Here is a 72,089-nt window from a genome sequence, read left to right as displayed (position 1 = left end):
CAAGAAGGCTCAAAATATTGTTTTGTTTTTTTAAAGAACTACATGAATTGGCAGAAATTGGCAGATTTCTGCCAAAACATTATTATACCAATCAAAACCTATAATTGGAAACAGCCACAAAATCCTGATCTGTCCATCTCTATGTTAGCTGCATGCATAACATCACTTGTGAAAAAACAAGAAGCCTCTCATTCATTATATGTTACATTGTTCAAATCTAACAGTTTCATTCATTTTGAGTAATAGTTTTGTGACTTCCACATTTAATTCCTAATTTATTAGTGTAGCAAAAGCTGCCTGAGCAGTTGTTGGTGCTACAGAACAACATCATTTTCAAGACTCCCAGTCTGAAAAAGGTAGCACAAAAACAAACAAAAACGTCTAAAATGAGGTAAAGCGATACAGACATCATGTCTGCTTATATTTGCCTCAGCAAAATGATAAGCTCTGAATTAATTACGTATAAACTCCGGATACTGCTCCACTCCTGTGAGCCAACAGAGGAAAACACTGTAGAAGAGATATAGTCGAGTTTTAACTCCCTTGTTACAGAATGGAAAAACCCTGAAAACAAAAGATAGGTTCCTACTTTCCCTTTTAAAGGCCAGAAGCCAAAATAAATGCAAAATGCAATAACGCATGTATGAGTTACCAACTTCATAAGCAAAGAATATGTGCATGAGATCACAGAACTGGAGGTTACAATATAAAACCGTCATGCCACACATACTGTTCCTAGGTCACTTTGATGCTTTTTATAGCTCTGCTGGATTGGTTATTTTTACTGCTTGCATGCACCAAGTGTAAGTGGCATATCTACTGTTCCTACTGCATATTAATGGTGCAGAAGCATTACTATACAAGACATCTAGTCAGAGTCAGGAATTGGTCTATTAGAAGCCAGAGAAATGAATGTCAGATAATATTTCAGAAATCAGGGCTTGACTTGTAGCCCATTCTCACATGCATTTTCAAGTGCAAATAAGAAATACTTTGCAGTAGCGTAGCACACAAGAAGCAGGCCATGATGCAAATGGATGGCAGAGTCAATCTATTTCTTTTTAATATAGCATGTTTAGAATGAGGCTTCTTTTGCATCCCTAACGATAAATGTTCTGATGTCAATAATATGTGCATCTGGACACATCCAATATCTACTACAGGCAGGCCAGCAGAAAAGAGTTTGAATCAGCAGCTGAAGCCAGCGTGCAGACTTGATCCCGGTGATATCCCCGGAGGATTACCTGCTCAATTCACACATGGTCTCACTCTGTCATTTTTCATATTTCTTTCTGGCCAGATAGCTGGGTAAACTCCTTCATAAGTCAAGACCGAATGTTATGCGGACATTTGCATTCTCGAGTGCAGCCTCTCTGAAAAATGCCTCGCAAACTTCGTGGGCGCGCAGCGCGTGTGAAAAACAGCTAAAGAAATCGCATTTTCAGAGTAAGCTGCACCCACTTATTGGAGGGCTTCACGTCTGGTTTTTGTTTAAGTTTTTTGTTGTTTTTTTTTTTTAAGTTTGCTGCAGTCTAAAGCCCTTCTAAAATCATAATGCAGCCAGATTACATGTTTGCCGCACATAATGCCAGAATCAGTCTTATTTATACCCCATCTACCATCAAGGAAGAGAAGCATGAAAATGATTGCAGCCTTTTCTTAACCCCAATCAGCAATGATGTGGTGTAACTTTGCATAGGTGTTTGACTATATTTACAAGCTAAAACTGACCCTGAGCCGTAGATTCATGAAGCACGTCCCTTCAAGTGTGGCAACCTAAATCTTTACAGAACATTAAGCTTGCATGACGCAAAAGCATGCTGGGAGAATTTGAGAGGATTCAGACATCTAACTTCATTTAGCCTCTGCATGAGGAAAAGACCAGCCAGGGTCAGCAGTGAGTGTTCTTGCGAAGGCCACAGAGGGAACTTTAGACCGCGGGTTCAAATAACAAACACCCATTGCAGGTGGCGTTCAGCTGCAGAGCACCTCCGGGCTGCCTGCAGCATGCACGAGGACATCATCACATGTAAATCAAGCAGCAAAAAGAAGATCATAAATCTCTACTGCACTGCACAGATTTCGCTATCAAAGATATTTTACCGTAAAGCAGGTAGGCTCAAATAAAGTGGAAAATACCATATTACATAAATAATTTTAAGTCAGATCAGTGTGGCACAACAGCAATGCAATAGGATTTTGTGCATTGCAATGTCAAATTCATAGGATCAGCCAGATGTGTTGAGATTTTACACGTCGGGACATTAAGGAGGTTAGCTTGCAAGAAATTTTTAACATTGTTCAGATGAGGCATTTTATGGATAAAGACAATAAAAGAATGATAATAGCTTATTACAACCATGCCAACTTGATTATGCTAAAAAAATGGCACTATGTGCCTTGAAAATACATAATACCACATCTTCATGGTATATCTGGTGCTTGAACTATTAAAATGGGTAGTTATAAGGGTCTCTAAAAGAAGTCTGAAATATTCAGGGATTAGAACCATTCACAGGTGGTTTTGGTCTCTTACCCCCAAGAATACTGGGGTTTACTCTATACAGAAAATTATGAGATTTGAAAAAGTTTGCTTCTAAAACCTATGGAAGTTTCAGTTGTACTCCTCCTACGGTTTAAACTCCTCTTAGTTAGATGTCAGAGAAAATGCTGCAGTGACCTGCAGCTTTATAAAGCATAGAGCAACAAAGCCTTCCCTCGCCCGCACTTTGCTGCGCAACGCTGATAAGATGGCTAAAAAATGGCTTGCACACTTTACCCAAGCTTAGAACATTCATGCATATTTCAGCAAACCAATGTACAGCCATCAAAGGGAAGGGGCCTGGTAGTAGACTCGGGTTCTTCAATAAAATAATGTGACAGCAATAAATGTGGTTCTCATAACTCTGTACTGTTAAGTTAGTTGAAAACACATTTAGAGATATTTTTTAATAGAATAATTATTGGACATACTATCACATTGTTCCATTCCATTTTTTTTCCCACCTATTAGCATTTTTAAACTTTTATAAACACATTTTACAAGCCCGATAAAGACGTAATGGACCTATAAAACAAAATAACTGAGGTTTACAAGAGAAAAAACATAATATATTGAGGGGTCATGGTTTTTGTATTTATATAAAAAGTAAAGTTAAAATATAAAAATGCATCACTTTTCCTTTTGTCTGCTAATTGCCCTGGTATGAGGGGTTGTGCAAAAAGCCTGGTGGCATTAAAAGACTACAAAGAGCATAAAAAAATGATACCAAAATTGCTGTGGTAAATGAACAAGAACGGCTGATATTTACAGTTCATCACAGTGACATGTTATTGTTCACCAAACACCCAACTATTAACAAATGCAGGTAATGAGTAAAGCCTAGAGAGGTGGGTTCGGATCACGAATGTGCTCCGAGAAGCACTTTATGTGACAGATTCAATTAATGAGCTTCAGATTAAAAATCACTAAAATGGCTTTTTAAGTACTCTTGAGCCATTTGCTTACTTTTCCATTTGTCTTCCAAATTATGGCGTTCAACAGGGCTCGGACAAATATCAATATGGTGCTATATTACAAAATTTCCCCTGGCTTAATATTATTGATGCATTTGCACAGAGTATCAATTTTTTTTTATTATCAAACACGGAGTCCTGTAAATGGATTTTCTCACATTGAACATCTTGCCGTTTGTTTTGGCTCGCAGCACCACCACCTCATGACTCCTTTGTGGTATTTATGACAATGATTAGTAGGGTGAGACAACAAAGAAGAAAAGCTAAAATTATGAGGCTTCGGTGCATAAAGTATTATATTTTAGCTTCGAAATGAGTCCTAGTGGAGAGAAAGATTTGTTTGCTCCTTCTGCTTTCACACACAAAAAGTAAAAAAAAACAAAAAACACTCCAACTACTGCAAACTTTTAAGCCGGGAATTCAGGCCTTGTTGTGCCATTCTGATTAAATTTTCAAGCTCAGATTTAGGACTGCTGACTTAGCAGACGTAAGGGTCAGAGCCAAAAGCTGGCATTTCTTATCTTGTGGTCTTTAGCCTCAGAATAATGCTGCACACCAGTCACAGGCTCCAAATCTGCCGATCCAATTTTTGACCATTATCTGCAGCTAATCTCCCATTCAGCATTAAAAAAATAAAAGGGAGAGGAGAAAGAAATCAAGAAGAGTCAGTCACACAGTCGAAAAGGCTTTTCATTTTGAAAGTCTGTTAAATCTAATAACGCAATAAATAAATAATATATAAATAAAATAGCAATTTCCTGAAGAAACAGCTGTGCATTTATATTAAAAGAAAACTGATACGATCTTGACAGGCAAATTTCCTCTCCAATAAGTCAACTGCATTCAAAGTGAGGCATCTCCATGCAAAAACAAAATGCGAAAGAAAAAAAACAAAATTATGAAGCCTCCGAAGTCGGCGTCGCACAGTTTTCTTAAAATGGCTGGCGACACACTTCATTTAAGCAGTGCAGTCTGTCTGGTGTGAGGTGACTATGAATTTACAGTTTTTACATTTAGAGAAAAATCAAATGAGAACAAAGCAGTTACTGAAAGTTAAACGTCGCACTGCATTCTGAACGAACGGAGCAGAATGCAGGGGAGTCCTGCAAGAAAACCTGTTTGAGACTTGATCCCGAGGCAGAGTTTCAACTTCTGGTAAGATATTGACACTAAACATACAGCCCACATATTCAGGTGTTAGAATATCCCTCATACCGCCCAGATCTAATATCCAATTCAGAATGAACTACAATTTGACTTAGCATGAGCTGTTTTTCAAACAAGAAAGATAAACCATTTCAGTCCCTAGATGTTCAGAGCTGGCAGACACTTACCTACAGCAGCACTTTATATCGCAGTAATAAAATACTGCTTAGAGGCAATATATGCTAGGCTATAGTATATCTGATGTTGTTCAGTCAAACACTTTTTCAGCAATGAAAATTTTGGTCATATATATTGAATTTTACTGCTTTATGCCCACAGCAGGTACAGGTCTTAGTGGCCAGGATGCTAAAGCTCAGGTAGGGCGATGGGGTAATCATAATGATGCAGAAGAAAAACAAAGAAAGAAAATGTGGATTAATTGCCACCGATTGTCAACAACGTTGCAAAGTCATGTTTTACTCGTGTCACTCATCCCAGAAAGACTTACATATACAATCTTGCAGTGAAAGATAGTGCGGCAACTTGTTGCAGACACAGTTTTTATGTGTAAAAATGTTGGAAAGCCATGTATGATTCTCTTTCCATGTGGCAATGACGAATTATATTGTGTTGCTCTGTCATATAAAATATATTGTCGTTTGTGGCTGCACAGGAACAACATGTGGAAAAGTTTGGAGGGTAGTAATACTTTTACAAGGCACTGCGTGTGCAGCTGGGTTTTACTGGCAACGTCTCACCACAGTAAATCAAATGCTGAAAATTTTACCATAGGGATCATAATAAAGATTAGTTTAGTATGGTTACATGTTTTGCAATCAGACTGTCTGATTACAGCAATTAAGAGCTGCATACATTTCTTCACCCCCCCACCCCCTCCCCTGCAATCAAACACTGCATAGTGTTTGCACTCCACTACATGTACATTGTTCACCAAATTCTGGGTCGCCCTAAAGTGCTGTGTGCTCATGTAACTTAGAGTAACACTCCAAGTGAGCTAATAATTTTGCTCCTGTTTATATTCAAACAATGTGAAGAGCCCCAGCCAGACAGACTGGCTCAGTAAACAAAGACAACAGCACATTTTCTCATTACCAGGATGCGTGAGGGAGGCCAAGGCATAGAAATTAGCAAGCAAAACTGCAAGGAAAGCAAAGCAACCAGGTCATCTGCAGTGTTTGGCACCCACTGATTTTAATTTCAATATTACCGTGCAAACAAGAGGCAGGGGGGGCAGCGGGTGGGGGCTGGATTATATGATAAACACATACTTCTCTCTCCCCGCTGGCAACAGATAGCGGCTGTGTGCACTTGTGACAGGCATGGCTACCTGTGAAAACGGTGTTCTTGGTGAGGCGTGCTGTTGTAAAATAAATCCATACGCTATTGTTTGCCGATTGTTAGAGGCAGGGCAATCCACAATGCGAGGGGGCAAGGCTTCAAGAAAGGAAAGCGGCAATCCTCATTGTCGCACCTGCTTATCCTCGCATACCCCCTTGGAAAACCCACAAACCTTTACTCAGATAGTGTTGATGCACAATTCAAACCGCAATGACACACTTACATGTTTCTTCCCTCCACCCCTCCAGTGTAGTTTCCTTTTGTTGATTGCAATAATGTGCAAAAGGACACAGGCTACAGTTACAGCTCTAAACAGCCAAGAAACCCTCCTCTTCAAACCCAGCCTACATAATAAACGGGGCTTTTTAAAGTGAGAAAGAAACAAACCCACCCCTTTCATTCTCAAAGTCTATTTTCACTTGATGCCGTTGTTAATAACCTGCCAAGCGTCTCTGCATAGCAATGTTGTAGATACAGCTGGGCTATACCTGACTGAGATTAACTGCTAAGCACAGCGCGAGGAATACAGGGATAATATGCACTCATCTACCATCGTGCTCAGAGCAAGCAAAGGAATTCTACTTCTCACCCCTCGCTGATTCAATATTGCCCCAAAGACACGGCACCGAATAGGATTCTCTGGCTCCGCTTCCAACGTGGCGCGGAGATTCTCTTTTAAAAAACAGAATACAGCAACTTCCCGCATGATAATTGCTTTAACTATTGAACAACACAGCCTGGAAGCCTCTGGTTGTAGCTGGTTGCATTTTTCAAACCAGCCCTATAAGTTTAACTGCGTGAATATCAAAGGAATAAATCTCGCTTTTGAAACTTTTGCTTATAATCGCGTTGCCTGTTGAGAGATAAGGAAAAGAAGCCTAATGGCGAGTTAGAAGTAGACCCATTAAGGAGCCTTGTTATGCTGTGCACTACCTGATGAGGTCCAATTTTCCAACTCTTGCTCTAAATTTTGTCAAAGTGTCATTAACCGTGTTTTTTTTTTTTTTTTTTTTTTTTTTTTTTTTTTTTTTGCTTTGAACACATGTCGAAGTGCTTGAGAGGACTCAGTTTTAAGTCATATCATAGCTTCTTAGATAAGCTGGGCTGACATTTATCCCCATCACAGATCACACTATAAACTACAGCTGAGTGAAAGTGTGCCGCACGGAGCACAGTGCTATTACAGAGGCAGACACCCACCGCATCATTTATCCTGCCCATAAATCAGCCCTCTGCTCTACTGCACTACCTGCTTCCCTTGTCCCAGTAGATCTCACTGATGTATCATTAGGCCTCATATACTTCCACTAAAATAACCTCCAACATTGCCAAAAGCCCAACATGGCGAGAACGAACAACTTGGACCTTCTCTCTCTTGGTGCAGTAATGTTTTTTTTTTGTTTTTTTTTTACGAGTGTATCAATTAGACTTGTGATTTATAGTCTTCCAATGGTGTTTTTTAATATTATGCATTATTCAGATAAGAATATGAGGCATTTCGTTCCAACATCTCAGCTCAAGCTCAGTCAGATTGGATGGAGAGAATCTGTGGTCAGGTGTCAATAGTTGCAACTGTTTACCAGTCGGATTTCGGTCTTATGATTTCAATCATTCTCTTCTAGTTGTGGAGGTATGTTCAAGATCTTCCACAGCCTTGAACGAGTTTTGTTCGCTGCCAGGTACAGCATTCGCAGTGCCACAAGCAAACGCTGCTTTTGAAAAACATACCCATTTGAAACGAGCCTCTTCAGGATGACACTTAAACAAGCATGATTTATATCATTAATCTGCAAACACAGACTTTAATCATATTTTTGAATTTACTGATATTTGTTGACGTTCTTATGGGGAAAAAACCCAGTGAATGAAATGAACATCTTAGGTTGTTTTTAACATTAACTGATTTTTTTCAAGACAACAATAAATCAGAACTCATAAGAAATGTTTCATGATGAATGATAAATGATAAATGCTCACCCCTAGTCTTTATCATCCTGTTTTCTATTTAGAGTGAGATTAAATTATAAGTGAACTATTCAGAATGCACTTAACTGTTGAAGACAGCTGGTAGCACTTGATTGTATTTAGGGGTGTTTGAGTAAAGGGAAGTGAATACAAATGGGTTAGAAAACTGTATATCCCCTTTTCTTTTACTTTCTATTGGTCCATTAGACAAAATCTCAATATGCTACCCTGGAGTTAGTGATTGCAACCTGACAAAATGTGAATAAGTTCAAGGGATCTGGATAGTTGTGCAAGGCACTGTAACAGAAACTCTCATCTTGCGCCGGTAATATGTTTATACTGTATTTCACAGCAGGAGTATCTGCAAAATGAGGAGGAACTGTAATCGTTATGATAGCTGAAGTGTAAAGCTGATGGCGGGTTCTGCCTGAGCCTCCAGAAGAAATGCGTTATGAGTCTAAGTTTTCAAAATCTAAAACTGGAAACTGCAGCGCGAGGAAAATGAGATGTCATTAAGTTAGGCAAAAGTGTTTGAATGCGGCAGAGTCTTGAGGAACAGATGCTCGGAGATGAACATGCCCATGCGGCTTTAGAGGAGCAGCTCATCGGGTGAGCACTGGGGCTGGGCAATGAGAAAGAGATGGAGTGAGAAGTGTGGTGAAGGAGAAAAGGTGGTGAGAGAGCATCAGTGCTGCAGTGAATGAAGTAAAACAAACAGTTTTACCTCATTCACCTCAAACGTGGGAATTCCAAAGTATTGAAATAATAGAACAAACAGCTTCAAACATGAGAGAAAGACTGGAAACGAGTGCCCGTTTTTTTTTCTTTTTTAAACACCTATTCAGCATAAAAAGAGTATTTGCGTTTTCTCCCCTTGACTGCCCATGCCTCGCCCATTATTTCTCCACTTTCCCCTACTCTGTGTCTCTTCCTGTCTCTGCTTTGAAGCGCGACGCTGTGTTTGTTTGAGAGACTCTTGCATCACACCTGTTTGTTTAAGCTGCAAATGACGCTTGAGACAAAGCCCGCCTGTCTCGGTAGACTGCCCGGATATAGCCAATGGTTGCCAACAACACAGGACTCCCTCTACCTCTCACCCTTTTCCTTAATTTGCTCGCACTCTGTGCCGCTTTCGCTCCTGCTCACTGGCAGGGGAAATACAGAATATTGAGCCTCGGTAATAATTCCTACAAGCTCGGCGCAGCACTAAATACTCCCAGAGCGCCTCGGTGTAGTCCCATGGACAATATGCGGTAAAAACATCCTGACTCGTTTAACTTCGACTTATCAACCCAATAATACCAGAAAACCATCATGAGCATTTAACTGAACAACCTGAAATCAAGGCAAGACAGTGTGTTATTACCGGTAAATAAAGTACAGGCAGGAGTCCAAGAAATATGGATCTCTGTCCATTGCAATAATCCACCATGAAAAATCTTTACCCAAAGCTCTTTAAAATCCCTACTAGTTCAGCCTTAGCCAGCACCTTTACAGCCACACTTTCATACAAAATGATAAGCAGTCGAGATGTGGAATGTATTTAGCACAGCACTTTCAAACAAAATGCAGGGCACTTCTGATTTTATACTAACAATAGGTCACGGATCAAAGCCCTGCTATCAGCAGTCTACATTATTCTCCTCAATGGACCTGGGAAGAATCGCTGTGTAACCTCTGCTGTGCAAATCAGTTTTTCCCCCCTCTCTTTCATATGTATTATTCATAAGTTAAAATTTCGGAATGCCTTAATGGCTGTACACACATAAACTCACAAACTTTAAAAAATAAAAAATAAAAAAATAGCAGAAAGCCGGACCATGTGTGACCAGAAAGGGTCACACATGGTCCTTCCAAGGTTAGGAACATGAGGACAATTTTAATGGAAAGTAAGTGAGCTATCAAGAAAAATAGATAAAAAACAGTATGCCTTTATGATATCTGTAGATCATGGAACAGATATACCGCAAAACATCTGTTCTCAAACGGGTCTAATGAACAACAGAATGTCAGGTCAAATTAAAACAAAATGCAGAGGTGTGTACAGTCAAAGGTTTAAGAGCAACATTTAGCAACAATAACCTTGAAGCAGGCATCTTCGGTATAACAATCGAGAATAAATCCTGGAGAGAAATTGTGCCCCATGACTTTTTATGCTGTTGGTTGTGTTTACTGAGGCTAGCAGATATTTGTTTATGCAAAGCTCACTTAAGGTTGAGATAAGAGCATTGCCAGGGCCATTTCAACACAGATTTTTTTTGTTTTGTTTTGTTTTGTTTTTCCTTTAAATCATTCTATTGCAGATTTACAGGTTTGATTTGGGTCAGCCCCCTGTTCATAATTTGATCCAATATTGGTCAACAATCGAAATGTGGAAAACTTTGATAAACATCGGAGCTTTTGGAAACCACAAAGTTGCTATGCAAGCCCTTATTATTATTCCTTCACCTTTGTATGTAATTTGTGGACCACAATTATCAAAATGAAGTGTCAACATACTAGCATTAGCACTTAAGTAAACACCTCCATGTTAAAACTGCAGGTGCAACACTCTTGTTTTCTGAGACCTTAGCTGTACGTAAAGAGAATGTTTTGATACATAAGGCTAACCACCATCTGGAAATTCATTGGTGAGTAAATAGGAAGCAGTTACACTCCGGTTATGTAGGGCATGTAATGCCAAACAAACGTAGCATTTCATTTTGTTTCACTTAAAGGCTGCTGAGGTTTTAAAGACATAGCTTTGATTTTAATGATATACCCAACTGGGTAGTGGTCTCTGAAAATGCCTGTTCTCGAATGATTCAGATCACTATTGTTAGGAACAAAAACTCCTGATTGAGGCATCTAAAAACATTTTATTGCATTTGTATTATCAAGATACATTCATTTTTTTTGATATATATGACACTTTCCGCAGAGTATTCAGGTTGAAAGAAAAATAAATTACCTTCTCTGAACACTACTAAAACACACGTCTTTCTATTTTTTCCTCTCGCTCGTTCATTTCTTTTTGTTTGTTGTTTCTCTGCCTGTTTTTATAGCTTTCCTTTTCGGTTGCAGCACATAGCCCTCAGCTCTGTGTCTACCTGACAGGAGTGGAATTGAGGTAAGATGTGTACCCCTGAGGGCCTCTATTTCTTCATTGCGTCTGTGAAGTTTTATCTAAATATTTTGTTATTTGCCTCCAACCGGTGGACAAACACAACAAAACTAAGAGGTTACTCTGGTGATGGGGTAACCTACACATGGAAAGAAGCTGAAATTAGTATTTGCTCTCAGGAAGTGATGAAAGACTTGGCCCATTTTTTAAGGATGTGACAGCCGATCCCAAACATATTTGCTCTGTTCCCATCAATATTCATCTACAACATTTGCTCTTATGCCGTTTGTCAACACTAGTGTAAATAACACTTGCAGCTTAAACATTTTAAATAGCCAAGCATCCCCATGCTGCTTGACATTTAGTGGATAGGCACACTGAAATATTAAAGGAGCTGAAAGATTGTTGACGCAGATGAAAAGAGTAACTACACTTAAACAAGAAGGACGCATGGATGGAAAGAGGAACAGAAGAAAGGAAAGTAGGGAGAAAAGATGTAAGAAAAGAAAGTGAAAAGAACAAAGGAGGAAAGGGAAAAGGTCAGGACACACTGGAGAAAGAAATTGGGAATAAAAAGGGAACAAAAGAGGTAAGAAGAAATAACTCAAGGAAGGGCAGGAGAAAGACAAAAAGACACAACTTTTAGACAGAGAATAAAGTCCATCTGGGCTTGGAATGCAGAGAAATTTCAGACTTTTCTAAACAGTCTTAAGAATCCAGTTCGAAAGTTTATTTTTACTTAACTCGGTGTTGCTATCTGGTCATGTTAACCGAACCTTCAAGACTAAATCTCTTGAAATCTGCCCGTATGGTCACCATTTACCCATGTGTCTTCACAAATCAGTCAAGAAATACCCCTGGGCGCATTCCCACAATTCCCTTTGGGGTTTTTTCCTCCATCACTCAGCAACCTGTGTACAGCTCACCTCAGACTTCCAGACTGGACTCAAATCAAAGGAAGGAACAGGGTTTTAGAATTAAGAGCTGATAAAAAAAAATTTAAAAATAATTTTTAAAAAAATTTAATGCCACAATCTTATCTTTTAAAGTCAATCCACTTGATATAAATATGACGTTCAGTCCCCCAACGGGATGTTTGTTCATGCAGGAAAAGGCCCTCGAGGGAGAGCTGTGCTTGGTTTCAGTTCCTGCAATCTTGTTATCCCTTCAGGCACATAATGGAAAGACAGGTACACGGCTGCAATTCTGACCACCACCTGCCGTCCACACACCAGCCCATTCTCCACCTCTGTACACCCTCAGTGCCGAGATAAAAAAAAAAAAGAAACTTTGGTTCTATTGCTTTCCTCCTCCTCATATCACAAGAATCCCCCCCCCATCTATCTAAGAGTCTGAGGGAAAGGATACCTGCAACCAAAGGGTCAGTAACATGGCAACCGAGTCAAAAGGCCTCCGTGGCTGTTACTCGGCAGGGTGCTGGCATTTACTTCCCCTATTTGCCCTCCCATTTCAACCCTGAGGCCCCAAGACCCACCCAGGACCTTAAAAGAAATGCGCTGTCCTTGCTTTCTCAGCTGCTTCCCTCTTCCCGAGTTTCAAAAACAATATTTCACAAACAAGGGGGGGAAAAAAGAAAAGGAAACTTTCTGTCCTTTTGTCTGTAGTGCAGGCCAAAGGTGCTGTTTACTGCATTCCAAAGCTGGTTTCTCATTTTGATTCTCTGACCATTTCAGAGAAAGAAGTCCTTTGTTTTTCGCTAAACCAACTCGCCATAATAGTGTTGCCAATTCTTATTTATTTCTTTCACAGAAAGATTGAACTACATTTCCGGGGATGAAGTTTAAATTTAGGTCATGGTTTTATTCTGGGTAAATTTCCATAATGCACGCCGTCTTCCACCTGCTGCTTTCTGCTTCACAGTATGTGGGCATAATTTCCTCCAAGGTTTTAATTGGGTCACATTCTGGCTAAAGATGTCAGATATTGCACGTACAGAAATACATAATGCAAACTACTTATGTAACCCGGTGTTAAAAACACAAGTAAAAAAATGAATAGATGTTGATTTAATATCTTATTCTACAACAAGATTAAAAAGAAATAAAGTTAAAAAAAGAATATGTTTGTAAATATGTTCATAAATATTGATAAAAAAGTGCTAAAAATCTTTAAAACCTGTGAAATATCCCTTTAGTGATTGCTTTTAGTGAAATATTAAAAAACCAATAACTGGCACAGTCTGATTTCACATCAGCCAATCAGGTTGATTGTCCCGCCCCTTTAACTGCAGGGCTGAAATTTAGCTCAGATTGGTCTAACAACTCCCTTGAGAACTGAGAGCTGACGGTTGTTTCGTAAATTGTCTGTAAGATTGTGTTAAATTCTACGAAGAATCCTGGAAATTGATCTCAGAAAGCTTCTGTTCTAACAGCTGACGTCTGGAAAAAATCCCCTGTAGTTGTGTAGCATTGAAGTATCGGTCAGGTTTTTTTTTTTTCTTTGTGGTGCGCTTTTGAAGCATCGTGCCCAGAGACATCAAGATCACCCCCACAAGAACTTGGCTGGCGAGCCCCAGCCCAGAGGACCGAGTGAACCGGTAGATGGTGACCCGACTGGTCACCAGCTGTGAAACATTGAAAAAATATTTCACAAACACATTGGAAAGACTAAACAAACTTTGAAAGAACATTTGACAGACATCAAAAAGACTGAATTTATTTATTTATTTATTTTTTTATTTTTTAGAAAAAGCGTGGAATTTTTGTTTATTTGTACAATGTGGATCCACAAATGTTTATATTAAATTCTACTTTTTTATATATATATTGTGTGCTCTCCTGTGTTGTTCACACCTAGGCTCCCCCGAATTTAGAATCTCCTGATCAGGCCCAGCTTCCTTTATACTTCTGTAGTGTCGGTATTAGTAAAGTAAATTAATTTAACTTGCCATCTACTATTAAAGGTATTTAAAGTAACCTTTCTTGTGGGTTACACTTACGATACTGCAATTATCATTTTATGTCATCGCCAGGAAATGCCTTTTTTTTTTTTTTTGCACCTGTAAATATGACGCTCCTAGTTTTTATGTTCACAGAGAAGCTTATCTAATATCAGCACCAAGAAAATGTTAAACTTATTTTCCTTTGTTTTTTGGGGGGTTTTTTTGNAAATACTGGGTTATTTCTTTTATCTCTTTTTTTTAAAGTGCACAATTTTTGTTTATTTGTACAATGTGGATCCACAAATGTTTATATTAAATTCTACTTTTTTTAATATACATTGTGTGCTCTCCTCTGTTGTTCACACCTAGGCTCCCCCGAATTTAGAATCTCCTGATCAGGCCCAATTTCCTTTGTACTTCTGTAGTGTTGGTATTAGTAAAGTAAATTAACTTAACTTGCCATCTACCATTAAAGGTATTTAAAGTAACTTTTCTTGTGGGTTACACTTACGATACTGCAATTATCATTTTATGTCATCGCCAGGAAATGCCTTTTTTTTTTTTGCACCTGCTCCTAGTTTTTATGTTCACAGAGAAGCTTATCTAATATCAGCACCAAGAAAATGTTAAACTTATTTTCCTTTGTTTTTTGGGGGGTTTTTTTGCAACCGTCAATCTATTTTTACTGAATTTAATTACTTATGTCCTGATCCCATCCATGATATTGGATCGAGGTTCACTAGACATTTTTACAACAAGTGGTATGCTAATTCCTATAACCTGTTGTTGTTGCACTAGCTGTGTCCCAGACAGCCCTTCAGATGGGAGTTACACATCTTGCAAAGTAGTACTGCAGGCCAGGCACATTACTTATTTTCACAAGTAAAAAAGTGTGTATTTTCTGTGACGTCCATAGAAGAGAGACAGAAATGGCCGATGCAGCTTTTGAGTGTGCGTGTGCCCTGCTTTGAGCTTAGAAATTGCCTAAGTTTTAATAATTCTTACAACTCTTAACTTAAGAAGTAAGGCAAGATTTTAAGCAAGCAAGGCAGTACTTATTCATTTTCTAAAAAAGATTTTTAAAAAGGGTGACCCCCTCCACACACAAACGCACACAAATGTGCTGCTTCATCTGCTGTAATAGATGGGAAAACAGCCAACTGTTAGAAAGAGAAAACGGATTAAAAAAAAAAAGGCAGAAAATTTAACCCAGTTATGATTTTGTCTATTTCAATAGGATCCAAATCTTGAGCACAGAGCTTTTGGGACTTGTGCGTAGGAGAAGTTGTGAGAGACAGACTCAAAGTGCGTTTGGTCTATTGTATTTGCATCTGGGCTTAATTAGTTGGTTGATGTTGGATAATTGAGCGTAAATATTGTAAAATACAATAAAGTTATTCAGAGCCGAGTGCAGTTTGTTCTCAGCACTGGAATTCAGTGAGAGGGCTGTGGTTTTAAATCCTGGAAGGATGGCATGAACAATTTAATGGTAGTTTAACATCCTCTGACCAATCTATAAAATTATGACAAAATAAGAGATGATCCAAGGAATACCTAAACAACAAATTCAAAGCAAGATCTTGTAATGATGAATAAGTCTTCTGCATATCTTGCATGGTGAGAGTTGCAGTGGACTTTACAATGATAATGTGGTACATTATCATGAAGTGAAAAAGACTGTGCTACACAGTTATCCATGTTTCATTAGTGCAGCACAAGATGGCAAGAATGCAAATCAGAGACAACGGCATCTTGATACCATTAAACAGAAACTTGCGTTTGCTCCTCTACAATCACGCATCAGCTCTGGATTTGCATATTCAATGTAATCAGTGATAGCCTAAGTGTGAACACACCTGTTGCTGTAATGCAGTGTTGTGGCGTACTGTAATCCAATGTAAATTTCTTCTAGTGATGATTTATAGCTATTCTGCTTTGAATTGCTTCTCCTTGAGATTCCACCACTGCTCGGAACAACTCAGTATCCTCACAAAAGGAGAGGAGTTGTGCTCATAATCCCGCTTGAGGAGGCGCCAACTTCACCATCTTGTAGAGTTCTCGGCGACAGAGAGAGAAAGGGTGAAGGAGCTACTGGCAAGCTCATCGATCAAAGACTGGGAAATGTCAGGCGGCAAGTACAAGGCAGAGTTTTTAAGCAGTCTTGCTAAAGGTGTACCTCACACCGAGTTACTATGACTAAGGATGCGTTCTTTGTTACAAAACACTTGGGAACATGAGCCGTATCCAAGTCTTTCCCTAATTTTGTAAGGTTTTGTTTGGGATTTGTGATATTTACTTTCCCCCCCCCCCCTGGTGTAAGCAACATTTACAATATGAAGATGATACAACAATAAGATTTTAAACTGCCTAAACTTGTACTGAGCTATACACATTGTACACAATTAGTGCCAATGAGGAAAATTATATTACACAACCTTGAGATATGCTTTATGTCCTAGGAAATGTTTTTTCTGTATTTTACAGTACCTACGGGGCTTAATTCCACTAAGCACTGGCACCGTTTACTTAAAGGCACCTGAATGTTCCACAATCTAGTAGATAATTGCAGAGTGAATCCAAATGGCAAACTAATTACACTCTGTCCTTTAAAAAAATAAATAAAAGTGCTGTACAGTTTGATGGAGAGCCACGGCAGGACGCCACTTGTGTTGCACAGGAGGACAATATTCCACCCTTCATTTTCAATATAAACAAGAGGGCTAGGTGCAGCTACACAGAGGAGGATAAAGGAGGAGCGATGCTGGAAAAAGGTAGATAAGAAAGTTAGAAAAGCAGTCAGAAACGGTGAGAAAACACAAAGGACAAGGAGAATGAGAGAGAATAAGCGGTCGCCAGCCCAAGGCATTACCTCGACTACAATGAAGATGTGTATTCTTTTATGTAGTCATGTGTATATCTACAAAACCAGGTAGAAAAATTACATTTCAATTACAGCCTTTCCAATATCCAGGAAGGCCCATTCTGCCTTGTGAATATTGATGATGTGTGCTTTGTAAGCTCTTCGCTATTTGTGGCATTCCCCACATGAGCATTATTAAATCAGGGAGTTTAAAGGAAATCTAGGAGATTAACACACAATGGTGGGGCAGTGTTTTTTGTTTTACGCTGATAATTTAGCCCACCATAAGTAGTTCAACTGCGCCGTTTAATACTCTGATCCTTGCTAAATATGCAGTTCGGGATCTGGCAAAGCTGGTGTCTTTATTTCACAAGCCTGAGCAGCAAAACAAACATTTAGTGTACAAAGGTCCATTCAGGAACCTATTATTTCAATCATGTAGAATACGTGTGGTTTAATGGCTCAGCAGGTTAAATGGTAGAAGCAACTTACAAAACTCCAAAACTGTTTAGCTGTATCAATTCAATAAGATTAATTAAGAATGAAGAATGAGAAAAAAATTGTTGATTGTTTAGTTTATTCAGTGTAGTACGTTAAGCATTAGTTTTTCCAGAATTAAGCTGTTAACAAAAAGATTTTAAAATCCTTATTAAACACTATAATGTTCTAATTTTCTAACCTCATATTTTTTAAGAGAATTGAACTGAAAAAAAAAAAAAAACTCAGTCAAATAATCTTGTTTACTAATAACAGCTATGTGTCGTTATTTTTTATTTGTTTTTATCCCGTTTTAACACAACACTGTTGGTTCTGGATTGGTTTAAACTTGTTTAAGTTGTGACTGTTTTCTATTTTGCATGTGTAAATAGGGAAATAGATTTTTTTGAACATCCTGTCCCGTCACATCTCTGAAGGATGCTCATCTCTCTCAATTTGCTTTAAATCTAAATAGTATAAGTATATTGGAATCAATGGTGAGGAATTTACACTGTCCTTCTGTATCCGGATGGAGGACGTCACTTTAGACGTAACACCAGAGTTTTGTTCTGTTTTTGTCACATTTAATGGTCAAGAGGCCGTCTGTGAATTACATTTCAATGCTCCATAAGTGCCCCCGATTGGTCAGATAGTTATTAGCCAAATTAATTAGAAACTAGGTCAGGTGGTCAGCCTCACTTTCAGTTCCAAACATCCAGCAAGCCAAGGTGAGTGAACCTGGGCAGACAGTATAGCAGAGTGTCAGATTAAGTAGTGGTGTTATTTTGTCAGTGCTGCTGTGTTTGAGAGACACATGACATGGTGCACAGTATACATGCGAGAGCTGCAATGCTCATGTGGATTTTCTGACATGTCCAAACAAATCAAAGGCACCATGGCCCGTCTGTTGATCTAATTGTGTACACTACAGTGTCAACTGCATAGTAAGACAGGGCGAGAGAAATACTTTCCTATCCCGTCATGCTTTCCTACATCACTTGAAAGAAAGGTAGACACTCAGTGCGGCGGCAGGGATATTGGTAAAATATGAAACGAAATGTGTTGCTTCTAACCCAGCAGTTTCTGCAGTGTGCTTTGTTCTTTGTTCATCTTGCCACAAAATAGTCATTCATTGACCAAACACAATGTGACCAGCGTGAAATATTTTACAAACATTTCTCACTCCTATTGCATTCTCTGCTTTTACAAGGCAACCCTGTTTTGACACTTCTCCAGTTCAGTAAAGATTCCAGCCTCGTCTCCAGAGCTAAAAAAAAAAAATGTTCCTCTAAAGCGTGGATGAATAAATAAGTGTGTGTTGGAGTGTTGGAGTGCTTCGGATTACGGGCTTTTTCATTTGTCCATTGCTATGCTTTATTGCTCTTATTTGCTAATGTGTTAGCCTGTGGCTAATAAGGCTTCATAAAAATGAGATGAGCCAAGCTTGTAAGGTGCAGCTGAAACCACTCCAGCACGAGCACGCATAATTTCTGTCTTGTGGGTGCCATATTGTAATCAAACGATGTTAGGTCTAACAAAGAATTCCAGGAAATAAGGGGAAAGTAATGAAGGCCGCACTCAATGACAGCACATTTTGCAGCTGTAATTTCAATGGCGATGATATTCCATTTGAATCTCAACAAGCCTTAATTTTATAAAGCATAACCCCTCGGAGCTGAACGATGTCAGCTGTTCACGCAGTCGGTTTAAATGCGGCCCTCTTGAGACGAGAATATGGCCAGTGACATTTAATTGGAGAACAGGAAAAAGTTACGGCGGCGGCAGAGAGACAAAAGGCAGAAGGAAATGTCTGTGACGACTTCCCGTTCATCAAGGAGATAAATAAAAGATGATAAACATGAATTAGGGAGGCCATTTTTTTGTCTGCAGACCTCTCTCTTTCTAGTCCCTTTGACTTTGAAAAATATGTCTCTAAATTTAGCATCAGATTTATCAAGCTGAGGCAATCCAGGAAAAAGAGGGACTTGGGAATAGAGAGTGCAAAAGACAGAGACAAGGTTGAACGGTATCTAAAAGACAGGTGCAGCAGCAAAAAGACTGAGGGTGGAGAGAGGGGGCATTGTCTGGGAGATCCTGTCCATCACTTGCCACTTTCAGGATGAAAATACATTTTCGCTAATATCCGCACACACACTTCCCACACACACTCGCAAAACGCACGCACGAAACGCCCAACGCAGGAAGACACACGAGGAGAAAGAGATGTGAATTTCAATTAAGGAGGTAAGGAAATTAAATGGTGTTACAGTTATAAATGCAACCAAGCAGATAAAGAGCTTAATACTGGAAAAAGCTTGAAAAATGAAACAAAAAGACAAATTCATTCACATACACATGCAGAGGGGAAAGCACAAACAGGCTTCCCCCAGCAGAAAAGCAGAATTAAGGTCAAAAGAAGCTTTTCATTTTATGAATTTCCACTTCATGTCTAATAACTGTCCACTCTGGAGCAAAATAAGGTCTCAATGAGTGCAAACACATTGATATTATTATTACCAATGATTTTAATGAGCTCTATTCCACAAGTGATTTTTAATGCATTCATAGATGTTTGGTATTGTAGGTGTTTTTCTCTCTTTTTTTTTTTTTTCTTCCAGAGGTCCTGTCAACGTTATGCAAATTAATTACTTCACGGCTTGCGGCTTTTCAAATCTCTGCATTCCCCGTGAACAAACTTTAAAACTACCTCCCTGCTCGCTTTAAAAATTATTCAGGGAGCGCACGCAGTATTACTTATTTTCTGCTCGAATTATTCGCAGATGTACACCGTTTTCCTCTGACAGTTGAGGTCAAAAGAGAAACGTCTTGAGGTCGACACTTTGTTTAGCTTGAAAACAGAAGGGCCAACATAGGTTTACTGACTATGTTCTGATATTCAAATGCAAACCGCAGGTGAAATTCTAGCAAGAGAGAATTTCTTTTATTATTTTTTTTTATCAAATATAAAGTGCTTTACAGAGAGAGCCGCTTTGCCTCCTTTATCTGCTTTTTTTGCCGTCTTTTATTTGCAATCAATGGAATCTTGACACTCGCCAACTCAGCTCCTTCACCCACTTCTCCTAAAATGATTGCGATGAAATTGTCCTCGTTAGGATGGAAGACTTTCATAGGATGCAAATTCTTTAAAGCACAAAGCAGCCCACAGCAGCACTCTTAAAAAAAAAAAAAAGAACAAAAGAAGAAAACCACTGCCACTATCTTGAACATTGTTTCAGCTTGAAATCACACAAATGTTGCAATTATTTGCTGGAGAATCAAAGGTTGAAGCTTTCTTTGGCTGGCGAGGACTGCACAGGGTAGCGTGTTGGCAAACAACTTTAACATTCGGTGGACGACGTCCAAACGAAAGCCGAACACCTTGCGAATGTAGATTCATCTGCGCTCGTTCATTTACCAATACACACATCTGCTCAGTATTACATGGGAGATTAACTAGTTCTATTTGAGGGATTTATCCAAGTGGAGAGTCATCACACACCTGTATTCCCTAATGACGTATGTAAGGAGCATCTCCCTTAGTCAATTAGTCAACTAAGTGGTTGTTACAAACTGCCTTCATTGGGCTACTTGCTTATATTTGTTGTTTTTTTTTAGCTGGCGAGTGCAAGGGATATCCCTTTCAAAGATTATTTAATTATGTGTGATCAAACACGCTAACCCTCAAAATGTCACAATAATTCATGTAGCGCATATATGGATTAATGTGTTGCAAATGCTGGTATTCATTTGGCACAAGTTAATGAGGAAAGAAGGGGGAAATAATTTGGAGCAATATAAATGCAAAGAGAACAGAAGGTCAAAGTTGGCCTAATTAAAAATGCAATAAAATCTCTGAGTGCTGTAAAATTGCTGCGTGTAGCTATCAATTAGAAATCACAAAATGTTCTTAGGCAGTAGCAGCAAGGAAATGAATCTGTCAACACTTTTCATTATTGTATGATAACACGAGAGGAAATCAAGTCACAACATAACCGCTACAAGCCGGACTTGACCTGCTTGTGTCCGACTTCTGATTATTTCACACCCTCAGCTAGCAGCACAGGGAGAAGAAATACACAATCTTTCATATGTGGGGAATTGTTTTTGTTTGTTTTGGGGTTTTTTTGCCTTTTCCAGCAGGGTGTCACAGGGGATCTTCTTTTAATGAGTCAAGGTAAAAAAGCAGCGACTACGGTCCACAGTCATGGCACTGCTGTGTATACCACATGTAGAGCCGACTAGGTGCGAGAAACACATTTTCTGGTTGTTTTGCGACCGGGGACGTCGGAGGAGTGGTGGCACACCTGCAGCGCAGCTGCAAAAGAAGCTGGATAAGAAGGAATAAATTACCAGCTGATGCGCTTGGAGCCGGCGTCAATCACAGTCAATCAAATTAGAATCTCCAGTTCCATTTAGAAGCAAAACGTTGCCCACCGTGAGGCACAGGCAGTTTCAATCTAAACGAAGGGCAGAAAACATTGCCCTGTAAAAAAAACAAAAAAAAAAACACCTGAACAGTGAAAGACAGTGGAGCTGTAAGCAACAAATACAGAACCTAAAAAAAAAAATAAAAAAAAATAAAAAAAAAGGTGCTACTGGGAAGTTTACCAAGTTTAATGAGGAATTTGTTTTACCTTAATCCAACTGTTGGCACAATAAATCAAGTCTGTTACCTCAAATTCTTTTACAAGAATGGAAAATGAGCAGTAAGTGCCTTGGTTATGTCACGGCATCAATTAACCAAGGGAAAAAGAACCCAAAACATTCAAATTCTACCTAAAACATTTTAATTAAAAATCAGCAGCTAGCCTTTGCGTTGACTGGAGTGGGTGGTGCTGTCAGAGTAAATGAAAGGGAGTTAAATAACAAGGTCACTTATTCGAAGGGACTCAGACTTTTGTCAATGTGTGATTTATGAGTAGATGTGAAAGATAATTATGTTATCGTTTAGTCTTCTGTGAAAACAGTGAGAAATGTTACATGAGCTGGTAAACAGCATTTCGCAAAAAAAAAAAAAAAACAAAATTACTGCTTCTGCTAATATTGGCAATATGAGCTACAATTACATGTTGTAGGTCTACCATAACCCGGCATGGACCACTATGAGATTCTTTGAGGAAAAATGACTCAGTATATACATCACACTGTATATCAAGAATGCATAACAGAATCTAACTGCTTTAATCTTAAAAAAATAAATAAATAAAAAAAATAACCATCTCTGCTTCTTTAACCAAATGAAGAAGTGTAGCAACCTTTCAGCCAGCTGACCAGCAGTGTGGACAAAATGACAAGAGAAGGGAATATACGCTCCACGCATGTAGGCTAGTCACTGCCTCCCTTTCCTTTCTAAGGTCCTTTAAACAACTTTAAAGTCGTAGTAAAGACAAGATGAAAAAAAACTAAAACCTTGAACTTGGTAACAGGTCGATGCCCAATTCTCACCTCTTCAATAACAGCTCAGATTCATCCCTGGTGTGTTCCCCAGAACAATGACTTTCCACGTTGTTTTTAAAAAGCCAAGTTTATTGCACATCACATCTTATTCCTCAGTGCCAGCGCCACCAAAGCACTCAAACGTGAACATATCCGTTTTGTGAGCTTTGTGTTAAGCCACTGCTGCTATGTTAAGCATGAAAGGTGCTAATTTTGAGACACAATTTGCCACTGGTAAAATCAGAACTGAAAAGCTGTTCGTCCAAATTGAGTAATACCTATAATTAAGAGTCAGAATAGTTTGAATGTAAATGCGTGGCCTTATTGTAGCATTTTATTGTTGCTTTGTGATGCAGCGCTTACAAGGTACACAAAGATGCATCGCTTTTGTTCCAACTCACCCTTTAATGAGTAGTTTTACACACTCACAGACACCAGCTCTATTTTAACAGTTGTTTCTTTTCTCGTCATTGTTTGATATTGTTTACTTTACCACCACGTGCCAGTATTTTTATTTCCCCCCCCCACCACTGGTGCCAGATTGTGTTTGCTCGTGGATTCTTTTCTGAGACGAATTGAATGCAAAAAAAACAAAAAAATCTAATCTCTAGGACAGACACATAAACAGACAAATACAAATTATGGCGAGCCCACATGAAAAACACAACACAAATTTATCCAGATGATAAAATATGATGTGGCTGACAGTGCGTCCAATGAAAAATTATTGGCATGAGCCAACATGTCAGCAGTATAATCGTGAATGATGTGCGGAAGAGAAAGGTCACAGCTGAGGACTGAGGCATTATGTAGAGGAACAGCTAAGCTCTTTAGCACTCTGACTTAGATGCAGTAATTCAGAATTGCAGAGTCTGTGTCCAACACAAGCACAACATTTATGTTTTAGCAGAAAAATGTGACAAGCTGCTACACATGTCATATCATCACATGAAAATAAACACACGACTTAAGCTCGGCGCAGATAGCAAAAAGTCCTAGAATGTTATAAATAGTTCATTGTTGCAGCAGTGAGTGACAAGACCCCATTGCGTGTGATTGCATAGAATAAGGCAGGTGAGGGTCTTCACCATAAATGTGCAGCTGCATGCCTGACAGCATGTGCTGCTGCATATTCTTCCTGCTTTTGCTTTGTTATAAATCAGCCCACTGAATCTAGTCGGCTCCTCTACCACCTAACAATACCATGCAGATTTTCTGCCACTGGGGCCATTTGGGAGCTATTAAGCGCTGCCTTGGCAAAGCACGAATATAGCAGTAGCCTTTCAACAGCTCCCGCATCAGGTGGAAATCACAAATATGCTGCACACTGATAGAAATCAATGTGATTCTTAAAGTCAATTTTGCTTCGCGAAGAAGAAAAACTTCAGAAATTATGAATGCTCTTAAAACGCTTATCATGAAAAAAAGTTTTTTTAATATTTTTTGAGAATCTAAAATCCAGACTGCAATAAAACCGACAAAAGTACTCTGTGCCCGAGATATGACTATTTTGGTGCGAAATGCGTTTGACAAACCTGGAAGACCTTGCAGTGACGTTGGCCGAAGCTGGTGAGAGTCAATAACAGCAGAACGAGTTCATCCAGGACTTAAAAGGCAACATTAAAACTCAGATCACAGTCTGCAAAAGAACTAAGTAAGATCTTAATGAAATATTTTAAAATGATTGGCTGTAGAATAGACAAGACTGCAGATATCAGTTTCTGTGGTAGTACAATTTCCACTACTGTGCGTATTGGTTCTTATTAGGGTGTATTTGAAACTTGAACTATTAAAACAGGCAGTTGTATACATTTTTAATAGTATTTGTATGGTTACTGTATTCCCAAAGTGTTGACAACAGTTGTGTGTCTTGTCTGTAACTCTATCCCTATTTTATATTTCTCTTTTAAACAAAACACTGTCAAATAAATGAACTAAAAAAATTGTGAAAGATCTTACAGCCTTTTGTGACAAAGTGTTATTGGCCTGCCGGGCAAGAAGCTGTTTTTTTTTTGTTTTTTTTTTAATCAACTCCGTCACCAAAAAAAAGGGAAAGTTGAGAACCATCTCTCCTTTTAATTCAAACTAAAGATACAGGGTGTCATATTTATATTCCAGGATCATACTAATAGCTTACACTTACTTCACCAGAGAAAGTCACATGCTGACAAACAACTGGATAGCACTTTGCCTTACAGATTTTACTTTGATGGTGTTGAAACATCACAAGATCTTATTATACTGCTAAATTTGAGCATATTTCAAATTATGAGGAAAGAAAAAAATCAGTTGTATTCCTTGATTCCAGCTTTGGCATTTTTATAGGCCGGAGTTAGTTTGACAATAGTGCAAATTCTGAACCAAGTAATTGCAAAAGTACAGCCAGCAATTGAGATTCATAGTATGGATGATCCAGGAAAGAGATGCTCTATAAGACGAGGGCAACAAAAAGCTTTTTGTGCCATTGCCACTAAACACGCTGCCAACACAGGCACAACCATCAACCTGACAGGTTTGTCGAGCTGAAAGAATATCGTAATCAGAGGGGCTGGTGCCCCAGAAAACTAAAAAACAAAAGATTCAGGACAGCACACGAAAAACACAGATACAAACTGTCACACGTCGTCAAAGTGAGAAAGAGCGGTCTGGCAGGTGGGATTCCAATATCTAACCCTGCAAATGACAACTGGTTCCAATCATGGTGAAAACACTTGGGTGAGTTGGTCAGGCAATCTTCCAATCAGACAGACACATCCATCACATTAATGATTACAGTCAGGCTGTAATTTTACACTTAGAAACAAACTAAAGAGATGCTGTATTTATTGGCTGTTTAAATGCTAATGTTGAACAAGTAAAAGACCAAGCCAATTTGGAAACAACACAATTTAAATCAGCTCTGTAACAGTTGGAGCTACTGCTTAAAATTAGAATAGAGAGAAGACCTGGAAAAATACACCTGGATGCTTTCTACATATCGTCACGTTACAGCTACAAGCTTCAATGCATCTCTTTAAAGGTTAAAGGAACAGCAAAAAAGCTTTTTTATAAAAGTTTGTATTTTACGTATTTTGCATTCATACAGCGTCCGAGTCAAAATTTAGATTCAAGTTATTTACAGTTGTAAAGAAAAAAAATAGTACCAACCACAACTTTCCACCTACTAAGCGGCTCTACAAAGCAGAGCTGAAAATCAGAATCCTTTTATCTAAGACAGACGGCTGTTGCTATGTGACATCACTGCGGACAAACTATCTGGCTGCTAGCATGTCAGTCTCTGACACTGAATCGGATTTCGCTACAGAACTAAATATATAACCCATCCAGCTGTACCACTTTGAACCCGTGATGCAGAGTGCAGAATCTGCTGAAGAAGATCTGAGGAATAAAATGAGGAAGAAAGTGACCCAGACAGGAATGCTGAGAGGATCGAAAATGCAATATGGTGGGTAGCAGTTTGTTTCATTTTCTGCACATTCTTTTGGTTCGTGATGTTGCTGGAAAAGGTCCCATCATGGCCGCTGCAGATAGTCCCACTGTGGTTGCTGTGTTTTTGCTTTTGGGACAGCAAAATACTGATGCAGATGCATCAGTATTCCTTCAGGTAGTTTCTTTTGGGTGCAAAACTGTACAGTTATGTTGTAAAACCTTTGTCTTTTTGGTGCTTTCCAGACTCTGCAGTTCCAGACTCGGATTAGTCTGCTATGACTCTTCCGCCATTGTGCATCTTTTGGAAAACTAATATGTAGCCACGATGTCCCATTTCAAATCCCCAAAACTTAAATTTAAAAGCAAAATCTATGTCTACCCTGTAATCCAGGTTAGGTGGTGTATAATGAAGCACTGAGGGTTGAGTTGTTTGACCACAATAATGTTATCCATCACTCTGCCTCCTTCAAGAGTTGACTTGTTTTACAAAAAATATCTAAACATTTAAAGGATAGTCATACTGCATAAAATATCAAATTATGCAGATATTTAAAAAGCTAAAAAGGCCTTATTTGAGTTGTAATAAAGAGAAATAATAAACTAGGGCATACGGGCTAAGATGAAGGACATCTAAAACATTTTTACACAAAAGTGTTTTAAAAATGTTTTACACAACAAGGTAAGAAAAAAAAAAGATTTTTCTTTCTCTCTTCTTTTACTTCAATGAGGGTGCATGAAACCTGAAGGAAAAATGAATCTAATTAATGCTGATTTGGTGCTACAGGGGAAATAGCAGTATTTTCTGTGTAGCTAACTCTACACATTTGAATGCATCCAAAGTCATTTGATCTGATGATGGATATATCTCACTCTTTGTTGTGTCAGCTTCAAACGGCATATTTGAGAACAGAGTAGAAGAAAGAGTAATATAAGGAAACAATGCAAAAGAAAAACTTGACAGCAGGAGGACGTCTTTGACCCCACCACGGAGCTCATCATGCTAACTGAACACGGCATATCTTTTTATTTATTTCCTACATTCTAATCAAACACAGACGGAAAAAAGGTCAATGTTGAAAAATTAGAAATGCATTCCTCATCAGCCTCTCGAGCTGCCAAAACAGCTCCCTGAAGTGATGACTTTCAAAGTTAAGTGCTCCTCCGCCTCTCTGACAATCTTTGTTTTTCACCCTGGATTGGCGCAGACTTGAAGAGATTGGAAGAAAAAAAAAAAACAGATCAGACTGGGGAATCCACCTATCACATTATTGCAGCGGCTAATTTAGAAGAGTGCTACAGCTGAAGAGGGCCCAAGGTCAGTGTCACTGCTAGTTTGTGATGACCAGAGCCACTTAGTTCGTGACACTGCTGTGATGAGAGAGCACTAAAAATCAAATACTAACAACCAAATGGAGACAATCTTTTTCTCATTTATGCTGTAAGAGCAAAAAAAATACATAACAAATACAAATGTTGTATTGTAGGATTTACGGAAAAGTTGCAAAGCACTTTTTATTATTTTTATATCCTGAAAAACGCTTCTCAGCGTTTACAATGCATGATGCATGATGATTACAATGCATGATGAACAGGATGGCCATCCGATTACAATCAAATATCAATTTTAGCTACCAATAAAGACATCTATTGTCTCCTTGCCTCACATAAGGAGCTTTAAGCATCACAGAAGAAAAAACTGAACTACCAACCTGACTAGATACAATAGCTCAAAAGGGTTCCACACACCATTTTGTACTTCTGTGGTTTTCTGTGCAAGACTTTTTTTTTTCAGTATGAGAAGTCTGTAATTGGGTGCATTGCATTGGCAAATGTAAATTTGATAAGTCATATTCATCAGCAAGAGGTCACCTACCAATATCCTCGATTGTTCAGGGGTAATCTTCATCTGTCATATTTTTATTACTCACTTGACCATGACGGGGATCAGAATCCCAATTTTCAGAAAACAATTTTCTTTTATTACGTGAAGGATTTATGTGATCAAATGCACATTTAAGACAATTAAGTGCAACTACCAACTGCCGTCTAAAGTTTCTGCACCAAATCTACAGGGTTCATAATTTCTAATTTGTGTTATTTAACGGCTTTGATAAACAGTGAAACGGCGATTAAGCAGAGAAACAATCTAATTATCTTAGAGATCTTTTTGCAGTGTGGTTCACAGCAAATAATTCTGAACACTCTGCTGAGAAATTCACCTAATCTGTTTGAAGAGACCTTTAAAGGGACGTAATGACGCGGCTCAGGGGAAGCTCCCTGGCTTTGGAACATCAAACCAGTTGTCAGCTGGTTCTTTATAGCATCAACTTAGGAGTAAGGCAAAAACCTGAGACACTGGCACTGATTTTAATAGCTCCTTATAGTGTGTAGTTTGGGGAAAGTACAAATATTGGACTGAGACTCCGTATCGACGGATACTCGGTCTTAAATGATCAATATCAGGTACAACCTCTGGTGTAAACAGTGTAATTTCCACCTCAAAGGTGGCAACATTGTAACATGCTTCCTTTGTGTAAGTCAAAAGCTTTCTCCCAGAAGACAAAAGTTGCTATTCCATCTGAAACAGTAATGTTTTTTAAACTGAATAACCTTTGCAGTGCAGCCGTTATTTCTCTGGATTGAGTCACGCTGGGTGTTGTTTTTCCATTTCTTTTATGAGGTTAATAACTGAAGGCAAACGGCAAAATCCCTGTGACGCGCTCGCTGCGCTTTACATTCATGTAAATGCTGAACTCGTGTTTGTTTGTGTTTGTCTTGTACATGTGTCTGTGTGTGCACATCCATTGATAAGAAGTCTTGAGAGGCGCAGTGAAGGGCCATGCCCTCCTCTCCTGTGCTCTCTCCTCTCTATCCTGGCTAGCAGGCTGTCCTCATTACTGTCAGTCAGCATCAGGTTTAGCAGTGCCAGGCTCCTGCACAGCCCTCTGTCCTTTCTGCCCTGCCAGCACTAGCCTGCCTGACTGCTGCCATTGGTAAGCATTGTAAGAGCCCCCTCAATCCCCTAGAAAACCTAATTACTCTCCACCCGCAACCAAGGAGACCAGAGCAGAAAAGACGAGAGGAAGAGGAAAGAAGAATCACACACACATCCCCTCCATTTATAAGCGCTCTGGCAATTATTCAAACAAAAGAAATGTGTGTTCATATTATATCTGCGGCAAAAAATAATTACACTAGCATTCACTTTTACAAATCATTTATCTTTCCATTGAAGCATAAATATTGGCTGAAAGCATGGTGAGAAAAAATAAAGAGAACACAAGATACATTTAGGAAGTGTAAAATGAAAAGAAAAAAAAAACATGCATGAATCAAACTGAGCATCGCTTTGACTACCCGTTAACTGGGTCACTCAGTTGGTGATTGTGTCTGACCACCAAACAAACAGTCATTCATATGTCTCTGCTCTGGCCCCGTTTTCATCTGGAGCAGTTCCATCGAGGCCGCTGAAAGCGAAGGAGCTGACGGGTCAGGGATTTAAACCCATCTCTAGCTTCAACACAGCAGCCATTACCACTGGGGGAGAAAAACTCCTCGTGTCATTCTCTATCTGAGGGCGGGTTTGTTTATGTTGCCTCCACGGCTCTTTTTTTTTTATTTGTGTTTCCCCCCCCTTCTTCTCCAGGTTCGAGAGGAGTGTGACAGTGAAGAATTCCCATCAACTTGCTTGTCACTTTTCTGACATCTTAGTCAAAGTTTTCTTTGGTTACATTCTGACTGCCTTTTGGTCTCTCTCCCTGTCTCGACGCATTTAGTGTCAGTTGTAAAATCCATTTTCAAAAGTGCATTCACAGAGGAAAAAAAAGAAGAAAAAAAAGAAAAAAAAAGAAAATATTCCTTCAGCTGGACATCTTGGTCGCTCACCGGAATAAGACCTGTGCTACAAACCTCAAAATGCGATGTCGGCTTTGGATAATAGTCTGCACAACATAACATTCTCTAACACTATGAGGTATCTACACACCAAAAAGACTTTGAGGAAAAAAAGAGAAAGAGAGAGAGAAAGAGAGAGAGAGAAAGGAATGTGTAATATAGAAAGAGCCTTCTATCATAGCTGAAATGTTAGGGAGGGCTCATTGTCATGAACTGTGATGCTCATCAAAGATAACGACGCGGCATTCTGATGCATTACACTGTAGACTTTTGTCCTTGAATATTCCCTCGGACTCGTGCAGCTGCGCGGATCTGAGTTGGAACGGGAAGCTGGTGCTTTTAATAAACTCGCAGGGACATTCAAAGGGACTGGCAGCTACAGCGGTTTCATTTTCCCAGCAGTGAGCTGTGTCATTTAAAATAAGGATCATTTTGAGGAGGGGAATATCATATTGCTAAATCTAGATCAAATAACTGAGGAAGGCGCAAGGCTGGATTTACAAGGCCTTGTAATCTTTAAAGACTAAGAACAAAGTGCAGAAAATTGAAGAGAGAGGGTACGACATGAGACGCAGTGAAGAAGAATGACAATGACAGACAAAGCAAAAAATAAAGAAATGTTTGAATGGAGACAACATCTGGTGCCTTGTAAAAGTGAGCCCCTCTACGTTTTGTCACAATACGACTTCAAGCTTCAATAAACTTTCTGAATTTTAGGAGATTAACTCATGTACAATTTTTTTTTTACAACACTCCACAAATTCAAGTCAGGTTGAATGGACAGCCTCAGTGAAGATCTCAGCTAAATTTAGCTGTGGACTTTGACTGGACCATTTTAAACAACAATATGAATATAGGTTTGACCTCATCTGACCAGACAACCTGACAAATGGCAACTGGCAAACTGCAAAGTTCCTGCCACTCATGAAAAAAGCCAGCTGTTTTAAATTAGGGCTGCATGACATATTACAAGTTTATCAGGATTGCAATATCACTTTATATGCAATATCATTAGTGCAAAAAAAAAAACATACCTTAAACTGCAAAAATATTAGCTAATTAGACAACTTCCTGGCTTTCTGAGCTAATTATGTAATTGGTGATGCCTTTTTAAAGCAAGGATGTCCTGGTAAAGTTATTAGCTAAAGCTCCACTGTTTCATTAAAACAGAAGATGTAGTGAGGTGCCCTGTTGTCAATAAAAACATGTAGTTGTGATCCATCACAAATTGTCTTGACATAGACCATTTTTATGTGATGTCACATGTTTTCTTAATACAAGTGTTCATACATTGCAGGTCTATAAACATTCAGCTGTCGAATAAAGTCAAACTCCAGCAGATTTCCACTTCTGACATTCATGCCAGTAGTCAATAGGTGAAAGGTCACAGAGTTGGAAACATAGCTAAATATGAGAAGAGCAAAATGAATATTGAATTTAGTTCAACTGACATTGTTATTACAGTCTTCACCTGTGATATTGGCACCTATGATTTTCCAATAGTGAGCAGCCTGACCGCCTAATAAGAATCAACTTATTAATTTACTTATATTTGTTGGATTCTGTTGTTTTTCTCCCGTCTGAAATAAATGCTTAAATACTTAAATTAGGGGGCTTCTGAAGGTAACTGACTAGACTTTACTTATGAGAGACTGAAGCAAATGCATGTCACACTTTTAAGATTTATAGTTGTATAAAAAACAAACCTGAAACTTCTTAACCTTTTCTATTTGCCATCATATAAAATCCCATTATAATATAATAAAGTTTCAGGCCATACAGGTGGAAGTACACAATAGAAAAGAACAGTAGATCTAAATCAAACTTGGATTCATCACGAAAATATTTATTCTATGCAACTTCACAACATCTGGCATTTTTATTTCCCAACAAGTTTGAACATAAAGCACACAAAGTTCCTGACATAAATGTGTGGAATGCAAACAGGTGGAGGAGGTGGTACTGGTCAGTTTGCCATTGAGAGAAGAGTAGACAGAAGAAAAAAAAGGGCGAGGGGGGAAGCAAAAGGATGAACAGAAAGTGACAACCAGAGACGAGTGAGACAAGAAGAGGGAGAAGACAAAACAGTTGAGGCACATAAAAAGTAAAATTTAGAGAGTGCCTTAATGGTACTTCTGTCTTGTCATCCACCTTAACCCCAATCGTCATTGCCAATACTGTGCTAACTCAGTTTTCTTTCTTGGAGCTGAAAGGAGAATTTTAGGGAAGAACTGTCAATGAAAACAAAACAAGCATCTTCCTTCAACTGTTGCTCCAGCTGCTCTTCTGCAGCACACGTCGATTCATGAAACAACAAACCCTTCTTTCTGCATCCCAAAGTCCGCTCAGCAGGTCACAGAGGTGACTCGGCCGACTGGGCCTGCACGGCAAAATCCCTTTGAAAGGTGCAACGAAAGGGTTACGCCCGGTGCTCAGTAAATCAAAGCTGCTCCCTCCTTTCATTTCCATAACAAGCCATCAGAACTCATCTCCCACTGAAGTGGCCACAGTCCCACTGGCAATTAAAATCATGCTGGGACATGTTATGCTTGTGTGTGACTGCACTGCGAGAAACAAAACCAGCGGCGGCGGCAGCGGTAATGACGCCGGCAGCTGAGTGGTAAATCTCAAGCGATGTCGGCAGAAACCGTCTTTGATTCCTCTTAAAATAAAATTGAAAAAAAAAAAAACAAGAAAAGAAAAGAAAGAAAACAAAAACTGTGTCCTCGTTTATGTGTTTCAGTTCAGGTCTTACTGGGAAATATCAAACAAGGAGGCACAGAGACAGTGAATTATCTCATCTCCGTCTCCTTTACCACGTTTTGTTCACAGTTGCAAAACTAAAACGGGAGGGTGGGTTGTTTTGGCGTGTGCACGTAAGCATGTATTTTTGGGAAATAAGAGAAAAGCAAGGATCTTAAAACCACACTTGTTTGTAGGAAGCTGCATAAATAATTACACCTGATAAAATGAAAACATCTGCTAATAATGTTTTGATTCACTAAACCAAAAGAAAATGTATATATTGGAACGAGAAATGACTTATTTATTTTTGTTTTAAATTAGTTTCAAGCATCCACTTTGATCACTGGATGATGCGAGTGAAGATCTGTCCAATTCGGCTGAAAAGGCGATTGATCATCACACCTTACAATTACTTCACAGCTATTAATCCAAGCATTTCATGAAAACCATAATCCTCTGTTTTTACACTTGCCAGCCACTTATCACATCTGCTAAGCAATTTCCAGGTGTGAACTGAGGGTAGAACTTCGAACAACGCTTTGGAGAACAAAGCAATGCACGATGACGGCTGAATTCGGTACATGCTTCCTGTGTTTGTATCCACGTTGAACAACAACCACTGCAGGGACCAGCTTCCAATATGATTGGTTTTTAGCCAGTAAGCTGGCGGATAAAGAACTGTTTGGTTGGTGTGGAAGTAAATGCTAAGATGCTGAAACCTTTACAGAGGAATCCTGGCATTCTAAAGCCACGTCCAGCTGCCTATCTAACAAAGCCTTGGCTATCCCCAGACAGGCGAGGAGGACGCGAGGCATAAATGAATGTGCATAAAGCACTTTGCATCACATCATGATTGTTTAATCCTTTCATTCGCACCTGTCAGTCATCCTCAGATGCAAACTAATCCCTGAATATTTGCAGGCCAGCCTATATTGATATCTTTTCATTTTTTTTGTACTTGTAAGCACAACCTCTAAAAAAATCTAAGATTAGGTAGAACATTATTCATTTGTAATGTATGGCATGGTCTGCATTTCCTTAGTCTGTTTTCTTTGATTGACGGGACCGCTGGTTATCTCCACGTTGTGCCCTTTACCAATATTGTGTTGCAAATGGACACAAAACCGTAAGATTCCTTAAGTCATGCAAACATATGATTCCCTAAAGGCAAGTTTAAATGTTAGGAGGAAAATCTATCGTGTGTGATCTTTACTGTACCTCGCAAAGGTATTTTTACTCCTCCTCCTTTTTCATAGATCTTTCTACATTTCACATGATAGCCCTGAACAAAATGGTGCATGGCTGTGAAATGGGAGGAAAATGATGCACGGGAAATATGAGTATGAAAATAATTTTGAAGTGTGGCATTTAATCACTTGTGTTCTGATGCCCTTAAATAAAACCCAGTACAATTACCGGAGTCCACCTATATGAACTTTTATCTCAGTATAAATACTCTGTTCCGTGAAGGCCTCAGGGGTTTGTTGGAGAAGATTAATGAACAGGCAGCAGGAAGACCAAGGAACACAGAAGACAGGGAAGGGATAAAGTTTGGGAAAAACTTAAAGCAGGGCAGGGTTATATAAAAAAAAAAATCCTAAAAATGCAATCTGAACATGAACACACCATCCCTGCTACATAAATGGTGGTAGCATCATGCCATGGAAATACTTCTCTTCAGCATTGACACTGATGTCAGTCAGAGTTGATGGGAAGATGAAGGTGGAAGTCAATCTGCTGTCAAGGCAAACAGCCAAAACTGAGGTGGAATGGTTTAGGTCAAAACATATTCATATGCTATGACCTAGTCAAAGTCTTGAACTAAAGCCAGTTGATTCTCATTGTGCTCTTCAATCACATTAAATTCTAATAACACATACTTAAGCTCGAAGCTAAGGTGGTATTAAGTTCAAAGCGTTCAATTGGTTGGGTTGAATACTTTTGCAAAGCACCATGAATAATCTATTCTGTAACGTATTCCCACAGCAATTGTTTGGTTGACTTTTTACAGGTTTGTGTAGCTATAGAAATTGATTTTGCATTAAATGTTAGACTATACTTAACTACACTTCAGCGGATGTGTGAGTTTTAATGTATCCTAATGACTGATGTCAAACACCCTTGAGTCTGTTTTCTGTTCTCAGCAGTCCATGTTTTGGGGCAGTGTCAGGAATGTCTGCTGATACAAGTTGGCTTTTTTTTTTTCTCCCTCTGATCCTGTCATCCCGGCACAAACACCCGCGCTTGTTTACAGTGAAATGTCCTCCTTGTTCACCTTCACCTCCTGCCTGTTTTTCAGCATTACGCTACGTGATGTACATACTGTATAGTTTTACCATATTGCAGCACCGAGCGGTGGGAGGTCACCGGCGAGGTTGGCGCCGAAGCCGTCGCTAACTCGTGAAAACGCCGATTTGCTCTCTGAAGCCAAAGCTACTGAGGTACCTGCCAAGCTGAGCTTCTTTAAAACAAAAAAGCCAACCTATTCAAGCAGCCAAGCAGGCAGACAGCAGAGGCAAAAGAAGGGACAAAAGAAAGCTCATTCTAGACAGAGAGGAATTTAAAAATAGGAACATCTGAATGGGTATTCTTTCAAAAGTCTTAAACCAGCTGAACCTAAAATACAAACCACTGCAATGTTAAATCTACTGGGTTTGGTCCAATTGTTTTAAGAACCTTTTTAATCCACTTTCAGTAAAACCATTTTGCTACTCTCACAAAACTGCTTTATGGCTATTTAACAATTCATTGTAGTGATATTTTCACAGTGTCATTATAGTGCCAGTTATGGAAAGTATCCTTTAGAAAATAACAGTGTACTTTCCTTTTAAGTTGTTGCGAAAGTTTGCATAATGGTTGGGAAGAAAAATATAAGCAGAAACCCACACAGCAAGCTGACTCACTTGTTCACCTAATAATTGGATGCATCATCAAACATCCGAGTTGTTGTATTGCACCTTCAACTTTTATTAGCAAAGCTCGGATGAGATGAAGTTAAGTCGATAGGCTTGCCGTGTAAGAAAAAGTGGAAAAACACCGGTTGTTTCTCAGTCGCACGCCGATATCCTTAAGTCACAGTGTGCTCTGGCTCTAAAAGCTTCCACTGCCAATTCCTTATTTGAAACGTGAACAAGTCTTTAACAATGCCCCTCTTTGTGATCCAGGGAAAAGGAGAAAATCTATTATCGATTTCCACCTGGTTTAGGTGGGGGTAAAAAAGCCCCTGAAAGCGATGCTGAATGGCGCTACAGTGCACTGCGCTATAGCTTGCACATTAATGGCTGGTGGATGGTGTGAGGGGGCATGTCAACAAAGCCCCTGACTACTCCACCGCGCCATCTGCACATGCTGAATATTTAATTGTCGATGGAAGCGCTCAAGACCAGTAATCAAGAAAAGAAAAGATAATACGCATCATGAAGAGCCTGTGTGACAGTTCCTGCATGATTGGAATATGGCTTATTTCTTCAATCACCCATTGTTTCATTGCTAATTGTGACAATTTCTGCATGCATGCCACACAATAAAGATATTTCTAAATCACTCATGTCATTCAGTCTCATTCAACTCCGGATGTGACAAAAGAACTCCAACTTGTAATTCAGCCAGTAAGTGTAATTCATCACTGTCAGCTGGGGAGTCACTATTCAGTTCAGAAACATGCATTCAAGGAACCATCAGCCTAATCAGTTAAAAATAAAACTTGCCCTTTAACTTTAAATGTGTGCCACCAAAGACATTTTAACAGCTAACAAAAGACAGGAGCATCTTGATTCTTTTCATCCCAGCTAAAAGAATTTAAACTTCTTTCCAACAGCAATGCACTGCTGCCTTAAAGAGGCAGTAGAGCTCGACTTCATACCACTGCAGCAACGGGACTGAAAACCGCATCAGGGAAGAGAGTAATATCACAGAAAATCTGCCAGATTTAAAACACTACAGAAATAAAGAAAAATAATATATTCTTTCATCGCAGCTGAAACCTCCTCCTTAATAATCTGTAGGGGTAATCGCTTCAGTAAAACAATATGGCCAAGCTGAGAACAACAAATCCAAACTCAATCTTTGTTTCTCCTTTTAAAGGTTGTGTGAGCACAATAAAACTTAGCAAGCAACATGACGTATGATCACTTTCTAGAAGCGCTAAGTGAGAAATTCATTCTTACCTTAGGCTGGGCGCGACGGGGAAAGGCAACCTTAGGATCAATCTGAAAATGAGAAGAAAACGACACATTTGTTGTGGATGGAAGAGCCACGTCCGCAAACGGACCACAAGTACAGCTGCTCACAAAAGCCACAATCTTTGTGATCAAGAATAAAATTTCATTAAATTTAATAGGGGTTTAAAAAATAGAGGAAAACAGAGCAACGTCGCTCTATTTTTCTGCAATTCTGAGAAGCGACATTGGTGCTCAGCTGAAGAGAACAGTGAACAAAAGGCTTATGGGTATTGAAAAACATTCAGTGGACAAATGACCCCAAAATACAAGCTTTGGTTTCAATACACAGATGGTAAAAGGAAAAATACCTTTTTCCAGCGCACTAACGTTATTCTAATGGCAAAACACAATAGTAGTAGTGTCATGATTTTATGCTTTTTAAAAAAAAAAAAAAAAAAACAGGTAATGAGAAGATGATACTGACACCAATTTATTTTATTTAACTCTCCCGCAGTCTTAAGCGATGGGGTCACTTAGACCACACACGTTTTTTACTCTGTGCGCAGTCCGGTGGGGTTGGATTGGCCCAGTGTGCGCTTTTTTGTGTGTCTTCGGAAACTAATAAACACCTAGACCCCTTAATCTAGTTCCAATAAGAATCTTGCCCACCAACTAAACAGAGGATTTCATAACAGGAAACGAACAAAAACTTCAGAGCTGAAGGTGTGAAGTTTCTTCAAACTAATGTAAAACAATAATCAGAAATGAAAAACAAGTTGTTCAAGGAAGTTGCACAGGGTAGGGTGCTATTATCCTGTCATCCATATTTAATTCTGCATTCCTAAACTAAACAGGATAGATATATTTTTAGGCCTTTACGCTATATAAAGCTGTGGATAAACCTATACATTTGGAGAAATACAGAAAATCCCATAGGTTCAAAAAGCATTAATTGGCACTTAACTATATCAAATATTTATAGTGAAATCAGCATGATGATCATTTATTGAGACAAATTGGTGGTTGCACAGTTTTCTTTGCTGTCTCCCATGTTTAATACAGCCATGTTTTAAATGTAAACCAGGAACACGCTTTTGCTCGTCACATTCCCTGCCATGTCCCTGCCATACAACAAGACGTTTTTATGTGCAATTTAGTCCAATTTAACATAGTGAACTTTCTGAACTTCCGCAACCTAATTAAAGTTGTAGTTTGTTTTCTCAAAGAACAGATTGATTCGGGATTCTCCGCAGCTTTCACAGAGCCACGCTGCAGTCGAACAATTCAGCAAAACAAATGGCAAACAGCACTTAAATGTTGTAGTATATTAAATCACTTCCTAATTCGGTGTACAGTTATAGTCACAAGTTCATTTGCAAACTGCTATGTAAAGCCCCGTGTGAAAGGCTTTATCACTCAGTACATTAATCCCAACTATATAGCAGCTTGGTATTTAAATTCACAGATGACCTACTACCTTACCTGGCCTCCTCATAAATGATCCAGGTATACAGATTTGCAGAAATACTGGTTTAATTAGGAGAAGTTAGGCTTGTCACTCATCAGGACAAAGCATGTAAAGAGAAATGACCATTAACAGTGACCTCATTACTTTACGCTGCTAATTATCTACAACGGAAGGAGCTCACAGAAACATTTCAGGCGCAGCATTTATTCCGTTGAGCAACGTACTTTGTGAAACCTCACATTCATTATTAATAATTACTGTGTGCATCCTTAGACCAAAACATTCATGGTACCAAATTATCTCGTAGTCATGAAACCTTTTATTAATAACACCCCCCAAAACCAAAACAAAAACAAAAGGGAGGAAAAGTGAGCAGAACAGCCACACCAAGTGTTCTGCTGGTCATGGTCACACTAGAGACTCGCTTTTTATTTTAGGCAGGAATCGCTGATTGAATATGACAGGAAGAAAATGAGAGTCTGAGGCCGGTGACGCCTCCAGATATTGCCAAATAACCGGGAGGATGCGTCAGATCAGCCTGTTTCTCCATCTTGTGCTTGTTATCTCATTAGCTTCATTTTCCTCATTAATTTCTGTGGTATGAAGGTATGTTGTGGGGGTGGCAGAGTTTGGGGTTGGGGGGTCTCATCAACCTTGCACTTACAATGAAGAGCAGTGAACTGCCTCAAACCACAATGTCTGCCTAAATTGTCCTTGGCTGAATACAAATGACTTGAAAGATGAACATCTCCCTGTTTGTTTCATAGAACCCTTTTAACCAGGTACTATGGTTCCCTGTGAATGAACTTAGCGATATATAAATGAGTGAGAAATTCTTTGCATTTGTGAAAATGACTCCATTGGCACAGATGGATTTATTTAAGAAAATGACAATACGCCCTACTGAGGAAAACAATTGAAACAAAAGACACCATCTGCACGGATCAATTAAGCCATTGACATTGACTGCATTTCAATCTGCTTGAAGGGAATCCATGATGTGCAATGTCACTGTCATCTTTTCTGCCAGTCTCACTTATTACCGTTATCGTTATAAATCAGGTCAGAATGAGAAATGAATTCAATAACACCTGGGCATGGTAACCCCGCTTGTAATAAATTTCATTTAAAGATTTGTTTTAGCACTTAGCCCCAGGCATAACCAATTCAAACTCAATTATTTTTTTCTTGCACCCCGTTTGAGCAAAGACAACAGATTATGTTCTGAATACCAAAGTCCTATACCTGGTAATATATCTTACATTTTAGGTTTATGCTCAGACAAAATACACATATATTTATATCAAGCCTTTGATAATTATGGAGACTAAACTGATTGTTTTTGAACTTGCTGAGATTATGTCTTTTCTCTACATGCGCAAGCAAGCACTTAAACACAGTGGATAATTAAAGTTAGTTTTCTGCTGAAAGATGAAGCAACTAAATGCACAGAAATCCAGTAAAATGATACTTCAGTTATTTAAATCACACTTACAGGAAGGAAATAAAAATTAGGCCATGAGAACACCCCATGTAATCTTTTCAGGCAATCCATTTCCCCAAGGCTGTATATTTATATTATGATTTTTATATACAAAGTGGCTTCATCAGAGCAAGAGGTAGTACATGCATTCTGATTTGCACTGGATAATGTAAGCATCAAAACCGAAATGTTGTGTCAGTTTCACCTGATACTTCCTTCCTGGAGCTTTCATTTTTTGTTATGTAAGACACTTAGGTTTAGGAACGGCTAAGTGGACCTGCAGTGCATTTGTTTCAGTGGTATTACATGCACTTGAATATACTTCCTAGTGTTCTTGCACTCAAGTTTGTGCAGTACTATATATTTTTTCCATTAGACATCTTGAACCTAATATTAATAAGGCATGATTAGCATATTTTCTATACTTGCTGTTGTCTAAATCAGTTTTTTTTTTCTTCCCAAGATAGGGGAGCCTTTTTTATGTTCGATTATTGAATGGTTTTCCATTAAATTTATGCAGAAAGTTTTGGTATATTGTGTGACTTTAAATGTATGCTGGATACACTCTATAACACAGATCTGTCGAAAATATTTCTAAGTGAAAAAGATATGCAAATCTCTAAGGTTAGCAGTTTCTTTGAAGGTGAAAGAGGCGTGTATCAAGGATGATCATCAGAAAACATGTTTCTGAAAAATGTAGGAGAATAAACAAAGAATATCTTAAGAGTTTTGAAACTCATGAGTCCAGCAAATTGTGCCTAGACATGCAGCGATCAGAGTTATGCAAGTGGTTTTGTCAAGTGCTGACCTGCACTACCAATTACCTTTGATTTAAGAACTATATTTAGCAGCATTAAATGTATTTCAGCTATGGGGGGTCATTAGTTATTTATATTAGAAGAAGAATCGATGTCACGGTCTATCGTCTGCAGAGATGACGTTTTATGACGTCCTAAGCATTCTATAATAGCAAAAGTCAGTGTTTAGCTACTAAACACTGAAAATGCCAATATTAAAACTAGTGCTGTCAATCGATTACAAATTCTAATCAAATTAATCACACTTTGGGGTTGTGTTTAATCACAATTAATCACCATGTCTAACTTCGTAAGCTTGAAATATAACTGCACACATTTCTGAAAGCCCTTTCTGCCCTCTCCAAGCAATTATTTGATTTTGTTTTGCAGATGAAAGCAGGTAATGTAGTCTCCCACTAAGGAGAAGTTACTTTACTACACATGCATAGAAGTAGTAGCAAACTTGTTCAGGGGACAATTGACAAATAAGATACATTTCATTTTGTAACACTTGGATGGCCCACCCCTTTCAGATGCTGCCCTGAGCAACTGCCCATATAAAAAAACGCAACTCTATGCATGTTTTCAAAAGAATGTTTAAGAAAATGTTTTCATGTCTGAAGAAATTAATTTTGTTTTAAATGTTAATTTAGAAATGTCCCTCTCCATTCCTTTCCTATGTACATCGTGCGAGGAGGTGACAGTCGCTTCCTCTCATCCAGGTGACATTGGTGTTGATCATGGCTTATGAATCAGAGGATCAAAAATATGAGGCCAAATGACTTGCAGCTGGAACAATTGTATTGTTCAGAAAATTGTTTTTTTTTTTCTAGATGAAAATGCTTCAAACTCAAACTAAGTCCAAAGTCGCTCCCTCAGCATGTTTACTAAAACCAAAAATCAACTTCGATCCCAGATCTTTGTGACAGCTCTCATTGTTTACAATTATTCTCACAATCTACTGTCTCTTTCCAGCCCCGCTTACATCAGTGACCATGATGTTCACTACACAGAAACACTAGTTTTGTTCTCTTGTTTTTGGCACACAAAGCTGTACATCTGTATGAAACCCTCCACTGGATAATCTAATTATATCATCCATAATATTTTTCTTATGAAGACTGCACAGTTGTTGAAAAGGCAATGCACTTAGTTGTTTACATTAGGGAGCTTTTGAGAATTTTATAACTTTCTTGCTTCAGTTTAAAAACCTCATTGACCCTTTGGGTCTTCCTTCTTGTGTAACAGCTTTTGCACTGAAGAGTGTTGTTTTCAGCATAACAACAACCAACAACCTTAGGTGTAGGATCTTAACTGATCAGACAAAATATACATGTTTATGTTTGAGTTTCCAACCAGTTGGCCATCAGTCACAGCATTTCTAGTTCTGCCACAAATGGGTTTCAAACAGAGAGGTAAAAAATTATCAAAGAAACCTAGCATAACATCCAAGCCACTGCATACTTAACTGGTTGTCAATGTTCATGAACCTAAAATCAGGTGTTGTATAACAGTACAAAGAGTAGGGATTGCACAGGATAAAAATACTACCAAATATCACTTGGTTAAGTTTGAACATTTGCAATACAGTAACTTAATTTGAAGATCAATAAAGAAGAAAGCATCCAACTCTGGACATCCAAAGTGTGTCTTTTTTTCTTTTTACCAAAAGGTGTTCCTTAAGGTTTTCTAGTGTTCATTAGGCCATTAGGCCAGAAAACTGTACTTAAAACCCAAATAGTCAGCCTCTTTTGGCTCCTCTGATCAACCAAAGTAAAACATCAATACATCTATTTTGATTTCATTTCAACAATCACTCTTAACCATATTTACCCTTTCTTTAAATGGAAGATGACATTTCTATGTCAATTCAATGAAAATTTACTTGGGGGGCAACAACAGCAGAATATTTTATTAACCCTATATTGTATTCCTCCATTTGAAAAGAATATCACGAGAAGAAATCAGACTTGAAGTTAAGTGAACAATTTACCTGGACCTAAATGGAACAAAAACATGGTGAGCTGGAAGATGAGACCATAGCATCAAACAGTTATTGAGAGGAATTACTGTAGCTGAAGGAAGAAAGGGTACAAATGTAAACAATAACATCAGCCTTGTTTTCACCCACTGTTGTTCAATAATGCACAACAAAATGACAGTTTTTACCCAGGGCAAAATCTTTAACGCACACCTAGCAAATGACATGCTTTTTGGTGAGAAAATATTTTATCTCTTATATAGATTTGGGTATTATTATTACCAGCAGCTGTTATCAACAGCTGTCTATACAACATATGAGGTCCTTTTTTCCCATCTATTCAATTACTCTAGCAATCTCATGGTAGCAGAACCTGTTATGTACAATTGACTGGCATCCACTAATGTGATGCCATTTTCAAAGAGCTCTGCAATTACAGTATGTGTGCCTTTTTGCAATGTGAGTGCCTCAGATAAATCTTAACTATCTAACCAGTCTGCACGGTTCAGTTCATACGGCGCACATAGGCACGATTACTGACATGGTAATGATGTGCTGCTGTTGAGGCACCTTATGTAGCTGTAGCCAAAAGCAAAACGGAGCTTTCCAGTGAAGCACTTTAATATATTTGCTCCAATTCTATATGGTACATCAATGCAAGACTTTCCCGAATTAAGTTCTGATACAGCTTTGTTATACGAACTCTCAAAGAGAAAAAGTGAATTTCCTCGAGACATTATACAACCTGATATGTCAACATAAGAAATGAGAACAGACCAAAAGGAATCCCCCACCAAACAGACCATCTTTTATCTTCCGCGGCTCTGCGTTTTACTAGAGGGTCTCTAAGGGCTGCTTTTGCATGCAACTGTGGGAGATCGGGGCAGAGAACCAGCATATATCTTAAGTTCACATCATACAAAAGGATTTCATATATTAATGCAGCTCCTGGGTAAACTCTCTTCCTCTCTTAAGACATATCGAAGCTACTGTGATGATGTGGTGTTTAAGCTAAAAGGAAAAAGCCTTATCAAAGCTCACAGCTTCTTCCTAATAGGAGAGAGAGCAGGTCCACAGGTGTGCATGTGCGATAGCAACAGAACAGACACAAAATTAAAATGTCATATCTGGGCTGTCGATCTGTACTGATTTTTTTTTTTTTTTTTTGCTGTGGAATAACACACCTTTTTAAAAAAGAAACAGTTTGTTATGATCCCAAAATTTGCAAGGAGGGTTTAACCGATGTCATGCTCTGTGAGCAAATTGTCACCCTTCCACATTCTTAAAAAAAAAAAACATCATAATGATTATGATCCTGACTAATATTTCAAAGTTACAACATCACTGCCTAGACAAACATCCAGCGATATGTACCTGACAAGCGACAGATCCTCCATGTGCTAATACTGCCATCTCCCTTAATTAACTGCAGAAGATGGAGCACCTGCTATACTTAAACACGAACAAGTCGGTTTAGCTCACTAATTTGACTTTATGTCTAAATCCTATCGAGCCGCTACTCATCCATCCCTCCGCTCCAGATTTGTTCTTGGGCCGTTTTCCTGCTTAGACCCGAAACATCAAGAATGTCAGGACAAACTGACTTGGGGTCAGTTACAGCTGAAGTTTCCAGGACTTAAAGAAAAATAGAAATCACAGTGCAAACTAATATAGCTGAGCTGTGAAAGTTGGAATAATGTAAGACAAGAAAAATCAAGACAAAAATCACTTAATTTCCCATTTAGAAATATTTCTAGTGATGTCAGCCTGAGGTCAATGTTTTATATGCTCTCAATTATTAAAGCCGCTTTAAATAACACAAAAAAATATATAAACTAACCAGCAATCAATCGGCTGCCTTATACATTTTTCATTTGTCACTTGCGAAACAGAAAAAAATATGTAACTGTGATCTCTCTGGTTCACAACACCCTGCCTTGAAACATCTTCTTGAACAGATGCTACGGGTTGCTTCTATCTGAATTGAACCAAACATCATGAAAAATGGTAAATATTAGAGGTGTGCGGATCGATCGGCCACCGATCATAATCGGCCGATTTCCGTGAAAAAGTGATTGATCGGTGATCGCCAATCACGGTCTCTTGTTGCCGATCACACAAACCGATCACCTGCATCTCATTTCCAACCTGCCTGTGCAGCTGGTCTCCTTTTTCCTTCACTGCGCAAACGCGCAGCAACAAATCCTAAGCAATGTGTAACTATAACGCACTGAGTGAATGGGGAAGTTTGCGTGTTGCGGTGGAAAATTGAAGCACGTGGGGTGAAGCAGGTCAAAATGCATCAACACGACGAATCTAATATGGCATAAAAACAATGCCATACTTGACGGAGTTTGGCTACATCGAGGCTCATTGCAGTAAAAAAGACATACGGAGGATCAGATAGCAGGTAAAGCAGCGCACAGCTACAAACACTCACCCGGATTAGCATGACGGTCAGAAAGCTAAACAAATAACCCGCAAAATTGTTTAAGTCATCGAGCTGCGATGTAAGACGCTGGTTCTGCTCTAGCTGTTGAACCGCTGCTACAGGTAGTAATATCTGACATACGGAGCTTCGCTTCTGCTCCACCTGGTAGTGACTCCCACACCGAACCTGCTTAAAGCTGCAGCATCTAACCTAAAAAAATAAATTTTACATATGTATTAAAACTTTCACTGTCCTAACATGAGACAGATAATCTCTGAAAAAATAACCGATCTCCTCCCTGTTCTGCATAATTACTCTGCTCAGTCAGAAACAGTCACTCAGAGCTAGCAGTAATCAGCTAGCCGCCATGCTAACAGGACGTTTTCATCAGTAACTCTGGATTGTTTATTGTAATGGATCCTGTATTTCCCTTTGAATGATAAGTTTAACACTTGAATTTTTTGGCAATGTTGAGAGGTTTTATTTTGGCTCTTTGTATTATTTAACCTCTTCAGAGCCTTCATATGTTATCAGTCTGTTAAAGATAGTATTATCAATAGCAGTACAATTTGCACAATGCCTGTTTTGTTTTGTTTTCTTGGAAAAAGTTATTAAAAGCAAGTTTTTGTCTAAATTAAGGTGAATTCATGGTTCCTTTTTCCACATAATGTAACCGTAGTGCTTATGATTAAAAAAATAATAATTATGTGATCGGTATCGGTGATCGGCCCTCATGGGTGATCAGAATCGGAATCGGCAGGAAAAAAACTGATCGGCACATCTCTAGTAAATATGTTCTGAATTACCAGCACGTGAGTTTCAAAACCCTCCAGCAGTGTATGCCCATATGTCTCATTCGCATTCATCCTTCCCTAAGTGTTTTCATAACCGGACAAAATACAGAGGATGAACAATGAAAAAAAAAAAAAAAAGCAGGAGTGGAGAAGTAAAGGCCTGTAGTTTTGTTTAAAGTAGCTTAGGTCTGTTAGGTCTGTGACTCAAATCAAACTGGTGGAAAATCTGCTTAAATTAGGATTCGTAGCATTTTGCGAAATCTTTTGGTTAGATTTGCTTTTAATAAATATTATTTTAAACTGCTGGTCAGAATACCCCTGCAGTTTAATTGCATCATTCAAGACACCTCAAGAAGCAAATGCAAATGAACCAATTTCACATGATTGGGATATTTTATTAAAAGGTCACACAGTGACTGGTTCCTTAATTTCAGCTTCAGGAACAATTATTCTTTCTGGAGTTGTCTGGAAATTTTGTGTGCATTTTGATAGAGAGATAATCCAACCTATATGACAGAACTGTATGACCTTTGAAAGTTCGTATGACAGAAATGAATTTTGAAAAGCTTTGAAGTGGTAAGTTGCATGGCAGATATAAGCATCAACCTTTTCTTGTGTATTCTTAGCCATGTGTCTGGGGCCTATATATCCTGATTAAATACCCAAGTACTGATTTTCTACAGGTAATTTAACATGGAAACACCCAGTTTCATCAATACGTTGATAAAATCTATGCAACAAATTGCTGCAGTAAAATTCTAAAATGTGATTAAACTGCTCTAATTACAACCAAGGAATAGTGTTCTGCACATTCCTGGCTTTATTTTATGCCTGATGTATTAACTTATGCAATGAATTCTTGGAGCGATGCTTTAGTTTTCTATGTTCGCCTCATTTTAGAGCATAGCTTACTTAGTTCAGTGTACAATAAAACATCCACTCCAATCTGCCGTAGATATTTTTACCATTTCTACAGCAGCTTTAAGAGTTTCTTTTCAGCTTTACACCATTTAAGGTTCACTTTCTAACACAGGACTTCAAGATCATTTATGACATTGAACAAATTCAGCAAATAAAAAGTTAAACTAAGTTAATCTCACCAGCAATCTAGATTTCACCTTTTTTGGTGGTGGTTTAGAAGTGGCTGCAGCAGACTCTTGCACCACTAAAAATGCTTATTGTTGGTTCAACAGCATGCAGTGCTGGGTCCTATTTTGTTGTCTATGATTGAGATACAAATAACCTTGACAACATACTGGAGATAATAAATTTCTCTTTGTTTAGGAGCAGCTGTGTGACCAACTGGTGAGGAAGCAACAAACCAACTGAGCAAACCAGGTGAAGATGCATGGAATGTGGCGGAGGCTTGGCAGCAAAAAAATATTATTTAGAGGTCAAAGTACACACACTGCATGCACAAAAGTAAACCAGCTGTGATTTTGTTTTCCAACTGTTTACATTAACATCTTTAAGTCGAGTTGAATGGTCGGCCAGGGAGAGCAGCGATCATCCTTACATTCAAATTGAATATCAGTGAGTCTGCTCAGAAGCCTATAACCAACCGGATGCCGTGACGCACGTCTGCGATAGCACCTGAAGCGGTTATGGAACCAATAGACCTTTTTCATAGGAACCGGAAACACTTCCAACAAAACAGATGGAAAACATTTTGCTTGCTTGAGTCAGCTACATAAAGTGCATAAGTGACAGTAAAAAGGGTAGTGGTGCTGTCTTAACTTCTTTTCTCGGTTCTGAAGTTTTTCCCCATCATCAATGTAAGTTGTTTATCTGTGTCTAGTCAATAATTTTATAATATTTTGTTAGTTAACATTTTTTCCCACAATCCATTTGTTCATAGAATCAAATGTTGCTGTAGCAAAGTGCTGGCTGGATTACCATGAAGACTGAACACAACTTCTGGGCAGACATAGATGAGCAAGAAATTTTGCTTAATTAAATGACAATTAAATGAAATTTTATTTCACTGCACATTTCTTATATATGTGTAAAATAAAAAATAAATTTGTAAAGTAACTAAAACTAAATAAAATGGTACCAAATAAAGCTATATATGAGGAAGTACTAAGCCTTACCTTTCTGTACTGGTTGACGGAATGTTAAAACTTTTAATGTTGGAAATAACACACAAAAAAGAAATTTCCAGTGTACTGCTGACATGACTAAACTTGCTCACAGTCATTCCACCTCCAGCCACTCACTTCTTTCAAGGTTACCAGGGACAAAAGGGGGCCTATAAGGATTTCTTTGGGCACTATAAAAGTGGGAGACTTGTATCAAATCAGCATCTGCAAACACATCAAGAACTAGCCATTTTTTGCTGGCCCGAATATATTTTTATTATTATTATTTATTATTCTTGCTTCTACTGCTGTACAACTTTATAAAAGATATGATAGATCCTAACGCAATGCCATCTTGATAGTGGAAACGTTCAAGTACAAAACAGCACAGCAGATAAAGCAAAGTGACAAATGGCAACAAGGACAAGGCAAACAGCTTGTGCTTTTTTGCCACACACGGATGAACAACTGCACTTTAGAAACTAGAAAAGAACAGTTTCAGCATATACCAATGCACGTCAATGATAATGTCATCTACGACTACAAACACCTGCAAGTAACGAAACAATAATTAAAAAAAAAAGCCTACTGATATAATTTGCGTATGATTTCAAGGTCACTTATTGCACCTATAATCACAGAACCATCTGAGAAATTTAAGTATTTCAGAATATTGTTGACCAACTTGCTTTTTATTCTATGAAATAAAAAAGCCAAATTAATTCAATTATGATCATAAAGACTATAATATAATATAATTTGTGTTGATTTTGAAGGTGGGAAAAAACTGGCAGAGTTAAGATAAATAAACGGGGAAACATCTCAGAGCATCAAGAAACAGGAAGGTGTGTTAGGAAGCAGAAATGTTTGGTTTGATAAGCAATGATGATCTGGTGTAAGACCTTAAAATGTCACCGTTTGGTTCTCAGGGCAAGGAACTGTCAGATATAAAATATATGACACAAGTCTGTCAAATATGACCTCAAGCCTAGAATAGGTGTGATATACAAGAACTCATTTCCATTAGTTGAAAAACTAACTTGCACGCTTTTATAGTTAGTGTAATGTATAATGATTCTACCAGCATCACAAATGGCAATTTAGATAACCAATAGTGCATTTTATCTTGATTAAACAAAAGGTCATCAGTAATGATATTATCTCCCTTTTAACAGCACAGTTTACAATAAAAAAAATTAATAAATAAATAAAAAAAAGGCTAAATGAGCTTTTGTACTAGACCAAGAATAAAATCTTCAATCAATGACCATGACCTAAAAAAAACAAACAAAAAAAAACTGTGCTTTGAGAATAACGTTGTAGCAGGTCATCGCTATAATCCGGTGAATATCTTAATGGACTAATTAAAACAACTGGAGGAATTTAACCGTTTCCTCCTGCCACTATTCGCAGGGTGCCTTCGGGCAAGGCAACAGAGCAAGAATGGCTTCATTTATCAAGCATCAGCACAAGACTGGAGCAGCGCTGGCCAGCTCTCAGGTGTGAGTATATATTTATATATATATATATATGCAACCCTCCTCCCCCAATACCGACCTTTGCTGTAAGTATATATGCTGTCAAACTGTCACAAAGCTGTTCATTCAAAATGTCAAACTTGAAGTTATCAAACTGCTCAGGATTCAAAGTATGTTTGAATCGCTCTCCCCCATTCCCGTTTAAAACAGCCTCTTAACGTGCCTGTATGGAGTCCCCTCTATGGACGCTGTTAGTGTTACTTATTGGTAATTTCACCTTGCCTTCACTCTACATGAAGGCACTGTACGGCTTTATCGCCCATTTTCCCATAACACTGTAACAGAGCCGATAGGGCAGAGGACACAACAAATAAAACGTTTCTACGAAGGAAGGCTAAAATAAACCTTCAAGTGAGAGACGGGGATGAACTGATCTTTCTTGAAGGAGGAAGAAAAAGCCTAAAACAAATCAATTTTTTTTTGCTTTCACGATCAGATTTTATGCATAATTTAAAAAAGAATAGAAAATAATGTTCTTTTAATCTTTTTTTTTTTTTCAATTTAAGAGCAGCACAAATACCAAACCCACAAAACCATTTAAAGAAGTGAAGCCTCGAAAAAAAGAGCTATTTTGAACGCCATCCAAAAAGGTCAATGTCCCCAATAAAAATAAAAAATAAAAAAAAAGTAGCAGCTAGACTACTACAAACCTTGTAGTTAAAAGAATTGCTAAAAATGCTGGGTCTGCTGTCCACTGTATAGCGAAAATAAAAGCATAAATTACCACTGAAAATATTCTCCACATTTTCCTCAGGTGAAAAATATTCTCAGTTTTTTTTATATGACAATAATAATAATAAAAGATCTGTCACACAAACACGTTTCTTGAATGTGCATTTGCTATTACATACACTGTGCCTCCAAATCTGGATATTAAGAAGAAGAAATCCCTGACAAATTTAATTCCAGCTTAATCCCATCTAATCAATGACTGTAAAAACCTCTCTAAAATCTTTTATTATTTATCTGATGACAAATTTCGAAACTCTAACATGCCTCACAAAATCTCAATGTATGTGAATCAATTTGCTTATTTAAGCAAGTCAGATGGCTGAACTCTTTTTCAACCATAATAAATGTTTGCAACATCAACCATCTAACTCGTCGCTGCTCATTGATTGCCACCACGCTAATATATTTATCTGATGTAATTATATTTTATTAAATTCAATAGATAGTTTGAACAGCATGTTGGGTGTTTTAAAAAGATTAGTATGGATTGTAAATGCAAAAACATTGTTTTCAGTGTGTGTAGGGGGACTCAAGCTCATTCTTTTTAAGCACATGATCAGTGCATCCAAAGTGATCAAACTGAACCCTGAGACAGCGCGCCCTTTTGTGTCCACAGCAGATATGTGCACGCTGCACATGTGGCAGCACAGAAAGAGGGGGCGTGTCAGCCCCATTTTTCAACCAGACAAGTGAATACATCCATGTTTTTTTTTTTTGTTTGTTTTTATTTTTTTTTCCTGTAGCTTGTGCACATGTTAGCCAATGCACCTGACTTTGATTGAAGCAGCCTGTTAACCTTAATAGGTGCTTGGCCAGGGAGCCCCAGGCAAAGCGGAAAAAAACGTCACAGTTGGCAAAACACATCAAAGACAGAACATGAATAAAACTCTTATGTAAGTGCAAAAAGCATAAACTCACCGTCTTTGAGTCTAATTCATGGTGCTGTTGAGCTAAGACTTTATCTACACTGGCAGCATCTGTAAACGTAACAAACCCAAATCCTCTGCAAAACAGAAACACAGAGAAGTTTAGAATTTTTGTACATACAAAATTCACACAAAAACTAACATTTTACATTTTTTGCCCAAAGTAAGTATTAAGAATTTTATATAAAGTTAAAACAATGTGAAAGACAAACATCCTAACATTCATGTGACCTTATTACTGTTACAATTTTTTTTTTCTTGTAAATATATCATAGCAGGAATTTAAAACAGGCACGGGGGGGGGCAGCGCTGAACATTATGTGGTGTGTTACACAGTGAGACGACTCCACCAACATTGCGGTGCAGTCACAAAGTCAATGTCAAATTGCAATCGGCCGCAGCTTTACAGCAGCGAGCATTTAAGCTTATCTGGCTCGCTGTGAAACCACACGCAGGCGCGCGCGCAGACAGGGACACTCAGTGACGCGCGCGCACGCACACACAAGCTGGATTAATACTAAACACGGTCAAAGTAAGCGACATCGTCATGTGCAGTGGGAAGGAAAAGTAGGGAAAAATCCCTGTATTTACCTTGAACGTTTTGTCGTGGGGTCTCTCATCACCATACATTCTCTTATTTCTCCGAATTTACTAAAATAGTCTCTAAGGCTGTCTGTGAACAGAGAGAATATGTCGGGTTATTTGACAGAAAACATATGGGAACGCTGTTGTCACTGCATTTCAAATAAAAAGGAAGGGAAGGGGGGAGGAAAGAACACCCCGCGATGCGCATAGGGGTCGAATAGAGGACTTCAGATGGACGGAGATCAAAAATAACATCGTGCGCACACACACCACTGAGATATCCCATACAGAACACTACTGCACAGACAGGGCACATTCGCACATACACCGCCAGCAGCTAACGAGCACTCAGTCACAGCGACAAAAAAAAAAAGAAAAAAAAACAACAAGAAATATTGGACACGGCGACAAAAGAGAATAACAGTCTCACCTGGTGAGGTTTGCCAGCTGAGGCCACCGATAAACATTTTACTGTAAGGGGAAAACACAACAGAAGTGAGTCCAGATGTCAGTTCGGCCATTTTGACGACTAACTACTTCTAAAAGCGACCTTAAAGGATAAAGGGAGACTATGAAAGCACATTCGCGCTTAGTAATTACTCTCTATCTACATAAAAGGGGGAGGCCACTCTCGCTACAAAGCTGTGGTGTTTAAAACTGCATCTGGGAACGGACCCGTGCACGGGTTTAAGTGCGTACTGCGCGAGGACGAATCCAACACGGCAGCCGAAGTCCTCTCCAAGATGTTGTAACATGAAAAAAAAAAACGTACCTTAGGTTTAAATTTAGAAAAAGATTCTTACCCCGGGTCATGTTGTGAATCATTTAGGCTTCCGGACGTGGCTTGACTCCCGTCTCCTTCCATATCTATTCCAAACTATAGAGGCTGGGACTACAGTAACAGTGACAGACACACACAGATAGGGCAGGAGATATGCAAAGCCCCGCTATGAGAATATTACTGAGCCGGGAATGAAAGCGTCACACGTGGGATCAGCTCAGCCCCTGCTCCCTCCTCCCTCTCTCAGCACGCTCTACCTTGGCCCATAGGGGGCGGAGCTTGGCTCTGTCACCTAACCAATCCAATTGACGTCAATTCAGGCAATCTGCAAACCAATCCTCCGATTTGTCATTTAATTAAGCAATAAGCCACTGGAGGTACTACTGGCTTATTGCTCTTCTAAATCAGTGGACACAGACTGTAGCAAATATATGTATTTTAATTGATATTGTTTACAAGTTACAATACAATTAAAAAAAAGACACAGGCATTCAGTAGTAATTTACATTTATATCTTATTCTTCTGCAATAAAGCTGTCTCATGGGAAGAATATATAATTTATGACTTTTCATATTTTCTCCTTCATATTTAATTCATCTTGATTGTTATGTTTTTGAATATATTCACAGTTTAATTCAGCTGAAAGCTTCATGATGTGTGAACCAAAGAGTACGGTGCAGCACCATAAGCGTCCATCTTGTTTAAAATTCAACAATAATTGGAAGAGTAACAAGTGGGAAAAAAAAGTTATTCATTATTTAATCTAATTAGAGCAGCAGCGTTTATTATCTGAGACACAGCTACAGTGAACTGCAAACATATTCAAAACCATTTGAACTTTCATGTGTTGCTAAAACTTTGGTTTGTAGTTTTATGTATTTAATATAAACTTTATGTGATAGAATAATATGAGTGCAAACAGTTTTTTTTTTGTTTTTTTTTTGATCAAGCCACATATTCTCATTTTGGTTTAGATATTTTAGAGGGCTCTTCAAACTAATTAATATGCATTGTCCTTAATCATATCATTATAGCTCTGACTACATTTTTAAGACTATTGCTCTATGGAAGGTGAACTTCAATGGAACTAAATTAGCTCCATACAATTGAGTCCTGACGCAGCCTCGTGGGGTTCAATTCCCAACCTTTGGACCTGCATGTCTTTCCCTCTTCTTATTCCCTGGTCACTATATATGAAGTTCACTAGAGTCACAAAAAAATCTGTAAAAAAAAAAAATCCAGTCATCTCTCCATCAACTGATTTCATTCCCTGTCCTTGCTGAATAAAGGCATCCCAACAGCATGATAGTACCACCGTGTTTCATGGAGTTGATAGTGTTTTCAGGGTTGGGCTGCACGACATTCGAAAAAAAAAAGCACTGCGATTTTTTTTTTCTAATATTGCAATATTGTTATATGAGAAAATTTAGAACTTTTCAACAGAAGATTTAAATAGCAACTTAAGTCTGTTATTGTGCTGACGATTGACATGATGCCACCCGTCAATGATTCTAGGGGGTTTGTCAGTAACTGACCAATCGACCATAAACATTTCTGGGTTTCGTCACTGCTGATGAAGGAGGAAATTATGGTCCAACGTCGTCAGTGGGGAACATGCAAATGTGTGGTAACTGCTAGTAAATATCCCATTGTTTGTCATAAGGACACTTATTGATAGTCAAATCAAAGATCAATAGGTGAATGTAATCATACCTGATTTTATGTGTGTAAATTCTAATGGTACCTCTATGACAGCATGAAAACATGTGCTGCAGTAACTGTGGTATTTACATCTAAGCATTTTTTCTGAAGGCATGTTTTCACAAGCCACTGTTATTCAAGTCATTACTCACTCATTTTATATGTGCAAAAAATGCGTCCGACACATCTTTCACACTCACATCCAATGAGACTTATTCTGGCTGTGAAAGACATGGGCTTTACCACTGATTTGACCATTGTTTCCCGCAAATAACTTTACAGACCTGATGTAGGACTGTGCTTCAGTGTTGGCTGATAAAGCAAAAATGACTCAAAAAATGTATCGGGTAATGCATTGAGTTCCACTACGTCTGTCATTATAACACGGTTTGTTTGTCTGAGGTTTGCTTTACTTCTACCCAGCAGCGGAGCCATTCTAATGTCAGTTCAGGATTATGTGTAGTAACATTTGTGTGAGCATTCGTAACTTGGATGGAATGGGCTGGCAAAAAATGTTGCCCATTGACAACTGGAGATTGGCACCAGTTGTCAATAAACCTTTCACTGATTAAACACATGTAGGAGTTGAACGGAGAGAAGAACGCTCTGTAAGATGTTCACACCTCTGCATTGTTCATAAGTTAGCCCTGCTATCATCTTCTTGACACTTTATCCCTGTCACATTTAGTGTGTTTATCAGTCTTAACGACGCTGTTGTTTTATGTTCTCTACACAAGAAAATGTTCCGAATTTTTTTTTTCAATAAAACTTTAGAAAACAATGCTTTAATTTTTTCTACCACCTTACTATTATTGGTGCACTGCTATTTAAATTTTACAAACTCGAAGGTTTGCTTGCAGCTAAATCATAGTTTTAAACATGATATAGCTATACCATCAGAGCTGAAATTGTAACAATACGCTCAGCTTGCTGAATTATTAAAAGATCTCCCACCCAAAGTGATGAAATGCAGCAAAGATTGAGCAGTGGTTTTAGGACAGATAAATTAAAGAAAGCTCTTTGAGGCACAAAATCAATGTTCAGCTCTGTTCACGTGTCCCTGAGCAAGATACTGAATCTCAGCCGCTGACCCAAAGGTCTCACCTTCAACTGCCTTATTCATCACAATAGCCAACAAAAAGAAATTTCCCATGGGGATCAATAAAGTCTGGTATCCGTACATACAGTAGTGTAATTATGGATCTTTTCATGTAGATGACCTATAATGAGCTGTCAGCCCTGCCCTCTGCACAGTGTACACGGAGATAAGCTGGCTCTGCCTTCTAATAACCTTGAGGAGGTACAAAAAAAAATGAAAAGAAAAAAGCTTAGTAAAATATTAAGAATGAATGAGCAAACAGAGTATGGCGGAGAGGAAGAAATGTTTACGGTCTAAGACGCTATTTTAAAATGAGAAACAAAAATATCACATAAATGCAGTTCTCATTAATTCTAGTATAAGGAGTCTTCCAGTTTTCCATGTGAAATGTGACTCGTGATCCTGTTTTATTATTCACAGTTGGAGAAGCCTTTTGAATAGGCCTGTCTTCCCTGACTGTTGAGGGTTCCACCACAGGGAATTTCTTATCTGGCCAGGCAGCATGTTTTTGAAACAATGCTGAAGATAAAACCCAAATAACAACACTTTTGTCAGTTTAGCAGCTAAAAGTCTGTCATTAGTTCTGGGACTTTCCACACAGGAGTCGTCTGTAGCTCTGAAACAAAGGTGCACAGCCAAATGGTAATTCCTCGCCGCATCGGAGTGTCATAGAAAATGGAAATATGACGCCGTGTGAGAAAGACTATTACACCCGTCTTTGCACCGTAGTTCTGTCCCATGCCATTTTGTGATGCATTTATGATTACATTACTGTTGTCAGATGGGAGGCAGGTTCTTTATATGTCTCCCCTAGAAAAAAAATAAATAAAAAATGCACGCTCTCATCCAGCTGCACAGACACAAAGAAGTGAGGGAGGCTATAAATTGATGTTGAACGCGAGCTCCAAGGAACAACAAGCTCTAAAGCCCATTGCGAGGTGTATGAAAATCACTGTGGATTTAACACATGAAGAGCAACCTCTGTTTTACGCTCAAAATAAAAAAGCACTGGAGGCTCTGCTTTCACGGTGGGATTGTGAATTATTCAGTATTCTTATCATAGTTATTACTGCCGTACCATGACGGGAGTCGAGTTAAACATGTTTGGGAAGGTACTGTTGGTGTGACATTTTATCATATTTTACAAAGGGTTGCACATATGAAATCAAGACATGTTTGTGGCAAAGTAAACACCGCGCCCTCATACAGTTGCAACTTTTGCCCCTTTTCATGTCTCTTATGTTCCAGTCAAATAACTCAATATGTTTTTGTTGTATATTATGTGATACATGAATACAAATAAAAACATTGTAAGTGTGGTGAGCATTTGCACACAGCTCCACTCGGGCAACACTTTGTAGAACGACTTTCTGCTGGTGTTTTGGGGGTATGCCTCCACCGACTTTCCTCATGTAGACAAAATGAAATGCCTGCTAAAGTTCAGTCAAATTTGAAGGAACATATATGAATAGCAAGTTTCTAACCTTACAACAAATTCCAGATTCTTACTCATTAATTTGGATCACTCTAACCAGTGCTATGTTCACTCTGGGAGCATGTTTAAAGTCCTAGCTCTTTCAATCCAAGGGTGTCCTACATTTAGCTCTATCCAACTTCCCATCACCTCTGACCAGCTTCCATGTCTTTGCTTAATGTATCTGCACAGCACAATACTGCCACCACCATGTTTTACAATAGGGGTGGTGTGTACATGGTGGTGTAGTGTTGGTTTCTCTGCAGGTCCTTCAGAGATATCATGGTGTGACTGCTTTACTAAAAAATATCTTCTTTCCCAGTCAATTAGTTTAGGTCCAGTTTAGGAGGGTCATGTCCTGGTTTTACAAAATTCATATTTTCAGATGATGGACTGAAGATCTCTCAGTGAGATCTCAAAATTTTGGGATATTGGTGTATAACCTATCTGTACTTCACGTTTCTCTGCATCTTTACCCCTGTCCTCTCTGCTGTGCTCCATGGTCTCTATGATGCCTTTACAGATCAAAGGTAGACTTTTGTAGCCGATTGGTTGTGCTAGATTGTATCAGAGTATAAAGGGCTCACCATAAATGCCCTCTATCCTTGTCAGATTTTATTTTGTAAAAAATAATTCGAAACCGTACAAAATTTCTCTTCCACTTAGCAATTCTGCTCTCCAATCAGCACTGCAATGTGTGGCTCTAATCTAATCCAACAAGTTCAAAGGGTATGAATGCTTTTCCAGGCCACTGTATGTGAGTTCATGATTTCAGTCTCTGGATCTGTGTACAAGACAGACTGGAAGAGAAATCTTTATAGATTTTTAAATAAAGCTGTGCTCCGCTTTAATCCGAGCTGCCCCCACAGCCGGATGAAAGTGCCTAAAATGTTTATTCCTCTTTAAGCAACTTCAGTCTGACAGCCATGCTGGTTGGGGCAGCTGAGCGTTTACTACTGAATAATAAAAAAAAGAATAGCAGACAGGCTTCTTTTGCTTCTTTATATAAAACTGTGCAAACCTTCCCCCCCACCCCTTGAAAGTGATGCAGAGCGTACAGTTCCATCACCATTACTTGGACACATTTATGAAGGTGACAGCGTCTGACAATGTTTTGATTAATTGGGGGACAACGCATTTCAAGGAAGACATCTTTTGTGTCCTGCATCCCCAGAGCTCTTCGTCATTTACATAACATTTAGGGAAAAGGAAAGATTTTCTCCGAGCCTGTCGGTGTATTAGTGCGAGCCTGTATTCAGCGGTGAAATGTGAAGCGCTTCTGAATTGAGAGAGGGGCTCGGGGAAGAAAATCTTTGTTGCTAACCGACTCGTTGCATAAAAACTGGAGGATTTGTGGGAACTGGGGGAAGAAGCGTACTTCGTAGTGTGTGGAAGCTAAAGAGACGAGGGGGGCAAAAGAGAAACGACATTATGAGAGGCATTCCGTTTCCGACCTGGTGATCTTTACCTGACCTTGTCAAGGAAAACAAAAGTTCCTAAAATTCTCTGCAGGACTTTTTTTATCTGAATGAAATCAGAAAAAAAAATACATGAACCTCTCGAGAGAAAATGATGTCTAACATTCTTTAAAATGAAATCTGAAGCTGAACTGGGATCTTGCATGTCAACGGAACCACATGTTCTCGGAGTGTACTCCTGTGTGAAATGATCTGCTGCAGCTCAGAAGAAACCGCTTCTGTCTCGTTGAACCGTTTTGTCATGAGGATCACTCGGACACTTGAGACCATTTTCGGAATTTGTGAATGATTTCATATTGCTTACTTTAGGCTGAGTGATTTTTCTCTCGAGCAGGTAAAAGTCAGAAGCCCTCAAGGTGCACCTGCGGTAAAGACTGCAGATGTGAACAAGCTGTCTCCCTCTAGTGTCCCTTCCCTTTATGCTTCTCCTTTTTTCTTCCAACCTAATGCACCTCCCAAGTTGCAGGGAGAGAGTCCAACCAGAAACATGCATAATTGCACAGGCCCTATTTCGGGAATTAGCCACCTACCTAGCCGTGGACCGTACCCTGCTCTATCATCTCACCGGGAATCATTTAACATTTTTTCTTCTTCTTTTTTTGCACTTTTCAGTCTGCTTTGACCAACTGGGGATTAAACACGGATGAATTTGGCAAATAACATTTCTGTTCTCCTCATCGATTGATGCGTTTCCTCGAGGGCGGTTGTGTTTCAAACCTGTCGACTGATCATGATTTGGCAGGATTACCAGGATTGTGTGTCTTTCTTTCTTAGCACACGGAGAAACGGTTTCAAATGAGATCAGTAGGAAGGATCTTCTTCTGATTAATGGTTTCCCTTCCCATTATGCCTTCTGTAACCACACAGATGAGTTAATTAAACTGCGCCAGAGGCTACACACAGGTAGATGGACTACTGTGATATTCAGACATCCACATTATTACACATTTCATATGAGGGAAAAAGAAACGGCGATACTGAGATTTGAGATACCCCTGTCCTGGAGGCTCCTCTGTACTTGCTAATTGTGCACGGAGATTTCAGAAAATATTCAACACCAGTTAAGTGCTCAAAATGCACCTCAAGGTAGCATGAATTAGCCCGTGGTGCCCCGAAGGGCCCCGGATCATTGCTTACAGTACCACAAAGAAACCTGGCAGTCTTTTGAGGTGCGCCCGCGAACGGAAGATCTAACATAAGTTTTCCCAAATTGCCGAGAAAATGGCTGTTTCAACACCGAGAGGGAAATCTGCATCTCCGACCTCGATGGCTCCCAAATCGCACGCGCGGCTCTTTCTTGGGCCAATCAAGCTTCGGCACAAGTGGATGATGATGACGACATCGTTTACCTGCTCCACTGGGCTGAGAGATAAGCTCGTGCCCCTGCAGCTTCCTGGAACGTTCTGGCTGCTGCTCGCACGACTCCAGAGAGAGAGGCGTGCGTGGCAGATGATGACGAACGAAGGAGCCGTCCTGTCACCTGTACAGCTCAAATATGCAAATCTCTTTCTTTTCTTTTCTTTTTTTTCTAAAGCAGACCAGTCAGAGAAGTTGACTTGATTATTTTTTTTTCTTTTCTTTTCTTCAAAAGGGAGGATTATTTCGTAAGTTTCCCCAAATATGTGTTCAACTGCATTTATTATTTTTCCAAGTGGGCACTTCAGAACCCGGACACTCTCAAGCCTAAAGCCCTCAGTCTGACTTTCTGTTTATAGGAGCGAATATGCTCCGGCCGAGACGTTTTTAAACATCTCACCGAGGCTAAGAATGGTAAGCAAGCCTCTCAGGGCAACCGGCTAAAGTGGTGCTCTCTGTCTCCTGCCTCATTCCCTGTTTTTAACCAGTCCCCCCCACCCCCTCTCCTTTGTTTCATTTTTGCTCTCTCCTTTTCCCTAACTAGCTGCCACGATACATTCTCTCAGTTGCCAACCACTTCCCATTCTGCAACCACTGACCTTAACACTGACCTTCCCTTGTCTGTGCCATTGAGATGAGAGGGAGAGATACCACAACCTCACCCTCCCACCACTCACCCACCCACCCACACCACCACCACGCTGCAGGGTTGAATTTTGCCTGTCTCATCAGTCTTTCCTGCAGCTGGAGAATGGTTTGTTGTTGTTTTTTTCTGTCAGATTCCAGCACTTTTCTTTTCTTTCTTTTTTTTTTTTTTTTTTTTGCTTTTTGGCTGATCAGTGGCCAGACAGAAAAACACGACTCTTGGCTCAAAGCGATATCGAGCTTTGGCATATAGACCAAGGCTGTCAATACAGATTAGGTTGATCAGATAAAGTTTATCTGCAGCGTTTGAGCGTCCTTTGGTTGGGTACCAGCTTAATTCCGGGGCCACAATTGATAATGTGACCCGAGGATCAAAGCGGATCGAAATTCGGGCCATTGTTTTAGCCAGGAGCGGACCGCAGTGGCCTTGTCAAAGGTAAGTCACTTTGTGTATCATTATGCATGTAGCACAATAGCTCTGGTCTGTGATAACAGGAATTACAAGAGGTGCGCCATGGCTCTGCAGGTTCATGGCAGATTAGTGAAAACTTTCATAATTTGTCTCATCTACAAATAATCTTTCATGTGAGCTGCTAGACTTTTTTTTTTAAAGTTATTTAAGGAGCATTTAAAACTAAACCAAGTTTATCTTAAATTTTATTGTAGAAAAACAGAAGAATCTTGAAACTACTCTTTTGCAATTTTCCATTGCCTACTTGGCTACTTCGTACTAGCTTTTTTTTTTCTTCTCTCTTTTAGACTTTTTTTTTTTTAGAAATATTTCTCATGTTGAATATAACAAGCCTGCACGTTTCCAAAAGAAAACTATCAAAGATTTTAATGAATGCTCTTTACCTCTAGAATGTTTTTAAGCCCATAATTACCTCCGTATGCAACTGACCTAACTTTGAGAGTTTTGGTTAGTTAGCTGTGGAAGGTTGTTTGTGCTTTCAGACTCGAAAACCTCCATCTGACTTAGTGTATGTTTGACTTCAACCTTCAATGCTAAACAGTGTCAGTCACCACAAGAGGGCACTTGGAGCATGTGTATGCAGCAGCAGCAGCAGGAGCTCTAATTACATATCTTTGCCCTGTTTTACTGTTGTGTTTTCACTGGTGCACAGATTGGAAGCTAATCCAGGTTCACTGAGTCCACAGTGGCCTCTCTCACACACAGTAAGGACAACGTGCATTCTTCAGATTGCAGAAGGACGAGTCGAGTTGCTGGAGTTTTTCTTTTTTCTAGAGTCTTTAGTCTTGTTTCTCTTGTATTACATCTCAGAGAAGATGTACAGTTGCAGGGGAGCAACAAACTCTGCAGAGGAGACAGCTTTGCATCTTACAAAAACAGCAGAGAATCGACCTGTCTGCAACAAAGATGTTCAACGCTTAAAACGCCCCGTGCCCTCGCACAATGACTGCATGTGTTATTGGAGTAATGCGTGCCTTTTTTAAAAGCCTGTCCGTACACTACAGTCGGAGAAAAAGTGAGGGGGGTGGAAATTAAATGCTCAAGAACACAAGAGGGCAGTACAAAGAAGTACACCGAGAGTGAGTCTTATTGGATGTGGCTGGAAGTGAGAGGGAAACACACTGAAAACAAGCTCGGGTGGTGAGATGAAGAGGGGAGGCATGGCAGCAGTAAATGATGCTCGCCCTCTACACCTTGTCAGTTATTAGGAGAAGCCAGAGGAGAAAGCTGACATTACTTTGTGCTGTCTACAGAGAAAATAATTGGCTTGCAGGCCAGCTTGCTGGCACCTAAAGCATTTCGAAGTGATGTTGCAAAGTTGCACACCAGAAAAAAAAAAAAAAAAAAAAAGGGCAGGCGAGAAAAAAAACAATAAAATAAAAAAAATACATGTGTATTATGTGCCACGCAAAAGTTTGGGTACTGTCGAGTTCTGCTTCTGCTGATTTCTAAATGTAATGAAAAAAATGACATGCCCTTTAACTGGCATGCAGCTACGCCAAGTAAGAAATATCACTTTATTATTATTATTATTATTATTTGCGCAAATTTGGAGTAAGAAGAGGAAAAAAAACAGCAAATGCAAAAGTTTGGATCCCTCACCCCCCAAAAAAAGTTTGGGCTTAAAGAATTTGTAGAGTTCAGACCTTACTGTGATTTTCAGGGCTGCAGCTGGTTGACATTCATTTAATGTGGGCATTTTTTTGCAAGGCCATTAAAAACTTTCCAATGTGAATGTGTTTTCCCCAAGTTTTTATCTATCTACTTCTGCTGCTGTAAAAACAAAAATAAAAGTAAAATTCAAATCAAGTCGCTCTTTTTTCATATTTACTGAAAAGGGTGGGTTTTTGCAGCTTGCTCGATTGAGAGGTCCTCTGCACTCTCAACAAAATGTTTAGTGTCAGAAGCAAAGTCGGCCCAATTCATAAGTAACCAGAGTTGCTGTTTGGTCCCTTAATGCCAAAAGCAAATAACCTCCCACAAAAATTCATATCTCAAAGGGTAAACCCACAAATGCTCATATTTTTCATAAAAGCTTTTTGTAAATTTGCTCTGAAACTTAAAGAATATTTTTCAAGAATTCAAAATTATTTTGCCATCAAATGAACAGACAGCATTCTAAAATGACAATCATTTAAAGATGCTAAATACAGTTGTTCTTCAGCTAATGCACTTATTTATTCTTGTCTGTGCTGAAGTCTCATTTTCATTTCACACTAACTAATGGCAATAAATTTCTGTAATTTTTAAGAATAGCTAATTAAGCTTCATTTGTCCTCCTGTGTTCTTTGAGTCTGTCCTGGAAAGTCAGACATCAGACATGACTGCCAGACTAAATAAGTAACTCAGTAAGTTGGCTAGAGATTTTATTTCCTGCTTTTGTTTTTTCTTTTCTTTTTTTTTTTCTCAGTAAACAATGTGGAGAAAAAAATTATTTTATGGTCAGGAAAATTCCAATCTGGGATCTGGTCATTTTAATTGCTTATAGTAATTAAAAAAAAACAAAAAACAAAACAAAAACAAAAAAAAAACAAGGGGAAACAGATGTGTTTAAAAACACAGCACACAGAGCAATCAAGCTGGAACCATTTAAAAGAGATGTTGGGGTTAGAGGTGGTGACTGGTGGGTGTGGTCTTTACAGGAACTGGGCCACAAGTCAGATTCTGCTCAGGGCCCATTTAATTTGGGACTGGCTCATAAAGGAACATCTAAGTAAATTTAATGGACTGAGAAAGCAAACGGCGTTACAGAGATTTTAACAAAAAAGGAAGGAAACAGAATGGAGAGATATAAAGAAAGAAATACCTCTGCAACAGGCACAAGGCGGATTGACTTGGACTCGAGCTGCAGTCTTACTCACAGGAGACATTTCACCGGCTGAAGTGGGGGAGAAAAAAAAAAGACCAGCAAACACCAAAAGCCAGGATCTATATCTACAATTCCCACAATTGTTGCCCGTCTAGAGGTGTGAGCTGAAGATGTCACAATGACCTGTCTTTCACATCGTTAAAAAAATTTCTTCAACAAGGCTCCGCTATTGGTGACCCAGCGACATGATGGGAGGAAGCTAAGAGAATAAAAACCACGACACACTCGGCTTTTTTTAAAAGCTTAGACCAATTAGTTCCCTATTCTTTTTTTCTGGAGTTTATCTTATTTGTACAGAATAACAGACGTGGCATTTTTTTTCCTAAACTGTATAAAAAAAGAAAGATTTCTTTTTGTTCCACTATTGAACTGTAGTAAACATATAACACTTTTGAACATGTTCTGTAATTTCTATCACTTATTTCCCAGAAGTATTCATAGAAATCAATGTTTTTCAGGCTTGATTCGAGATCTGCAACTAGACAGGAAATAAATATAGCAATATCAAACATGATAAGTGATTAACAGGTTTTCCATTTCATTCTTTGACCGGTCACCTGCTCTTCAGACTCACCTCTTTCTCTGCCCTCCAGGAGGATCTCCCCCTCCCCCTTCCACTGTAAAAGGTGCTTTACTTTTGATATTTTGCCACATTTCTTCAGTTTAGGGTGTGGGCACCTCTTCTTGCTGACACATTTAAAACAAAAATAATAATAATTCAAATAGACACTAAAGCTGCTGTTCTGAGAAGTTTTCAGGTTTTGGTAGCTATAAAGCAAGTCTCAACTTAGTGCTTTATGCTGCTTGATAAGAATTCTCCAATAAAATTAACTTTAAAACATGTTATGACTACTGCTATTATGGTTCACAGAAAATACTGCAGGGTATAGACACCCCTAGCGATTGGCAATAAATTGACTGCAGGCATGAAATCCTGAAGAGAAATAATATCCATTCAAGATGAGTTACTTTAAAATGACGCATCGGGTTTTTGCTTATTTTTGTACACGATATATGTCATTCTCATCGTTTGACAACGCAAATAAGTGGAATTTTAAATGTGTTGCAGATATACTGAAGAGCCACTGCAGCTGCTGAGTCAAAAGCAAAACAATAACTTCAAGTTAGATCTCTTCTCTCAGACTTCCTTTATTGCGCATTTTAAAAGTCTTGCAGCGTTCTAAAAAGAAAAAAAAAAGAAAAAGAAAACTACACTATTTAGACAGCAGTTATGGACAAAATCCAACAACAATCAGAGAGTGTTGATTGCTTTAAGCGTACGTTTTATTAGAGATTGCAGAACCTTGAAGAAGTTACCAAAACAAACTTCTAAATTCTCTGGCACCGGTTCCGCTGTACGGTGATGCATGCCTTATTATTTTGGCAACTTATGCGTCTCTATGCAAATAACACTACATTGTAAAAAGACAAAAAAAAAAAGAAAGAAAAAAGCTGCAGAGTGGTGCATCACAGCTGTTTAATGCAATCAGGAGGATTTGAATATCTTAGCATTCTACAGTTAAAAAAAAAAAAAAGCTGACAAACTCTACGCTTTATCGCTCTGCAGTGAAGCACCAGGAAGTTTGCATTCCCCAAACGTTCGGTCGCCATGCAGATGATTTTCACCAGCGTCAGTGAATCATGAAGGACACTTAAGTCTAAGATGTGATCAAAATACGCAAGAGGCGCTCTGCACTCCCTGTTCATTAGATATATTGTCCATTTGTTTACCCTCCGTTGGACAGAGTCTCTGTTGCTTCCTGTTGAGCTCGTGTCGTTACAAATGTATACATCCTGTCCAGGGAGATTTTGGCTCCTACACAGAATGCTCAAAATGAGTTAGCAGAATCACAGGAAACAGGGATTGGGGACGTCCACACAATCACTGCATTTGTTCAAAAGCTAAGAAAAAAAAAAGTGGGTTTCAGAAAGCAAAATAAAACTTGCAATTCAAAAAAAAGAAGAGTGAGAAAATAAAAATGACACTCAACATCTATTGAGGACATCAGGCAGCGTTGGCAGAAAGTCAAAGAAGGCTTTTCAGCTCCACAACAAGCTGTTTGCTGAATGTATAGTGCCATCATGTGCTCAGCTTCATTCATTACATTCATTGTTCTGTTTTTCCTCGCAAATGTTCAAGAGTCTTTTAAAAGAAGCAGCATTACAAATGTTGCGCCATTTTTTTAATTTTAATTTAAAAAAATGCTTTTGTGTTGATGTAAAAGCTGAAGAGTGTCAAGAAAAGAGCGTTCGAGAGAGGGAAGGAAAAACAAAGAATGGGGAGGGATCATCAGAGGAGATCAGGGCTTCTTCTGTGTAAAATTGCAAAGGCCGAGAAGCATTCATTACAGACGGAGCTAATGAGGCTGAAAAGCCGATGCAGATTGGCCGCGAAATCTCGGCCCTCTCACATTAATTTTCTGGTGATCCTCCGCTTGGGTTTAAAAACACTCCCATCAATACAGTTACTCCAGACACAAACAAAGAAAGACAAAAAAGTAAAAAAAAAAAACCCACCTCCAAACTATTACAAGTTTCACAGACCCCACATTGACCTTCAGAGATTTGTGGACGATTAATCTAAACTGTAAATTGCTTGTTGGAAGAATTTCAACAATTTTTAAGATAGTTCCTTAAACGAGACTCTGAGGGCGAACGATGGGTTGCAACTGTCGGCCTCTCGTGAGCGAACCATTTCAAACATGTCGGTGGCGTCGTAAGGATGGTCCGTTGCTGTAAAGGCACAGTTCCCTGTTGACAAGACATGCTTTGGATGAGCAAATGTGACCGCATGCAGCGTCCTGCATAATTATTCACACGTCTTTAAACGGTTCACATTTTCTCACGTTCTAACGTTGGTGCGGCTTTCAAGATGGAAGCTCTTCGTTTTTGTGAAGAGGAAGGAAAAAATACCAGATTTTAACAGTGAACACATGCAAATCTGATCAGGTTTTTGCTTGTGAAAACGTCTCGAGACCATGCATCCTTCTTTCTCTCTACCTTTCAACCATATAAAATCCTAATGAAATGCACCGAAGTTTTGCAGTTGTAACATAGCAGAGAAGAGTTTTATAAGCCGCTGCACCTTGGTGTTTGTTTGAATCATTGTGTGCCAGTTTCCAAAATAATACCACACACACACACGCACACACGTTGTGGTTTCATGAAGGATGGTGTCAAATGTTGAGGCAATGACATAAAGAGATAAACACCTCATTTTCACATTTTAAAAAAATCCATTTTGCTGGCATTAGTGTGAACCTTATGTAATCCAAAAAAAGTGGTTAAAGACATATTTTCTATTTTCTTTTCTTTTGTTTTTTTACCATCTAAACTTTCTCTGAAGACATGGCTTCTGTGGGTGCAACAACTGTTCCAGTATCATCTCTCTTGTGCTTTAGTATTTATTTATTTATTTTTTGCTTTAAATTCACATTTTGCCTCAAACTCTTCACACCATCCGTCAGACGACTTGAGGCAAAACGAGAGGGAAAAGCCACAAGTTGTGAAGGAAACCAAACCAGGAGAAGGTTGGGCTGCTGTTTCTGATGCCTCCGGAAGGCGACTGATTCTGTCTCCTGACGCTTCTGGTGCGGAGAGTGGCTGTCCTCTTTGTTTGGGTGGAGGAGGCCTCGGTTATAAAGAATCGATCGGTGGCCAGCTCCACGCCGTTTCCTTTAGATGTGTCGGTAATGAGACTTTTGTCAGAGAAATGGGATGAGTCTGCGGTGTGGAGCGGGGCCGAGGATGAAGCTTCCTTTGTGCCTGAGATGAGATGATCTATGTCCTCTCGGCTGCCGGTTCCAGCCAGGTGATTAATCGTTACGGTGGAAATGCTGATGGCTGTTTCCGTGAAGGCATCGTGCCCCATGTTTAGAGACTCTCTGCGGGTTTGGGGCGTGCTTTGCTGAGCGGAGACGGACCAGTACCACGGCGTGACGCCGTCTTCGGGCAACGCCGAGGTCAGATCCGAGGCACCGACTGCCAGAGGAGGCAGAACAAAGGAGCCAAAGTGCAAACCTCCGGTCCTGCTGGAGTGCGTCGCTCCACACACAGGCTGGGTGTAGCAGGGGCAGCCGAGGACAAGCGCAGAGGTGCTCTGAGTCCAAGACAGCAAGTAGTCGACCTCGTGAAGGTGGCAAGCCCAAGGGTTGCTGCCCAGAGTGACGACTCTGAGTGAGACCATCTTGTCCAAAGCTCCAAAGGGCAGTGAGGAGAAGCGGTTAGAGTGCAGGTAGAAGTGGGTTAACTTTGGGAGTCGGTCAAGAGAGCCCGGCAGCACCTTCAGAAGCATGTTGTGGGACAGATCGACGGTCTCCAGGTGCGCAGGCAGGTTGGTGGGCAAAGTGTAGAAGTGATTCTTGCTGAGGTTGAGCATGCGCAGCTCAGGCATTGTGTTATTGATGAAGACGGCCCTCTCTACCTTGTTGCCCGAGAGGTCGAGGGTCTTCAGGTTCCAGTGGTAGACCGTGTCGTTCTTGTCCAGCAGCTGGATGCGGTTGGACGCGGCGCGGAGCTCCCAGAGGGAGCGAGGCAGGCCTCTGGGAAGGCGGCTCAGCCTGTTGTGGGACAAATCCAGGACGCGGAGGTGGGTGTACGAGGCGAGCCTGTCGTCCAGATGGAGGAGCTGGTTGTGGGACAGGTTGAGGGAGAGGATGTTGTGCTGCAAGCCGTCGGGGAGCTCTCTCAGGCTCCTCCGGAAACAGTCCACCTCTCTGTGGCTGCGGCTGCAGGAGCACACGGAGGGGCACACGGCCAGGACGCGGAGCCCGAGCCACAGCACGAGCACCAGCTCCAGGAGGGCCTCATTAAGAAACGGCTTCAACATCACGGGCCTGCTGGGGGTTACAAAAAAAAAGCAAAGAAAAGAAAAAATGAGAAATTTGTCGGCGTATAAGAAAGCTGAATGAGCAAAAACACACCGAACTACCTCTCATGTATGCAGCATAATGCCTGCAGTGTGTCCCCCCTTTTTTTATACAAGCGAATAACACCAGAGCTGAACTGTAGTGAGCATTTTTCAACTACATTGAAGAATACCATCCATCAGAAAGGAGGACAAATCCCTGCAGTCATTTTCCCTGGCATCAGTTTGTGTTCACTCATCAGTGGTTGTCAGTGGAGTCAGTCCCATGCTCTCAGAGGAGGAAAACTAGTCCAATAGATGGGTTTTGGTAACGACTCCACAGAGGACTCATGCATGAGTTGGTCCAAAGGCAGGCAAAGACACAGCCGACAAGATACTGCAGTGTTTTGGGTTTTTTTTTTCTTCTTTCTCTCGCCCAGGGTGTGGCTAAATGTGTGTGCTAGAAGAAGAGCCTTCAAATATGTTTAGAAACTCACCTTCTCATCTTATCATTCCAGTCACTTTTTCTCTGCTCCTTTTTGCCGCTCAGCACCTCTTCTGTCTCCTCTCTGCTGCTTTCAAGCTCGGGACCAGCTGGTGCTCTGCTGAAGGTGAATTTTTTTTTCTTCTCCCCCCCCTCCTCCCTTCTCTCTCCTATGTATGTCTATCTTAGTATTTGACCCCTGCTCACTTGTCCAGTGCAGGTGTTCTGCCATACACTCGCGTGCAGTTCAGTCCCTCTTCTTCCTCCCTGTGCAAGCTGAGAGTTTACTACTGCATCTTATGGATCTTTAAGGGTTTGGCTCGATCAGGCACTGCAGGCTCTGGATTTACTGTGTGCAGTGGAAGTGAGAGGGGAGGGGTGGCGTGTTAGCAGGGAGAAGTATTGGGAAGGAGAAATGGAGCGCATAATGGAGGGGCTCTCTGCATACACGGATCCCCACTAGGGAAACTCCTTAGTCCCTTTTAAATCTCTCGGCTTTAAAGATCCACTCCCGTGTTCCAAAGAACAACTGCTGTTCAGTTTGGTTTAACTGGCTGTTTGTACTTAAAATAAAGACTGTTATCAGTTATCTGCTCAATATAAATCATCCCTCTCTAAAGAACAACCCCCCCCCTCCCTGTACAAGTCGATGAAGTGCTGTAATTGGCTGTAAATGTAGAGGCTGCCACAAAAAGCTTCAAGATTTATTACAGAGGACTCTCCTCCTCTGCAGCATCCCACCTGTCATCAGCAATACAGCCAACTCTCCATCTTGCACTGCACTGCTGCACTTCTGCCTCCCGGTCACCCCAGGCTCGGCTACAACGCCTCGCCAAAGTTTTCACACCCCTTTAACTTTTTGTTTTGTTTTTATTAGTATTTTTGTTTTGTTTTACATCTCCTCATTTTTCAGTCAAAACCCTCTGTGTGTGTTTTGGTGTGATTTTATGTGACAGGCACGCAGTAGGGCGTAATTGTGAAGTGGGAGGAAAACAAAATGGATTTTCGGTCTTTACAGAAACAAAATCAGAAAGTTGTGGCGCGCGTCTGTGTTCAGGCAACTCGAGTAAACAATCTGATGATTTACCTTTCGCTGTGATCACAGCTGGAAGGGATTTTTTTTTTTTTTTTTGGGACAATATCCATATCTGAAAAATGAACGTTGTGCTCGTTATTCTGTCACACTATAGCTCAAGCTTGGTCACACTGGATGAAGAGTGCCTGTAAACAGCAATTTGGAGTTTTGCCACAGCTTCTCATTCAGGTCTACGTCTAGGCTTTGACTGGGCCATTCTATCATTTCGCTATTCTTTGATCTAATCAGTTCCCTTGAGCCTTTGACTATGTTTTCAGGCTTAATGCTGTGTTAAAAGTTGACCCTTCACCTGCCTCGAGTGTTTAGCAGGGTGCTGATTACCTTAATTTTGGGAAATATGCGAAGACTTACATAAGAAACCAATCTTATTTACATCTCCAAAGGTCTGGAAATCGGCCACTGTCTCCCGTGGAGCAAATGGAGGCAGTGGCAGACTGATGTATGCAGTTAGCAATAGTTATTCAACTTTTGCCAACGTAATGATTTCATTGCGATATTTGGTGACTTTTCAGACAAAAATAAATACATAAATAAATAAAATAAAAATCTAATTTGTAATCCCAATTGGTGCACCTGTACCTAAAAGTACTTTGCCACATTTTGCTCCATCCAAATTCAGAGCAATTTCATTCCCACTGAAGAAAAGAACCTTCCCAGTGTGATGCTACCACCACTACTATAAAGTTCAGTTTGCGTAAGACCATTAAAAGCTACTTAAATCGATCTTCCCATCTAAAATGATGGAGTAATTTGAATTATTTTATTATGGAAAGCATTGGGGTCTGTGGGTTTAACGTGTCAGAAAGGGGAAAAGTGAAAGGGCTTTTTCAACTGTCTCAGAGTAGCAATGAAGCCGAATCCACGCAACCTCATTAATTGAGAAGCAGAAGTTTTATTTTATTATATTTTTATTATAAGGCGCCTTATTTAGCCAGGCTAAATAAGGCGCCTATTTGCAACACTCTCACTACTTCCTCTGCCACTTCTCTCTGTGTTTCCAGTCAAACCGCCTCACCTCCCGCCTGCCTCGGCTCTTCCAGTAGTTGCTCCACTGAGACTGAAACTCATGTATACCGTCACTGCTCCTTCCTGCAAGCCTCTACTACGTCAAACTCTCTGCGTGCGACGTTGCCAGTTTGAAGCTGTGTTGCCAAGTAGCAATTCGGATCCTCTAGAAAAAGAGGACGGCTCCTCCCGAGGAAAATAATTTCCCATTGGCTCGTCGATACGCGCTACATCCTGCATCCGGCCCGTTGACCTGCGCAGAGCGGGTCATAAAAGCTGTTTGCTTTTTATGACTTTTGGGGTTATTTAGCAATTTAGAGCTTTTACTCAAAGGTGCAAATCCACCCATTATGTCACAAGTAAATAGATGAACAAAATATCTGCACATGACAGCTAAGAAAAGGCTCATATTTGTGTTTTGAAAGGTCTCTTTTTGTTTGGCTGTGTCAGCTCTGGTTGCTATGAAAAGAGGCTGTGTGGCGGAGTCTAAAAGGAGCTCATTCTCCGCTTGCTAATCAAGCTCATCTCCTATTCACTCTTTTTTTTTGCGCTCTCTTTTTCTCACAAGCCTACTGTGCCTTCCCTAAAGTATTCAGAACCAGTGAAATTCTCCACACTTTGCCACGATACAATCACGCACTTCCATGTGGGAGATAGAAGCACGGATGGCTGTAATTTTCTAAATCCTAAAATGTGTGGCAGCCATTTTTTTTCATTTTCAGCCTCCATGCACTCGATACTTTACAAAACCACTTTTCATCGCAACCGCAGCTGCAAGTATTTTTGGCGTATGTCTCTATGAGCTAGACTAAAATGGCAGGCTTCTGATTTTCTCGTTTGGTTTTAGGTTTAGACTTTGACTAGGCCATTTTAGCACATTGATGTGGGTGGATTGTAACCATCCATTTTAAGCTCCAAACATCTTCCTATCAACAAACCAGCTTCTTTATCTCTGCTAAAGAATAGCATCCCCA

The 72,089-nt window shown here is 39.4% G+C and overlaps 2 protein-coding genes across 3 annotated transcripts; both read right to left on the bottom strand.

Annotated features, from left to right (window-relative positions):
- Positions 1–36,928: 36,928 nt before the first annotated feature.
- Positions 36,929–52,838, bottom strand: msi1a (musashi RNA binding protein 1a). Its single transcript, XM_016668330.1, has 5 exons — positions 52,612–52,838; positions 52,239–52,279; positions 51,815–51,896; positions 51,216–51,300; positions 36,929–37,040 (listed from the first exon to the last, which is right to left on the bottom strand). The coding sequence occupies exons 1-5, from the start codon at positions 52,671–52,673 to the stop codon at positions 36,960–36,962; spliced, it is 351 nt and encodes a 116-aa protein (XP_016523816.1). The 5' UTR covers positions 52,674–52,838; the 3' UTR covers positions 36,929–36,959.
- Positions 52,839–64,946: 12,108 nt separating this feature from the next.
- LOC103133941 (oligodendrocyte-myelin glycoprotein-like) lies at positions 64,947–69,918 on the bottom strand. 2 transcript variants are annotated; one of them, XM_007545935.2, is made up of 2 exons: positions 69,028–69,918; positions 64,947–68,522 (listed from the first exon to the last, which is right to left on the bottom strand). In XM_007545935.2, exons 1-2 carry the CDS (start codon positions 69,033–69,035, stop codon positions 67,148–67,150), a joined length of 1,383 nt encoding a protein of 460 aa, XP_007545997.1. In that variant the 5' UTR covers positions 69,036–69,918; the 3' UTR covers positions 64,947–67,147. The 2 variants fall into 2 exon arrangements, with proteins under 2 accessions (XP_007545997.1, XP_007545998.1); XM_007545936.2 differs by having other exon boundaries at positions 64,947–68,519.
- Positions 69,919–72,089: the final 2,171 nt, after the last annotated feature.

The sequence above is a fragment of the Poecilia formosa genome, unplaced genomic scaffold, assembly GCF_000485575.1.
Source record: "Poecilia formosa unplaced genomic scaffold, Poecilia_formosa-5.1.2 Scaffold14, whole genome shotgun sequence".
NCBI classification, from domain to species: Eukaryota; Metazoa; Chordata; class Actinopteri; order Cyprinodontiformes; family Poeciliidae; genus Poecilia; species Poecilia formosa.
This window is presented reverse-complemented; position numbering and strand designations above follow the sequence as displayed.

What these genes read in the sequence shown, in the direction of transcription:
- msi1a (XM_016668330.1), bottom strand. Translation starts at nt 52,673, where the DNA reads ATGGAAGGAGACGGGAGTCAAGCCACGTCCGGAAGCCTAAATGATTCA. An exon ending in GATTCACAACATGACCCGGG is followed by an intron (nt 52,280 to 52,611) that starts GTAAGAATCTTT and finishes TTCCCCTTACAG; the next exon opens with TAAAATGTTTATCGGTGGCC. An exon ending in CCCACGACAAAACGTTCAAG is followed by an intron (nt 51,301 to 51,814) that starts GTAAATACAGGG and finishes TCTGTTTTGCAG; the next exon opens with AGGATTTGGGTTTGTTACGT.